Source organism: Limanda limanda, chromosome 14 (genome assembly GCF_963576545.1).
Source record: "Limanda limanda chromosome 14, fLimLim1.1, whole genome shotgun sequence".
NCBI classification, from domain to species: Eukaryota; Metazoa; Chordata; class Actinopteri; order Pleuronectiformes; family Pleuronectidae; genus Limanda; species Limanda limanda.
In genome coordinates, this window is record NC_083649.1 from 23,966,461 (window position 1) to 24,038,549 (window position 72,089).

Consider the following 72,089-nt stretch of genomic DNA (forward strand, 5'->3'; position numbering starts at 1 on the left):
CCACATTGAGCTCTTGTCTGAGCTGTACACAGCCGACAGAGGTTCCACCTTAACTCAGACTTACCTAAGTGAACTGAAGGATGTTGCTCAGCTAAGCGGAGCAGATTTTGAACAGGTTTTGCTAGATGAACTAGCTAGGATTCAAGAATCCACCAAATCTAAGACAACTGAACCAGATGCACCAACAATTAATCAGGGATCTCAACACACTAGCCCTGTACACATAGTTGATGCAACTCCTATCAGCATGGGTGACAATCAGACCCACCCCCATGAACGTAACTCACCACCACTCGAAATAGGTGCAGCGGTGTCACCCCCTCGTAGGAACCCCACCCAGTACTTACCTTCTGAACATCTCTCCACTCCAGAGATACAAAGAGTAGTGGTTGAGCATGTCATCAAGAACAGTGATTTTCCTCTCCACTATCATGGTAACACCCGACTCAGACCCTTCTCAGGCAGAATCCCCTGTCCCAGTTCAGAGTCTGATTATGACATGTGGCGCAGCAGCGTTGAGTTTTTCCTTGCAGACCCTGCCATGTCTGCCGCACACACAACCAGGAGAATGGCTGAGAGCCTTTTCCCGCCTGCCGCCACCATGGTCAAACATCTTGGGACCAACGCTTCTCCCCATGAATATCTTGCCCTACTTGACTCTGCTTATGGTATCATCGATGACGGCGATGAGCTTTTTGCAAAGTTCTTGAACACAAACCAAGACCCTGGAGAAAAGCCTTCAGGCTATTTGCAGCGATTGCAGACAGTCTTGAGCAAGGTCATCAAGAGAGGTGGTTTGACTGCTAGTGATTCAGATCGTCAGCTGCTTAAGCAGTTCTGTAGAGGCTGCTGGAATAATGGTCTACTTACCAGTCTTCAGCTTGAACAGAGGAAGAATAACCCACCTCCCTTTTCAGAGTTACTCCTGTGGGTGCGTTCTGAGGAGGACAGACAAGCTGCTAAATTCAGCAGAATGAAGAAGCATTTTGGAGCAAACAGAACAAAAGTCCAGTCAAACACACTCTCAGTGGAAGACTATGCCACTGATAATGACGTAGCAACAGCTGCCCCCTATGATCCGCAAAAACTTGAAAAACTAATGGCGAAGCTACAAGCCCAAATAGCTTCTTTGAAAGCATCTTTAAGCTCAAGCCAAGCGTCTGTTAGGCCAGGTCAGAAACAGAAGGCTAAGCCCAAAGCCCCTGTTGAAGAATATCCTTCGCTTTCTCCAGAACCAAAACTTATCAACAAGAGGCCCCGCCCATGGTACTGCTTCAGGTGCGGCGAGGATGGCCATATCGCACCTTCCTGTGACAATGAGGCAAATCCTGAGTTGGTTGAAAAGAAGCGCAGAGAGTTAAAGCAAAAACAAGAAGTCTGGGAACAGAATTTAAACTGAATGCAGTTCCTGTCGGGGGACTACCACGAACTGCAGCTGGAAATCACAGTCCCAATCTAAAATCTACAACAAAAGCATCCATTCGATCCCACAAAGCAGAGCCCCAAGTTAAACTTCCTCGAGGGCTCGTAGGACAGAAATGTATAGCAGATGTTAGTGTATCAGGGGTTGATACTAGGTGTCTCCTTGATTCAGGGTCCCAGGTGACCACAGTAACTGCTTCTTTTTCCAAAACTCACCTGTCAGAGCACCCCATCCAGCCGTTCCAAGCCCTGAATGTTGAAGGTGCTAATGGTCAAAATGTTCCCTATTTAGGTTATGTACCCATCACTCTCAAGTTCCCAAAAGAGTTTGTTGATGCTGAGCCTGAAATTTTAGCCTTAGCCCTAGTGGTACCAGACCGCCATAGTAATTGTGACTTACCTGTACTCATTGGCACGAATGCACTCGACATTTTATATGCAGAACATTGTATTGATAAAAACCCAAATGATTTGTCCTCTGTGTATGGGTATAGACAGATCATTCGTGTACTCAGGCTTAGAAACAAGGTTAACTCTACAGGGGAAATAGGGTTAGCAACTTTAAAGGGCAAGGTGCAGCAGGTCATACCTGCTCAAACGAGAGTCTGTCTAGAAGGGTATGTGAAGGTTGACACCCCCAGTGACTGTGCTATAGTCGAGCAGCCTAAATCCTCTGCCTTACCTGGTGGGCTGTTCGTGGAGTGCTGCCTTGTCACTCTGCCAAGACACCATCCTCACAAATTACCAGTGTGGGTGAGAAATGAGCATGAGCATGATGTCACACTTCCTACAAACTGTGTCATTGCTGAGCTTCATACTCCCAAAGAAATACATGACAACTTACCTGATTCAGACAAATCCGATAACACTGTAACATGTTGTGCTGGCATTCCCAAACCAGCCAAAGTACCAGACCAGTCAGGCTTCACCATTGACTTTGGTGTCTCGCCCCTTTCAAAAGAGTGGAAAGACAGAGTAACAAGTAGTTTGCATGAGTATCATGATGTTTTTGCCTGCAATGAGACTGATTTTGGGCATGCGACCAGAATGAAACACCATATAAATCTGAAAGACGATGCACCATTTAAACAAAGGCCTCGACCAATCCACCCAAACGACTACGAAGCTGTGCGGGAGCATTTGCAAACACTGCTAGACGCAGGGGTGATTCGCGAGTCAGAGTCCCCTTACGCTTCCCCAATTGTAGTAGTTCGTAAAAAAGATGGAGAGGTCCGTCTTTGCATTGATTATCGCAAATTGAATTCGCTGACAATCAGAGACGCGTACGCACTGCCCAATCCTGAGGAAGCCTTTTCAGTTCTTGCCGGATCCAGATGGTTTTTCGGTAATGGATCTAAAATCCGGATATTACCAAATAGAGATGGAGGAATGTAATAAGCCCAAAACCGCTTTCGTGTGCCCATTGGGGTTTTATGAATTCAATCGCATGCCCCAAGGCATTACAAATGCCCCCAGTACTTTCCAACGACTAATGGAGAGGGTCATGGGTAGCATCAATTTGAAGGAAGTATTGGTGTTTATAGATGACATCATTGTGTTTTCCAGCACGTTAGAGGAGCACGAAATCCGGCTTAAGCATGTCCTCCAGCAGCTGAGAGAGAATGGCTTGAAACTCTCACCCAAAAAATGCCATTTCTTCCAGAGCTCTGTGCGATATCTAGGCCACATCGTTTCAAGCAGAGGGGTAGAGACCGATCCAGACAAGGTCAGTGCTCTCCACACATGGCCTAGACCCCAAACTCTTGGTGAGCTCAAGTCCTTCTTGGGTTTTGCGGGGTATTACCGGCGCTTTGTCCGAGACTATTCCAAAAATAGTCAAACCCTTGAATAATCTTACCGGCGGCTATCCACCTTATCGGAAGGGTCAAAAAACATCTAGCCCTGGAGGGTACTTCAACCCCAAAGAGCCCTTTAATGAGCGGTGGACGCCGGAATGCCAAAAGGCATTTGATATGATCATTGAAAAACTCACCAAAACTACCATACGTTCTCCACACAGATGCCAGCACTTCAGGTCTAGGGGCTGCCCTGTACCAAGAACAGGATGGGGAGATGCGAGTCGTCGCTTATGCGAGCAGAGGTCTTTCATCCAGTGAAAAGCGATACCCCGCCCATAAGCTTGAATTCCTAGCTCTTAAGTGGTCGATCATGGAGAAGTTTCATGACTATCTCTACGGAAATGCATTCACTGTCATAACGGACAACAATCCCTTGACATATGTTCTGACGTCAGCCAAACTAGACGCTGCCAGTTATCGCTGGCTAGCTGCCCTTTCGACTTTCGACTTCAACATTAAGTACCGTGCTGGGAAGAGCAACCAGGACGCTGACGGCCTTTCTAGACGGCCACATGACAGTATGGCTGATGACCATACATCTCTTGAAGAGAAGGAGCGAATCAAAAGGTTCACTTCACACCATCTTTCTTCGTCTCCAGACCAACAAGATTTACCTGTGGAAGCAGTCGCAGTCTTGTGTCAACACCGTCTTTTAACCGAGGCAGACGATGACCTACCTTCCATCACCTTGGTCGAATCCCTCGCTATCCATCCTGATGCAGTTCCAGACACCTATGGGACTGATGATGTGTTAGGTTGTTCTACCATACCTACCTACAGTCCAGAAGAACTCAGAGAACATCAAAGATCTGACCCGATCATTGCACAGGTTGTACAAGTCTTGGAGGGCGGAGATAAGGCCAACCTCATTCCTGACTCCCTAGAGCTCAAGCTGATGCTCAAGGAAAGGAAAAGGGAATTGGTATTCCCATGGAATTGGTATGTATTGACTACTTGTCCCTAGAGCCGGACAGTCACAATACTAAAGATATATTGGTCATCACAGACCATTTTACCAAATACGCGGTTGCCATACCGACAAAAGACCAGAAGGCTACGACGGTCGCCAAAACCCTTTGGGAGCAGTATTTCGTGCACTACGGCTTTCCTGAGCGGCTGCTAAGTGATCAGGGCAGGGATTTCGAGTCCCAACTCATCAAAGAACTCTGCGCCCTTGCAGGCATCAAAAAGGTGCGCACAACACCCTATCACCCGAGAGGAAACCCCGTAGAGAGGTTTAATCGAACCCTGTTAGGCATGTTGGGAACCTTAAGGGACAAGGAGAAAAGTCATTGGCGAGATTTTGTAAAACCACTTACCCATGCCTATAACTGCACCAAGAACGATGTCACAGGTGTCAGTCCATATGAATTGATGTTTGGGCGTCAACCTCGATTACCTGTGGACATTGCCTTCTGCTTACCTGTGAAAGATGGCTCTCCCAAATCCCATTCTCAGTATGCCAGTCAAACCTAAGGTCCGCAGGCCAAGAACTAGGCAGAGTCACCCTCAACTCTTAGAGAAACTCTCAGAATCTGAGGAGGACTTGTTCATCTACCCTGCCCAGTCCTATTTTGCCCCTGAAGAAGGGTTCAAGCATGTGTGTGAAATTCCGAGGAATCAGCAACCCAATGCAAATCCAGAAGATGGAGGCTTGCTGGCCATGCCATCGGGTTCCTTGACCTCCCAGCCTCGGGAGGGTCTTGATGACAGCGATCCCCCGGCTGAACCTGTCGAAACACCTCCTGAGTTGGTAGAAGGAGAGGTGCTTGAGGTCATAGTTGAATGGCCCTCTGCTGGAGAGGATAGTACACAACCGGACATGACCAAAGAAAATAAACTGGATATGACAAACGAAACAGATGTGACCAACCAACTGGATATGACAAACGAAACGGATGTGACCAACAAACCGGATATGACGAATGACACGGATATGGCAAAAGGAAAGGAACCGAACATGACAAATGAAACTGATGAGGAGGAGAACCCTGCACGTGGAGGAACCAAGGAGGTTCTAAACGATGCTGAGCCAAACCCCACTCAGGCATCTGAAACATCTGACAAACAAACTGAAAGTGAAGCTGCGACAGATGGAAACACAAATGACTCCACACGGAGGTCAGAAAAGTCACAACAACCCCCTGACCGTTTTCACTACATCAAGTTGGGAAAACCTTTGATGTCTTTAGCACAGAATGTTTTACAGAGCTTTTACCAAGCACTAGACACCATTAGTAACTATGATAGCCCTGATATGAACCAGAGATTAGCTCATGAAGGGACTCATGCAGATTCAAGAGGGAAGGGTGTAACCCACATGGATACCAGACCCATGTTTATCATTTAGAGAGAGTTACCACGCCCCACCACAAGGTGGCGCTCTAGCCCTGCATTCATGGTCACGACCACACAGCGTGTCCTCTACCGGAGCACTCACCGAGACATTGACCGTGAAGGCTGCTCGTGCAGAGAGCTGACGAACCTGGGAGAGAGCTTTGTGCGCAGTGAGAGAGGGAGAGCGGAGCTGCTTCAGCCGTGTAGGCCTAAGCCTCTGTTGGACCCCTATTGTTTTTTTTTGATAGATTGATCAGAATTCTGAACCCTTGGTGGTTCAGTGGCGAGCCAGGCGATTGACAGCGGACGGAGATCGGGATCCACTCCGAAGACCAAAGACACAGATACACTTGAATGCAGATAAGAACGTTCACCATAAAACCTACCCGGGTAGTAGAACAAACACAGGGTTGAAACCAAATCTTCTGATATAGAAGAAAGGACACTTTTCTTTGAACTTTATTTTATTATTTTATTTTCTTATTTTATTGAAAGAGGTCTATTGTTGTTTTTGTTCCTAATTCTATGCACTGTTGAATAATAATTGTTTGTGAGGCAATAAATGATCACTGTTCAATTTCCAGTCAGAGTCCGACTTTCTGAACCTAGAGGAATGTGAGTTACTTCCTAACATTAAGGTTAAAGGCGCTACATATCTATCTATCTATCTATCTATCTATCTATCTATCTATCTATCTATCTATCTATCTATCTATCTATCTATCTATCTATCTATCTATCTATCTATCTATCTATCTATCTATCTATCTATCTATCTATCTATCTATCTATCTATCTATCTATCTATCTATCTATCTATCAATCTATCTGATTCTATTCATAATGCTTTGACAAGTCTAACATCTATCTGATAAACATTGAAAAGACAGACGCCTTTAACTGATCTACGGAGAACAATTGAGTGGAAGAGAAGACGGTAAACCATCGCCCCCTTGTGGCTGCCGTTAGGATAGAAGTTGCCTTGGAAAACAAAGAAGCCCTTCCGGATTTTCTACAATACATTGGATCAGTTAAAAAAAAAAAGAAAAAAATGACAACCATGTTGACAATATCAATATCTATTAATTTTCTCTTATTTTGGAAGTGGTTATGGAAGAGATCTCATCCTCGATGCAATGCATGAAAAAAATAGACACATATCCACAACGATAATCAATATTCTCAAGCAACCAAGAGATTCTTGTTTGTTGCTCACAAGGGGCTTTGAAGATCAGAGCTCACACATCCACACAAACAGACTAGCATCCCCTCCCACTACAGATCACTGAGGTGAAGGAGGTGCAGCGAGCCGTCAGGCTGAGTGGAGAGGGACAGACTGAGTGGAGAGGGGAGGAGGGTGTTCAGATGGACAAGGGCCTGGGGACTAGTTTTAATAGCCTAAAACATTTGGTGAGAACAAAAGAAGACAACCTCTGAGAGACAAGACTTCCACATATTTCTATCTCTTCATATTAGGGTTACGCTAAAGTCTACTGAGAAGCTGGGCCGGGTAGAGAGAGAGGGGTGAGTTGAAGCAGGTGGGTGGGGTGGAATAAAGGAAGGAGGGCAGGGACAGGTAGAGAAAAACAGGAACATTAGTGAGGCCGACTAAGAGCGCTCTCCACGGATGCGGCGGGCCAGCTGGACGTCTTTTGGCATGACGGTGACACGCTTGGCGTGGATGGCACACAGGTTAGTGTCCTCAAACAGACCCACCAGGTACGCCTCGCTGGCCTCCTGCAGGGAGAGGGGACAACACATGTTAGGAGGAGAGTTGTGTCGGTTTAAGAGTTGTGTTATATCTTTCTTAACCCATTTAGATCGATGCAACCTGTGTGCATATAGCTTTAAGACTGGGAGCTATGTTTTTGTGCATCTTATCCACGATGTCATAGTTTTCAATACGTGTGACTAAAGAAATACATTGTGATTCACTGAAAAGTAGAGTTTCTGACAATGGCTGATGATCTAAGCGAGGGGAGCAATATTAAAGCAGGTAACAGCAGAGTTTTAACAATGAAGAAGTTTTAGAACCAGAGTACTTTTCTGCTCACCTGCTGTCTTTATTCTTAAAAAAAACACAGTCTACGGAAAAGTCTATGCTTTACACTGAATTCCGTCGGCTCTACCGATAACAGGCTGGTTTCAAACAATGTTTAGGTGTTAGAGTGTGTTTGTATTCGCCGCCTTAGGTCCTTATGGGTTGATATACTTTGTGTACAGACATACCTGCAGGGCGCCGATGGCAGCGCTCTGGAAACGCAGGTCAGTCTTGAAGTCCTGAGCAATCTCCCTCACCAGGCGCTGGAACGGCAGCTTAGGGATCAGCAGCTCAGTGGACTTCTGGTACCGACGGATCTCTCTCAGAGCCACGGTGCCGGGCCTGAAACACACAAGCATGTTCTAGATCTGAGGATCTAAAGAAAATGATTTGTTGTTTATTTTAAAAAAGGCAGCAGCCAGTCAGCTGACTAAAGACGAGTCGGACAAATGGAAGTCTGCACACAATAGTGAACAAAACATAAACTCAGGTATTGAATTCAAGTCTGATGGGAGCATTATGTCTGCAGATGTTCTCCTTCTTGATCCAGGACTCATCAAAAGATTTAGTTTCATTGGATGTGTGCGTTACTCCCATTTATGACAAGTGGAAGTGGATGCTATTACCTGTAACGATGGGGCTTCTTCACTCCGCCAGTGGAGTGGGCAGCCTTGGTGGCGAGCTGCTTACGAGGAGCTTTTCCTCCAGCGGATTTACGAGCAGTTTGCTTGGTACGAGCCATTATGTCAACGTATCACCTGAATGGGAACAAGAGGAATCCTATACATTACAGTTTATAATGTAGTACATGTTGTTTCGCCCTGTAAAGAACACTTTAAAGGATTCAAAGCAAATAATTCTTTGTTGTCAGTTTGCTTTAATGTCACAGTGTCAGAGGTGTCAGATTCCTTTCATGTCTTAGATGCAAAGGTAAAAGATTTATACAATCTGAAAAGAGAAAAGAGTGATTTTGACCTGAAAAGATTTATTAGTCCGAATACATCCAAGTGTAAGACCACCAAGTGTAAAAACCAGGGGGCGCTCTGATTTTAAGTCATGATTTCTGTGTAGATGTCATCAGGCCATCATTTAGCTTGAGGTTGTTCGTGGCATTTGATGACTGAAAACAAAAACATTAAAGATCGATACTTCATTAAAAAAAGTATTTTAACAAACTTTGCTGCATATTAGGGTACTATTGATACAAAAACAAAGAAAATCAAGTTTGTGTTCATTTAAAACCAAGGACAGGAAAAGTGCTTATATAAGAAAATTTATTTAAATTCAAGTTTCCCTTTTTCCTGTCAACCAAGAACAGCCGAAGTGCTGAGACTAAAAATAAATAAAAAAGTATCCATCTTTTCTATTAACAAAGGACAAGGAAAGTATCAGCAATAAAACATCAACAAACGAAACTACAGTCTTCTTCGGACTGCATAATTGTGATTAAAAAAAACGTTTGTCAGTGTCAGCGTGTCGTTTATCCCAAATATTAGAAGAGCCGGTCTGGTCTAATTCAAGTATTTATTGAGAAGCAATGAAAAGGTATGAAAAGTTACAGCAAAACAATAGGCATCCAACACACTACACCGGCACTCTAGCAGAACCGGGGAAGTCACGAGTCGCATCAAACAGCCGGCGTCTGAAATATGTTATAACAGTAGGTAGAACCGGATTGGTCAATATCGAGGGGAAGTCCTCCTTGGTTCTTCCTCGAGAGTGCGCAGGCGTAGTCCACCTTTTTGGCATTGGAATAGGGATATGACGAGCAGCAGCTCCCAATCTCAATCCTCCTCTGATAGTTGCTAGGCAAACTGTTCAATTCTTGACCAGCCTTGAAACAGCTGATGCCTTGTAGGCCAGTGGTGGTGTCCATTGGAGTAAAGAATATTGTGTTCCTGCTCTATTGGCTGTATGTTCTGTTTGTGTAAACTTTCGAAACAACTAAACCAAAACAATGTCACTCTGTCTGTCCCCAAGAACTTATCAGCTGCTTGAACTCTGTGTGATGTCGAATGAAGCTAAGGGAGGTATGCTTTAATATAAAAAGTTAGAAATGAGAACAAGTACAAGATTCATGATTAACACTAAGCAGCAACGGTTATTAAAAGTCATTTGTGTGAAGATATCTGGCCCAAGCTGCTCCTACCCCCAACCTCCTTTCTTTATTGTTTAGAGTTCAGTCAGACACACAGACCAGCTAAAATTTAAAATCCCCAAATCAGGCAACAGGATAACATTATGCTTTTAAACTTGTTAGAAAAAAGTTTAAACCATATTTTTGTAATGGATTCTAGAATCCTGCACATACGTTTATATAGCAAGCTAGATAACAGGCTATCATACCGAGGCTAGTGTGCATCGTCTACGTTATGTCAAACGTGCCTCCTCTTCAAATGCTTGTGTCCTGCTTCCATGGAAAGCGAGGTCCGCCTTACCAATATTGCAGGTAGTTTTTTTTCGGACTAGACTTTTTATTTTTCTGGTCATGATACACCTGGGCTACGATTTTTGTGAAGATCGGTGAAATCTAACTGACAGCTTTTCAACGTGGCAGAATTCATTTAACATATGTTGGAATTTACTCCATTTGCTCATAATAATGTAATATTTTAACTATAGCTGCAACTATAAAAAAACTTGTAGTGGAATGAAAAGTCCTGTATTTCTCTCTGAAATATAGTGGAGTAGAAATACAAACCAGTATATTAAAGGCTCAAGTATAATACCTAAGTATAAGTACCTAATTTCTTTTTAAATCACATTGCTCAGGTTATGTAGTCTGTTCTGAAAAAGATGCCTCCACTAGAGGGCGCTGACACTTCTCTCAAGGCAGATCATCAAAACAGTCCAAAAGAAAGTGACTGTGCTTTACTTTGGTCAGATATATATTTCAACTATACTAAAAATGAGAGATTTGATGTTTTAACATATAATGCAAAAAATTACCTTTGAAACATTTCAAAGAGACGAAGATCAAATCCTGCTGGTGCATTGATTCACGCAATATAATTCTGAAAATGCATTTATCCTGCTGAACTATGTGTCACAATGTGTGAATAAACAGTCTACATGCTACAGGCCTCAATGTTATAGCATAAGTTAAGTATATTTATCTGTAAACCTGTTTCAGATCATTCTGACTGGAGTTGACCTCTGAACGCGAGACAAGTGATCAGTGACTCTAAAATGATTGATCTGTGAGAATATGAGCGCTGGCTGTTAAAGTCACTCTTATTGAGGCGGGTCGAGCTGAATTATGCATGTAAAAACGGAGTTGAATCATATTGACTTGCCAGCTACAGACACAAGATACTGACTTAAAGAAACATGTGCTGTGTTCGTTTAAATCAGTTCAACACCAACAGATTGACACAAACACAGAACAAAACCTGATTCAAATGTGCCAGGTTATTGTCCTTTTCAACATTGTTATCCAGTTGGTACAGACTGTTATTTGGTGTCTGTTGTTAAAGGTCGCCCCCTTGTGGCCGCTCCAACCTTTCTTTTAGAAAGTCCCAGTATCACATCAGTCTCTCCTCCCCCCTCCCCCTCCTGATCTTCTAAAGTAAATAAATCACACCGGCTGCCATCACTTTATTCTAACACCTATTTATTACCACCATAATATGAGAAATTTGGAAAATACAAAGATCAGCTCATCTATACGTCTTAAAATCTTGAGGAATAAGAAAAATATAAAAGAAAACAAATATGAGGTTATATTGTGTATCACAAATTTTGAGAAAGGGACAGATTATATATGCTCAGAACTACAGAGTGCAGGAGACGCAGACCCTAAACATGCAGTGTAGCTTTCACTTTGATTCTACTCATAATGCTTTGACAAGTCTAACATCTATCTAATAAACATTGAAAAGACAGAAGCCTTTAACTGATCTACGGAGAACAATTGAGTGGAAGAGAAGACGGTAAACCATCGCCCCCTTGTGGCTGCCGTTAGGATAGAAGTTGCCTTGGAAAACAAAGAAGCCCTTCCGGATTTTCTACAATACATTGGATCAGTAAAAAAAAAAAAAAAAAAAAACTGACAACCATGTTGACAATATCAATATCTATTAATTTTCTCTTATTTTGGAAGTGGTTAAGGAAGAGATGCTCATCCTCGATGCAATGCATGAAAAAATAGACACATATCCACAACGATAATCAATATTCTCAAGCAACCAAGAGATTCTTGTTTGTTGCGCACAAGTGGCTTTGAAGATCAGAGCTCACACATCCACACAAACAGACTAGCATCCCCTCCCACTACAGATCACTGAGGTGAAGGAGGTGCAGCGAGCCGTCAGGCTGAGTGGAGAGGGACGGACTGAGTGGAGAGGGGAGGAGGGTGTTCAGATGGACAAGGGCCTGGGGACTAGTTTTAATAGCACCCTGCTGTGGAAGTTGCAGCTCCGCTTAAGCAGACTAGCCCCTCGGTCAAGTCCCTCTGATCACCTGTGTGCCACACAAACTGCACCTACCGGTCCCCCAACGTAGAAAAATCCAGGTGAGTCAAAGGGTGGGATTCATGTTTTGTAGTACCACCCAAACCCTGTGATGCCTGATTGACCATGTCTGCACAGTGAGTCTGATCTGCTAAACCTTTTACATGCACAAAACAGGTACCCTAAAACATTTGGTGAGAACAAAAGAAGACAACCTCTGAGAGACAAGACTTCAACATATTTCTATCTCTTCATATTAGGGTTACGCTAAAGTCTACTGAGAAGCTGGGCCGGGTAGAGAGAGAGGGGTGAGTTGAGGCAGGTGGGTGGGGTGGAATAAAGGATGGAGGGCAGGGACAGGTAGAGAAAAACAGGAACATTATTTAGGCCGACTAAGCGCGCTCTCCACGGATGCGGCGGGCCAGCTGGATGTCTTTTGGCATGATGGTGACGCGCTTGGCGTGGATGGCACACAGGTTAGTGTCCTCAAACAGACCCACCAGGTACGCCTCGCTGGCCTCCTGCAGGGAGAGGGGACAACACATGTTAGGAGGAGAGTTGTGTCGGTTTAAGAGTTGTGTTATATCTTTCTTAACCCATTTAGATCGATGCAACATGTGTGCATATAGCTTTAAAGGGCACATATTATGATATATTATTATGACATATAATTCCACTTTTGTAGTGCCTCTACACGTTAATTTGGGTATCTGGCATGTCTACTGTCCCAAAAACTTTGTTGTGGTCCCTCTTTGTCAGAAACGATACGCTAGAGGGCGGCTAATGGGATTACGACCCGAATTGACGAGTGTCAGGCGTTAGCTAACGCTAGCTCTGGGGGGACAGCCGTCTCCTAGCTCCGGGGACTCCGGGGAACCGTCTCCTTGCTCCGGGGTCCCCGGGAGCGAACTCAGCCAGCTCTGGATAGCCTTCTTCTAGCTCCGGGGAGCCGTCTCCTAGCTCCAGGGGTTAGCTTGCGAGCTAACACGCTCCACCGTGAAGATCGCGTCTCCTCGTGGAGAGAGTCTCCGCGGTCTCCGCCTCGACGATCGGCATGTTTATTGGCCACTTAGATGTCTGACGGCTCGCGAGCTAACGCTGGGGAGCTGGCTGCTAATTGGAGCTATGGGCATTGGGCTTTGGGAGCTGGAGCTAACTGCTCCAACTCCCACAGCTCCCACTGTGGGCCTGCGCTGGGAGGTGGGGTGCTGGGGCTCTCGCAGCCATGCTTCGGCCCACCTGACTCTGGTTCAAAACGACATGGTTGCAAGATTGTATCTTCGTCTCCAGTACTCAAAACAGGTCAATCTGAAGAGGTCTGTTTTAGACAGGGTAAAAAGGATGCCGTTTTAAATGATCCTTGTGGTATTTTGACCAAGTAAGTTACAGACATTTCAGTAAGACCCCAAGGAACCATATAAACTGTGGTAAAATGGGCATAATATGTCCCCTTTAAGACTGGGTGCTATGTTTGTGTGCGTCTTATCCACGATGTCATAGTTTTCAATACGTGTGACTAAAGAAATACATTGTGATTCACTGAAAAGTAGAGTTTCGGACAATGGCTGATGATCTAAGCAAGGGGAGCAATATTAAAGCAGGTAACAGCAGATTTTTAACAATGAAGAAGCTTTAGAACCAGAGTACATTTCTGCTGACCTGCTGTCTTTATTCTTAAAAAAAACAAAAACACAGTCTACGGAAAAGTCTATGCTTTACACTGAATTCCGTCGGCTCTTCCGATAACAGGCTGGTTTCAAACAATGTTTAGGTGTTAAAGTGTGTTTGTATTGGCCGCCTTAGGTCTTAATGGGTTGATATACTTTGTGTACAGACATACCTGCAGGGCGCCGATGGCAGCGCTCTGGAAACGCAGGTCAGTCTTGAAGTCCTGAGCAATCTCCCTCACCAGGCGCTGGAACGGCAGCTTACGGATCAGCAGCTCAGTGGACTTCTGGTACCGACGGATCTCTCTCAGAGCCACGGTGCCGGGCCTGAAACACACAAACATGTTCTAGATCTGAGGATCTAAAGAAAATGATTTGTTGTTTATTTTAAAAAAGGCAGCAGCCAGTCAGCTGACTAAAGACGAGTCGGACAAATGGAAGTCTGCACACAATAGTGAACAAAACATAAACTCAGGTATTGAATTCAAGTCTGATGGGAGCATTATGTCTGCAGAAGGTCTCTTTCTTGATCCAGGACTCATCAAAAGATTTAGTTTCATTGGGTGTTTGCGTTACTCCTATTTATGAAAAGTGGAAGTGGATGTTATTACCTGTAACGATGGGGCTTCTTCACTCCACCGGTGGAGGGGGCGCTCTTCCGGGCAGCCTTGGTGGCGAGCTGCTTACGAGGAGCTTTTCCTCCGGTGGATTTACGAGCAGTTTGCTTGGTACGAGCCATAATGTCAAAGTTTCACCTGAATGGGCGACAAGAGGAATCTTATACATTACAGTTTATAATGTAGTTCATGTTTTTTCGCCCCGTAAAAAGGCTTTATATAAAAGAACACTTCATAGGATTCTTTAAGCAAATAATTATTTGTTGTCAGTTTACTTTTATGTCACATTGTCAGTGGTGTTAGATTCCACTGATGTCAAAAATGCAAAGGTGAAAAAGAGTGTGATTGACCTACACAGATCTATTAGTCTGAATACATCCAAGTGTAAGACATGCAAAAAACAAGACATTTCCTGCTGCCACCAGGGGTCGCTGTGATCTTAAGTCATGATTCTGTGTAGATCTCATCAGGCTGGGGCTAATTTGGACTTGATCTCCCACTGTATGTCTGAGATACAGAACCTTGTGTTTTGATGGCGTGAAATCAAATTTTGACGCCAAACCACAGTCACACCGTGTGACGAAAACGCAAATTCAAAGTTGATCTGATGAAAACCCTGGGAAAAGTACATCAAAGTAAAAATTCACTAAATCAAAAATGGCGGGCTTCCCTTTGCGTTTTTCCGATTGCACCTCTAGACTTTTTTTTGTCTGGTCATGATACACCTGGGCTACGATTTTTGTGAAGATCGGTGAAAGCTAACGGAGGGGCTTTTCCTTAGGTGGCGCTGTTGAGCCATTTCGCCACGCCCATTTCAAATTAATCCAGAATTCAATTACTTTTGGGGTTTTTTAATTCCCGTCAAACTTTGGCAAGAGTTTGAGCATGTATTGGCCCTGAAAAAGCCCCAAAACGGAAATACAAATCCTTCGAAATACAATAGGGCCTCCCAACGTAGGTGCTCGGGCACTATATATAAAGAAATCCTCACGTGTTGATGTTATCACAGACACTGTTAACTTTGGACAGAAGCCAACGCTAAGCTAACAGGCTAAATCTGTTCTGTGTTGTTGTTGCTCTGGCAGCAGCACAGACACGCACAGAGCGCTGAGCCAATCCCGGCACTGCGGCCTGCTAAACCACACCAATCACACAACTCGCCAGGCCCGTCACTCTACAGCGCACCAATCAGCGGCGTCCCTCTCGTATTCAACGACCAATAGACGTTCAGTCTGTCGGGCTTTGAGGCGGCAGGATCAGCCGTTGCCCCGCCTCCTACCGCAACATTATGGCCGCAGAGCCGAACGAAGCTTCAGCTCTCTCACACACACACACACACACAAAGTTTGACATTTTCTCCTAAAAACACAAACATTGCGCACACTAGACAACACAAACACACAGGAGACCCGCGTGGCTGAGAGCAGAGCTCCGGCGGCCGGAGAGGAGACGTCGGGTTGACGCGGAGCAGCGGCTCGAGTGGAGCAGACATGAGAACAGAGGAGGAAGAAGTGAACCCGAACCCCGAGTCTGATGCTGCTTTCCTCCACAGCGTCGAAATAACCGCTCATTCCCGCTCTAAACTACTTGTTCCGAACACTGTCCTGTGCACCGCACTTTAAACTGCTCCGTGGTGGAGACAGGGGCGAGAACGTGTCACTTACCGGCGGTGAATTTAACGCTGCTTCTTCGCTACGGTACGAGAGTGTTGTGCTTGTCTGGCAGAGTCGGATATTTACTATCTCACACAATGGAAGCGGAGCGGGAGCAAAATGGCGGCGGTGTCAATCACCCGTCTCCCACAATGCAACTGTCAACATTTGTAAACACGAACTTTTACTATCAAATACTTTAAAACACAGCGTTACATAATCGAGTTGATGACAAATACCACCTTAGTTTTACTGGTATTGTCTTGTTGCAGTTTTTTAAAGACCGTTTATTTTTTCACCACAAAGAAAAATACAAAATAAAATGCAAATCAATACGAGGGAAAACTATTTTATGCTATATATTCTCTCGAAAGGAGACATTATCAAGAGCAAGTCAAATTTTCCAGGATTATCCAAAGCAAAATATCTTATTATTTAAACCCAAAGAAAATGCAACAAGTCTTTTCAATCAAAAAAGTAGATCAGTTCTACACTTCAGTCCTTTCATTTTATGCTTATTTATACTTCTACTCAAATTGTTGCTTCATAGGCTGCTCCATTATATTTTAAAGACAAAATATTATCAACAGAAAAACTGTCATATTAATTCAAACTGCCCATTGTTATTATCCAGTTGCTCCAGCTATACATTGAAGTGAGTGAGCTTGAGCTGTATATTTATATTTTTTAGATATATACTTTTGATTTTCTATTTTGATTTTTAATAGAAACATTGTTAGAAGAGAGCCTGTGACTCAAGCATTTCATTGCCAGCGACTGCTTAATGTTATTGTTGTGCATTTGATAATAAAAATCTTGAATCTTGAAGTGATGTCCACAATAGTTTATTGCTAATTACTAAAAACATTGATTTTGAACAGTATTTTTACCTGAACTCTAGTATATTTATAATGCTCCCTTGCTAATGTTTTTAATGTGACTTTTCGGTTTGAGTCAGATCAGTTAAGATTCAAGCTTATAATGACAAGCAGGGATGTTTTTAGTTTTTAGTTTAATACATATTTTAGATAAAACATACGTGATAGTGAATCAATGAAATAATGAAGTTAATACATCAAGCAAGATAAATAACAGACTGTTACTATGTAAATATGAAAAGCTTTTTCCATTTAAACAAAGTATATCTTGTCATAAGATATATGTGAATGTGTGTGTAAAAAACAGAACAGTCCACATTTCTCAACCGAAATGAAAGTAAATGGATCATTATGTCCAATGAACAAATATAACTAGAACACATGCCAATGTATTCAGTCATTTTGGTTGAAGTAGTATATTTCAAATGTGGTTACTTGGCTTATTTAACAAATTCTAGTTGGTTGAAATAAAAATAGTTATTTTTGGAATCTTTCTAATCTTGAATTTTTATGGATTCTAGTTTGTTGTTCGAAATTAGCGTGTGTTGATGTCAAAAGGATATCTCAGAATAAGTCTTAACATCTTTTTGAGCACTTTATTCCGAATTAAGTGCTAAACATTACTAACAAATTATAAGTGTAAAAAACTAATCCCAGAAGGAATGTTTTACTTTAGCCTGTATGAGTGTGCAGATAAAAACCAACTCATGGTTATCACGGCATGAGAGAGCAGAGAAAATCGGAATATTCAGCTGCAGCTCATGATTATCGGGCCTGTGGTGTCAAAGCTGTGATCAGCTTGATCACTGATGCTAAAAAACTACTTTGATTCATAAACAACCTTCATGTTTTAGTGGATGTTTGACACCTGGACAGCATTTTTGATCAGTTGTAATGCCCCCTGTTGACCTTTTTCTTTAATTCCTTAATTTAGCATAATATTGAAAATACAGGTAGAAATCTATTTGGTCAGGTGAACTCATATCACAAGTATTCCTTTAACTGTACTGGTAACTTTTATCTCTAGACTTGAATGTTTTATCTTCCAGTATAACATCTGTTTCAGCAGATGTTGTTCCTACGCCTCTTTTTAATAAAATTAAGAAGTCAGAGTCTGAAACTCCAACCAAGACTGACTGGATGGGTAAAACAATTGATGTTCAAACCAATTACCTTTTTGCGAAATCTATGAATTGTTGAATTATTTGGAGAAATGGATTGTGTATGTGTCCGACCTTGATGATCACTCATCTTTTATTGTATTGTTGACACATCAGTATATTGTCTATGGGATTACATAGGTGACCAACTGTTCTTCTGTGTTGTTTAAAAAAAAAAAAAAAAAAAAAAAGAATAAATAAATCGGCAGAAAAGCAAGTTAAAACCCAGTGAGCTTTTGGATGACACCAACAAAACGAAGAATGTTATGTAACTAGGGAGCATTCTATTGTATCAGGTTTGGACTGGGAGCCAGTGGTGGTCAATGGTCATTTGTGAGTTCAACAAGGGATGGTGATTCAGTGCTGTGTTTTGGGGCAGAATCCAGAACTGCAAATGCATTTTGATGTTGGTTGCCACACGCCAATAACCGAATCCAGATCGAAATTATTCATTTCGTTATGTATGAACTGAAAGATGTGTCAGTGTACCTGAAAAAAAGACCGACTGGGCCGATGATCTTGAAGTCACCACCAGTGCAGTGGAATCGTCCAACTACTGTGATGAGTATTTATTAAAAATAAACTGTTCTGGTTAAAAAATACTTAAAATACATTTTTAAACCTATGTAGTTGATAGAGAGGTCTTTACACGCATTTTTAATGGTCATCAATACTAGAAAAGCCTATATAAATATAGACCATTTACCATTAACACACACGTCCCCATGTCTTGAGGACATTACATTACTTTACCTAACCATAGTTACTACTGGCTTAAACCCCAACCTTTAAATAAGTCTCCACCTTCAGATCTAATGCTTTACATTGTTTACCTTGCTTTATGTCCCCCTAAGGAAGACAAGTCCTAAATACTTAGTAATACTTTCAAAGCAAGGCTAGATGACTGCGATGAGTTGTAGATTTAACATGATTCTGAACCAACCACAAGTATATTAGAAAAAGCATGCACATAATAACACACATGGATTACAGTTATTCCTGACCAGTTTTATTTATTTCATCTCTAACTTTAGATACCTCTAGTTTGAGACAAGAGTGTTTTCACATTCAAGTACACGGTGCCTTACTTTAACACCCCATCTGAAAAGGTAGAGGCTTTAGATAAGGCAAGAGGAGCAAAACCTGCAAGCAATATAGAAGTAAAACGGTTACAGAGTACAACCTGGATTTAGACAGTTGAACATATTATAGTGTTTCCATTATGATGAACCAAAAGGTCATGTAGTATAATACCAGATGAATGTACTATACATTAGTATCCAGCTTGAAAAAAGTGGGCCCAGATATCTTAAAAAAACTTTCCATCCCCCAATGTTTTAAATTCAGGACCAGTGAGGCGATACACAAAACTGAATAACCACAGCAGGTCACCTGCAAACCCTGAACTGCCAAGAATCCCCAAGAGTGATCTGAAATCTATCACATTGTTTGTGCAGTATGACAATGGGCTTGTATGACAATGAAAGCAAACAAAATCACGTCTGTAGGAACACAATTTAAGGCTCGTCACCAAGGTGTTTTCTTTGCACAAAGCAGCGGCAACATGTTCCTTGCCACGTTGTTTGAGAGGATGTCATTTTCAGATTTGTTCAGTTAGTCCAGTTCATGAAAGTACTTTGATTTTTGATGACAAAATAAAAACGACTTCTGACACACCTGGGTACACATCTAAAGCTACGACACACTACCCCACTTTATCACTTTATGTGCAACAACTGCCCCCGAGTCTTTTGGTCCCTCTTCCATGTGAGAACAGACAAGTACCAAAACATTCCATCAGAAGAAATCAAATCTGTTTTTAGCAAAGTTATGTAAAAATGGCACAGTCACAGAGAAAATGAGAGATTGATAAGCTTTATATTAACTGAAAGAAACCCACTGCAGCTCCTTCTTAAAAACTCACTCTCAGCTGGATTCTTCAAGACAAACATGGACACACCGTGCCGCCTCCTTGCGTACATATTAGCAGAGAGGGGGCGTCATGACCTACATGTTTCCTCCTTCAATAACTTGTGCTGTAACATCCAGAAAGAACGCAATGGATAGTGAAATACACAGAACTGTTCTGTAAGAGATAGAGAGTGCATGCATTTCTAAAATGCAAACCGTAATCCAAGTTGATGCTCATACCCAGCGCCACGCCTAAAAAAAATACAACTAAAAATCCCTTTTTACTAGCGATTCTAAGTTCAGATATATATTGTCTATATATATATTTTACATTTTTGTAGTTCCTGTTGAAAGTACCTTACGTCTTTCATATCATATACATTTTTGACTGGGTACTGTCTCAATCAATCACAATAACATGACCTCTTGAACAGTAATTTCAGGTACATTCAAGACTTTGTCAAAAGTCTTACAATTTTCTTTACAATTCATTAAAAATACACAGGAGCAAAAATATTGGTGATGCGACAGTCCACTGTCCTGCAGAGGCTGCTCAACCTCAGCTCATTAGTCTTTCTTCAACACAGCTAAAGATAATTTCACATGTTTCCTCCCTAAATGCTTCATTCTGTACGGATCTCTGTCTCTGACCTCTGCATGGCCAGCTCAGCCTGGATAAAGCCTCCCTGGCCCAGTGCTGTGGAGTACGCTCTGTTGCTGTGGCTCGCTGAGAATCCAGGGGCGGGATAGGAGCCGGGGCCTCCACGTTTTTGGACCGGAGCCTGAGGTTGAGGTACTGGGTGGTAATCGTCCAAGTTATCATAGTGGGACTGTGGCGGTTTCGTGCCGTGTTTCTGATATGAGTAGTCTCTGTCCACATCGGCGTTGCCCTGGTTGTAGTGCTGCTGCTCTCGGACGCTGTGCGATCGCTCCAATTTGGAGCGGGGGACTTGTTCCCTTGGAGCTGAGGGCTGGTCTTCCACACTGTGGTAGCCGCTTGACGGTTTCACTTTATTCTGGTGGTGGTCAGAATCAGGACACTCGTACCGTGGTTGGAAGTTCCTCTGGTTGGGATACTCCTGCTGCCAGTGTTTCGACCTGCCGCTGTCTCCACACAGCTGGTCGTCTCCAGTCTCGTACTTGGCCTCGTGTCGGCTGCTCTCCTGCTGATGGGAGAGACTGTGGCTCAGAGTAGCAGGAAGGGAGTGAGAGGATTGGCATTTTTTGGAACTGCTTTGCTTGGTATGTCCATCCGACTTGTCACCCACTACACTGCCATGGACGTGCTTGTCAGTCTCCATGTACATGAGGACGTCAGGGTCTGACACCATGTGTCTGGGGAGGTAGCGGCCATCTTTGCATTCGGCTACAAGCAGCACAGCTTTACCTGGATCAGATTTACTGCGCAGGTGTAGGGTTTCATAACCTGATATATCTGCTGGTGTGAACAAGCCGACGTTGTCATACTGAGAGAGGACGGGGCCTTTAATCCTCTGTCTGGCCCGGCTCTCCCTGCGGATGGAGTGCATGCGAAGCCTTTCTGACTCCTCGGGGTCCCAAGAGAGGTAAGAAGCAGCTTCCTTGGTCCCATGGCTTGGGGGCATGTCCCTGCTCACAAAGCTGTGCTCCTTCCCTGGTGGGATAACGTGGTGAGCAAGGTAGTGGTAGCCAGTCGCCTTTCCACCTGGTCGGCCAGCAGCAGCTCCAGGATCTCGGCTGCCATGGGAGTGGACGTGCCGGATTCGGATGGTGCCATAAGGGTCGATGTCATAGTAAGGAGCCTCCAGGGGGCTTGAACCAGAGTACGGACTATAGCGATACTGGACCCGCCCATTCTCAAAGTAAGGCTGCAGCTGAGTAACGTGGTAGTCCGCTTGTGAAGACTGCTGTGAGGACTGCTGTGAAGACTGCTGTGAAGACTGGTGTGAAGACTGCTGTGGGGGCTGCTGCTGGGCCTGCTGTGGGGGCTGCTGCTGGGGCTGCTGGTAGGCTTTGCACTGATACACGGGCCTGTGGTAGAAGAACATGTCATCTTCTGGAGGAACCTCAGTCCTTTGGATGGGCACTGAGCGGACAGCGGAAGGAACGTGGAGTGAGTGCACTCTACGGATGGTGGGATAGCCTTGGTTTCGGTCATGGCTATAACCCTGATGCCCTGGCCCCGGAGACACAAACACACTGCGGGGGTTTCCTCTGGACTTAATGGAGTGGTGGTATGACCTTGGGCCTAAAGTGCTGTATCTGTTGTCTACTCTGGCACTGTAAGGTATCTGAGGCTCAGACTTGGACACGTAGGAGAGGTGTGGGGGGACACTGTCAGGCCGGTAGTGGTGTGGCATGGTCTGCGGGCCCACAGGAACAGGCCTCTGGTGGTAGTATGCAGCTCCTGGCGGCTCAATTAAAACACCCTCTCCTTTACCGTGATACAGGTAGGCTGGCTGGTGCATGGAAGATTTATGAGGAGAAAGAGGATGGTGAGGCAGAGCGTCCTCATGGTGGCCAGGTGCAGGGCCGTCATCCATGATGTGATAGGAGGCTTCACTTTGGCTGAGCGCTGCAGTGGCCAGCTTGCTCTCGATGGTGCGGACAGGAGGGGCAGGAGGTTTGGGTCCATAAGAGTCGTGATACTTTGCAGAATCTGTGCAGGGCGGTACTGGCCTAATGGCCTCCCAAGGCTTCTCAAAAGCCTCAGCAGAGGTGGAGCCCACTCTTGCACTGGCCTTCGAGAGTGTCGGAGGCTGGGAGTGGACTTGTGTCTGAGGTTGAGGCGGTGTAGGAAGATGAGTCTGTCTCTGGGCTTGTTTCTGATGCTGCGGCACGGACACGGCCTGCTTTTTGGGCTTTTGAGCAATCGGAGGCGGCTGTTCTGAAGGTTTGGGAAGGATTGCTGGTGGTGCAGTTCCCTCTGATTTTACCTGAGTAAAACACAACAAAAGAGATGCTTATTTACTGAGAATTAATATTATTTAAATAATTATTTCTGGTTACTGAGCTGTTTCATTACAGAAGCAGCAGCAGAATGTCATATTGTTCGAGTTCTTTAACCTTTTTCATGCTCCTCTTTTCCCCTCGAAGAGTGGAGCAATATTTGGCTTGTTTGATTTAAAATACAAGGCAGCACTGAGTATTAAAAAGCTCCTTAGTGTTATATATTCATATTAGAACAAACAGATATGAGTGGATCTTCTCATGTTGCTTTTAGCATGAGAGAATAAACATATTTCTCAAAGTGTTGACTCACTGACGTTATGCAGTATATGTGAATAATCTTGATAGTAATATTGATCATGTTTTTGGCAGGGCAATAATATGACCATAATAGTATAATTATCAATCTACATGATGAAGCTGAAGGGATGTGACACTTACCTCAGGATCAGGTTGTGGTAAGACTCCTGTGTCTTTACAGCTGCCACTGGGGGTGGAGGCTGGGGTGGAAGTGGATGAGCTGGTATAGACTGGGACCTGTCCTGCAACAGCCTGCTGTCTTTCTGGACTTCTCCTGGTTGGAGAAGTCGGGCTTACTGAACTAGAGAGTGGAGAGCACTTGTAAAGAGGAGTGTCTGGTGGGGTGGGGTCTTTAGGTGGCTGTGGTCCAGGTGGACCTCTCGAGGACTTGGAACTGTCTGATGGCTTGGTGCTCGTGCGAGTAAACTCAAGTGGCTGCTGTTTGATTGGGGGACTGGGAGCAGTGGGATAAGATGAGACTGTGGTGAAAGCTGCGGCAGTGCCGTTTGGTTGTGGGGGACTTCCTCTTTCAGCTCTCTCCTCAGAGGAACTCTGGAAATGTGGGTCCAGTTGATGCGGCGAGTTCTGGAAGTCAAAGGCGTCCTGCGACTGCAGAGGGGACACCAGTGTTGCAGGCTCAGACGACCATGACTGAGACTGGATGGAGACCTGCTGGGCAGACTCAGCGAGGGCAAGGGCCAACATGCGGGCAGCATTTTTAGGAGGGGGAGGAGGAGGAGGGGCAGAGGGGGGAGCTGTGGAGCTGAGGGAATGAGGGGTGGGGTCCTTTGAAGAGTCCGGGGCTACGACTCCTATCAGGGACACAAAAACACAAGGGATCTATAGTTGAAACAATAATTAAGAGAGCAGTAGGTGAAGTAAAGAAGTGAGAGCAGGCAGGCAGGTTTTAAGGTGCTTCAAGAGTGGGAGGGAGAGGAAACATTAAGCGTGGAGCTCAAGAATCATATAAATACATTCATGTAAATGATGAAATTCATGCAAACCTCTGAAAATATATCAAGAAAACAATCATTTAGATAGTAGATTACATCATTCAACACATTATTTTAATCTATATTGTGAAAATAAAACTATAAGTCAGAAACATGCCAAAGACTACACTTACAATACAAAGGTCATCCCCTGCTTCTTACCTTGGTGATTTGGGCTGCTGGCAGACAGTGCCTGCTGAACACTGTCCTCTCCCGTCACTTCTCGACTGTATATGTTGTCAAATGCTGCCAGCTTCGTGTGCAGCTCCATTTGAAAAACTTCACCCAGGGACAGCTCAGCTTCCCTCAGCAGCACACTACCCATCAGGGGAGGAGGGTCCTTGGGTATTACAGGAGGAGGTAATGGTTGTGGATAGAGAGCATGTCCAGCTACATTCGTGTCGGGCATCTCTGTAGAGAAAATCTGTGAAGTGGCAAAAGGACTCATGCTAATGGACTTTCCAGATTTAATAGGCGACACAGCCTGTGTGGGTTTATCAGTGTAAGAATATGAAGTGGTCAATCTCTTGCTTTCCATGTTCTCTCCAGCAACACCACTGAAGTCTGTGGGAAACAAGGGGGTAGACAAGCAGCCCAGGAAGGCAGCAGAGATGTCGGAGCCATTGGTCTTGCCACAGATGCTGCCGGGGCTCCTCTTTAATGTGGAGGCCTCGGCCCCGGCTGGTGAGTCATCTCGGGGGAAGGCATAGGAGGTGTCTGGGAGACTGCACTGGAAAGACATGGGGTCAAAGTCCAAGGAGGCCATTCCAATGTCTGGCGGGCTGAGGTCCACCTCTTCGCCAGCTGAGCGGGGAGGTGAGATGAGAGCAGGCACACAGATGGGCCCGTCGTCCCCGTCGCTGTCCTCTGTGCCGTCCAGGTTGTCATAGGAGTTGCAGAGCTGCCGGCTGTCCAGCAGCTCGCCGTTAAAGGAGGCTGACAGGGCATCGCTGCTGGAGCGCGGCCTCCGAGGACGGTACACCTTGGACTCTCCTGAAGAAGGAAAAATATATAATCAGAAATAACTAACTTAAAAAGTCAAAGTGAAATGAAAGACACAAAACATTTACCTTCCACATTATGCAGGGAACTCAGTGACTCTTCACTTTTGGCTGATCTTAACGTTGCTGTGTCTCCTCTGCCTCCTGAAACATAATGATTAACAGGTATCAATATTTTTAAACTCTTCAGTAAGTAAGACTATAAATTTCACTTGTAGAGGAAAGACTCACCAGCGAGAGCCATTGCTTTCAGTTCATTTGGTTCACTGGGATTGCGGTGAAGCTTGCGCTTGGACATGGAGGAAGACTTGCCCAGGTTGAAGAAAGAACGCCAACTACCCACAGGGGACTTCTTCGATTTAATAGGAGGCCTCTTCCTGTGATTACAAATGGTTGAGATCAGACAGGGGGCAGCTTGGTTCATTAAAATATGATCAGCTACATTAATAAATCTTGATCAGGTGTACAGCCTGAACTGGAAACTGTGCAGAACAAAATGAGTCTGCCTGCAGTCTTACCAGCAACCAGTAGAGGGAGACACATTATAGAATGAGTTGAATTTTCCAATATCATTAAAATGGATAGTTTTGCAACAGACCCCCAAAGACAGTTTCTGTCTGAAATATATTTGTCTAAATCTATATGTCTAAATTAACATTGGTCTCATGATGCTCGGTTTTCAGGAGGAGGAGTCAACAAACCTCTCGGTGGGAAACTCGATGACGGTGTGGAACTTGCCCTGCAGGGCAGCTGGACCTTCGCCCACCTCAATGTACTTGCTGTCTTCAGTGACCGGAGAGTTGATCTGAGCCTGAGTCCTGGCCTGGGCCTCCTCCAGAGTCAATAGTTTTGTGGAGGGTGATGAAACCAGCAGGGACTTCGGCCGTGACAACGAGTTGTGACCTGGGGAAGTGGAAGCAGGCAGGATAGTATTGAAAGGTAAAACTTAAGTAGCAGCAATTATTGGAGTGACTATTTGTGCAGGAGTGTAATCTATGTTAATGTGTGTACCTGCTCCCTCTCGTATTAGTGTGCTGAGTTTAGTGCTAAAGAGAACGTCCACATGGTTGAGGATGAACTCCACCACCACAGACTGGATTCTGACTTCCATGAAGGCCGCAGTCCCACTGAAGCACGCAGACTCAATCTGTTTAGACCTGACACAAACACATAAAACATCACAGTCAATGAGGGAAGATGTTACGCTAAATTTTATAGATTCATGCGATAGACTGAAGAACAATCTGCAATTTCAAGGTACTGAATCTAATTCTGCCCATCTAATTTTGTTTAAGTGGTCAGATTTGAATCACTTGTATACAATGACTTCCAGCTATTGATGTTGCATGTGCACTTTAATCATTGCACTCAGACAGAGTGACTCATTTAAAAGATACTTTGTGCTGCAGAGAGCCCATTATAACAGACGAATCAAGTCTGAGAAATCAAGTAGAATGGGAAACACCCATAAAAAAGAACTACATATACGAACATCAAAGTTACTGCAATTCAATAACAGGGAATAAAAAAAATATTCTAAAGAGCAGGATGGCATCTTACCTCAGCAGGTTGGGTGCCCAGACAATAGCCAGGTTCTTGCTGTGCATGTTGGTGATGTAGCTGAATGTTGCCAGGTGAGAGAGGTGTCTCATGAGGAACTCCAGAGTCCTAGGAATCAAAATTAATATTAATCCTGAAGTGCATACTAATGGCCATGACAGAACAATTTCCCCATCTGTAATCAAATTTGTGTCCAATGTCATTTAGAAATTTGCATTTATATGCTTTCACTAAGAACAGAAAAAATGTATTCATCAGCACCAATGTAAAAAATCTTCAGGGACCCGTTCAATTATTTCTGTCTATGCAGCGTGGCTCAACAAAAAAAATCTGGAATTTTTACACTCAAAAAACAGTTACAAGGTCTGCCTGCAGGGGGCAGCATGGATCCACACTGACCTGTAATGCGGTGGAGGAAGCTGCTGGATGACGTCATGGATTTTGATGAGCCGCTCTTCATCCGTTGCTGCTGATACGGCATCCTTCAGAGTCAAAACAAAGCAAGTGATGGTGAGAAAGAGAGAGAGAGATTTATCACTGCATCAACCTTAAACTCCATCACTTTATTCCCAGATTCACACAGCTACATGGATCATGGAGTGGACATCTGTCCCCCCCGCCTCTCCTCCCCCTAGCTGCCATAACAACCAGCAAACATTTACTTCATCCTCAGGGACAGATCTGTTGTGTTTGGAGAAGGGTTTTTATTCCAAGTCACACTGAGAGTGGTTTGATGCATTCCTAATGACAGGGTGTGTCAAGTACAAAGCTATTACTTCAGGGGTGTCAGCGACTCAGAGAAGATTCATACAAAGAATTTCTCAAAGATAAATGTGAGCAATTCCCTTTTTTTTCACTTTAGAGTACAATTTTGCAACCAACAGCTTTAATCAGTGTCCTTTGAGGACTTGTGAGCCTAAAAAAGTAATGTGCTGTTCACAGACTCTTTAAAGTGGTGTGTGTCAGTTCTGCCGAGGCTTTGCTTACAGAGAACTTCTCGTAGAGCTGGTAGGTGAGCAGGGGGTTGGGCAGCTCTCTGAAGTAGAGCTTGCACAGCGAGCCAACGCAGTGGATGTCCTGGATGTAAACATCTTTGGTCATGTCGGGGATCTGCTCAGAGTCAAACTCGTGCCTGATGAAAGAGGGAGAGGGGCGAGTCAGCACACTCACCTTCACTAACTCTGAAGAAAGGTTAACAACAGCGAGTGGCTGCTGTCTTGTGATGGAAACGAGACACAAGCTGCATTTCACTTAGAATATTTATCTGTGACTACACAATTTTTCACATTTCTTTTAACAGTTCAAACAAATCAAAATTAACAATGAACGAGCTGTGCAATATAAAGAAAATGGTGTCTGCGTCTTCCCAAGTCTAACAAAGCAACTGGAAACATCAATGTGAGGTAACACTAATAATTGTAGGTGACCAAGAAAGATAATCGGTTACACTAAACCTCGAGAATTAATACCATTGCATTTGGTTGTGTTAAGCAAACACAAGCCTACTCCATCCAAAACACTGACATGTAAACCTTAAATTACTTTTCACAACACTACATTGTAAAACCTGTTATCCTAAAAGTCCTCACGTTTTTTTTACAGATGCAATAATCTTACATGGAATTTATCTTATCAACTGTAAGGTGAAGGTTATAGTTAGACACAGAAAAACATCCTGATAAACACTTGAATCATATCCTGTACAGAGTGTGTGTCTCCTACCGCAGTTTCTGGATATTTGAGGCGATCCCAGAGAGGCGGTAGATGCCGTCCGTCACACCATGTTTCTCGAGGAATTCGGTGCAGCTCTTGAGGACCTGGGGCACTGTGGAGAGAAAATGAGTCGTCACACAACTTATATTTCAGCTAATATGTTACCAGACTTCACTGGACGCTACAGGGTCAAGAATAAGAGGGCTTTTATTTTTTAAGTGTGCACGCAGCGAGGTTAGGCTATAGGTCAGGGGCTTTTTGGTGATGGGGCTTCAAGCTGTTGAGTGTAAATACATTTTTTTGGTGTTTTTGGAAGGAAATGCACTTTTTAAGATGAGGGTGGAAACATTTGAACCTTGTTAAGTGGAAAGGAATATATCCTGAAGAGAAGGCTAACCTATTTTCTACACAGACACAGTTTTCTGCATGAAGCGAAAAAGGGAGTTAAGGCCAATTTATGCCTCTCCGTTGTTTCTATTACGGATAGATAAGACCGCCCTATCCGTCGTGAAACGCCCTCTCCGAATGCTTCTGACAGCTTTTCGTACACGTCTGATTTTTCTAACTATCCGTCTTCATGTTGGAGACCCGACAGACCGCTCTTGGCTGTGATTGGTCCGCGAAGGACATCATTTCCGTATGACGTCATTTCCGTATTTCCGGACCTCAAACTTCCTGTTTACTTTTAGCAACAAACACGAACACAAATATGATTCTACGATTAATGTGACGTGTGTGTTAAGCCAGCGGAGTTGTCCGGCTGACGGTGGCTCGTTAGAGCACTGAGGGCATGTGTGCACGGTCACGTACGGTTATAACGAGCTTTCAAAACGGCGCTAGCAGGCTAGGCTAGCGGGCTAGGCTAGCCACCATGCTAACTGCGGTGGTAACAGTGCAAGAACCCGCCGTCACGACTTTAATTCCACTTCTATCATGACACTGTTTCTATAATACCGTCAGGTTAGAAGCAAACACTGGGTAGTAGTTAGTGCCGGGAGTCCCTGCTGACTGTGTGTGGAAGCTGGGGGGGAGCTAGTTCCGGGTATCTTCTAGCTACATGTAGCCTCAAGCGAATCAAGCTGTGGAATCAGCAACACAGTTCGGAAACAAGACCGGGGAACCGCTGCGCTAAGAAACGATTACATCAGCATCTTGACCCGCTGGGTGTCACTTTATTTAGTTCTGTTAGTTGCCATGGTTCAGTGTGTGGGAGGAAAGCAGGAAGGAGATGAAATAAACAAACGTGGACTTCTTCTACGCCAGATGGGGTAGCCTTCTCTGAGCTCGTCTTCCGTTGCGCCACCTATGGGTTTGGCGGGGAATTGTTTTTAGACGGATAGTCGTCAGAGAAGTAAAAATCAAAAAGACTCTTTGTCCGCCGCTGAGACCTCTCTGAGAAACGGATACGTGGAAGTATATAAGAGCCTTTAGCTTGCTGTTGTTCTGTTTGAGTGAGGCAGACAGCCAGATGCAGGCAGCTTCAGATACAAAGCCAGTGATTGTGTTCGAGATGGACAAACATCCTCAGAAAAACACAGAACTTCTTCATTCTTCTCTAGCAAACATAAATCATGGAGGCATGTTATTTATCTGTGTGTGTGTGTGTGTGCCTGTTAGACAGACAGCGATAAGGATGGCGAGTATGTGTCTAAGGAGGTTCCCAGGCCTCCCACAGCTTACACATCATTCAGATCATGACAGAGAGTGGGACACTCGCCGAAGCAGCTGTTCAGATAAATTCCAGGATGGATAAATCCACCACGAGATCTTCACACAGAAAGGTTTTGTTTTGAGGTTCTCTTATCGCAAACATTTACAGAATGTGGTTGAGTGTAGACTTTTGTTTTCACCACACTACAAGATTCATCTTCTTTAAAACCACAGCTTTCACAACAGCTGGTTTAGTGATTTTAAACAGATTCAGTGTAGGAAGAAATAAGAATCTTTTGGCACCATCTCTAGATTTATCAGACTCCCAATGGCAGCAGAGAGGTCAAGGCTTCTGATGAATGTAGCTGTAAGACTGTTGAAGTTCCAAACCTCTATAGTCTAAAACTGTTGATGAATCAAGCTTTGGGGAAAGACACAGGAATTTCATCCAGAAAAAATCTTGTACCAAGCAAAAGATATGTGGGGTGGCGCTCACCATCGGCCCAAAGTGGACTGATCACTGGATGTTTGGAGGTCACTTAGCAGCATGACTGATACATGAGGATTTACTAGACATTTTTGAAAGTAACATTTATTTAATGGAGCATTTCCTTGTGGTTTACTTTTCCACTAGAAGTCTATTAGTGGCTGAAAGTTAAGACTAATTTGACTATCTTAAGTAAGTTTATAATTTTACAGGTTAAGTGAATTTCTTCATGTATTTTATTACAGTGTTAAATGCTGGTTTACAGGGCAAGTGTCACTACAGCTCGTCTGCGTCTGCCTTCAACTCTGAGTAAGAGTTTCTCTAGTATACTCATTAACTACAAATTGTATTATTAACAGTGTTTCCCTCAACTTCACAAGTTCATAGGTTTGTTTCATCTCTTGAGTCACTGCAGGCGTCGGAACACCTCGACTCTTTGACCCTGCAAAGTTTGACAGAGTGATTTATCACTCTATGCGAAAGGTAAGACAGGATTACCACAGGTTCTGGATAGACTGTAGCAACTGTCACGTGTTACCACTAGCTTGTCAAACAGAGAGTACCTCCACTCCTACCTGTGAACTCTCCGAGTTAACACCCTGGTAAGATAAGACTCACGTCTAGACACAGAATAAGATCCATTAACATGCATTAAGTTTTCAAGTTGGAGTCAGCAAGAACTCAAATATAGTTATTGATGAATGCTCACTGACCTGGTTGTAGCTAATGCTACAGAGTAATCAGGACCACTACTCTCACTGAAACCATCACATCAGCTCACCTGTCAGACACAGTGCTGCTGAGAGATCATAAAAATAGTGGCTGCAGCAGGTGATTGTAGACCTCAGCTCTGCAATTATCTTCAACCAGAACGAGCTGCTGTTTACATAGTATGAGCTGAATATCCGCTTTCAGGTTCACAATGAATTTCAGCTGAAATTTTTTTTCAGTAACACAGCAGGTCAGCAGGTGTGTAAGAGGTGGACAGCGCGAAGCCCAGGATGTTACTGGTATATGTTTAACTAAAATTTGAATTTGAGCCTACATGACAATTAACCTGACAAACTGCAGCACCAGTGCAGCTGGTGTTTCACAGAATAAACACGTGTTATTACAGAGAGGGGGACTATTTCTTGTCCACGTGTTGCCACTTCCTTGAGCCTTATCAGCTGAGTTTGCTAGGCAACCAGGCTCCAGGAAGCCACTGCACACAGCCATTAAATAGTATATATCCTAAAACTCTATAAAGCTATAAAACAGAGCCATGCTGAACTGTTTCCCACCGTTTCTCATTTTAACGCTGAGCTCACCTGTTCATGTACAGCTAAAGCTCTAGAGATAATGTCCATTTAAACTGATGAGCACCCAGTAATATTTTTAATGTGAAATATCTTTTGAAACTTTTCAGGTACGACTGGAAATGGTACTTTGGAAAAGACAAAGTGATTGTTTATCGAGACAACAGGTAAACACAGAGGAGGTTTTGAGTTTGCATTAACCAAGAAACTGTCAGAAATTATGAATCAAAGCCTGTTGCCAAAAAAACCCCTGTAATTCAAGTATTTGAAAATTTGGGGTAAAAAGAAAAAGCATAAATGGATCCGGGAAGTACGACTACTGTCAGGTGTGTCTGCATGCGAGTATTTCTTACCGTCGTGTCCTGAGTTCAGGAGGTGTTCTCCGAGGTCGCATCCGAACACCCTCTCCCGGAGGATGCCCCTCTGCTTCAGCTTCTGCTTGGTGGGCCGGGACTTCATGAAGGTGCGCAAGAAGGTGATCAGCTTCCCGTGCTTCTTAGACACTGAGAGGCGAAGGATAGAAGGAGGGACACATCTTACACACATGTTTAGCACACTACAGTCAGTGTGGGTTTGACACTGGCTCAGCTTTCACACAAGCTCTGTCCATGCACTAGAGTGAAACCCCATACAAGGGGCTCAACGTTGTGCCATTGTGTATTTCAGCTTCTTTCTAATGCAAACCCTTCTTTTATGCATGTCTAGTTTCCTTGAAGCGAAAGCTTCATTCTCAAATACCACCTCCCAGGCAACTACAAAGGAATCCTCCACATCCAACACCAGTATCCTCAGTTTCTTCCTCAGAACGAGACAAAAAAAGGAGCAGACCTACTTAGAAAACCCAACCCGCATTAATCAGAAACTTTTCCCGGGAAAGGGTCGTAAGCTTCTTAAACTACACACCAGTTATTTTCTCTGCCTCAGAGAGATGTAGAAAGGCTGTCAAGTGAATCAAACAATCTGCAGGGAGGAACAATGGAGCTGGCCTCCACTCCAGGCATTTGTTCAAAAAACCCTGAGTGAAAATCACATACTGGCAGACACTGGTCAGATGACAGTAGCAGTGAGAGTGTTTTTCCACTCCGGGGTCATTTAACTGAATTCAGCTGGTGCAGATGAAAGTGTGGTGCATCACTTGTCTCACATTACTGAAAGAGCAGATTATAAACAAGTTACACATCATAGTGCATCTCACACTGTTTCTAATGTCAGTAGGTTCACTAATGCCTTTCAGTCAAATTACTGGTTAGATATTAGATGTTATGTGATATAACAAGGTTAGATATTACATACAGTATAAATACTGCTGCTCTCAAACCAGTTATTTCACTACCGTAACTTTTAATTTACCAAATTATATTTTTTGAAGTATAATCCCATTAAGAAGAGTCCCACGAATCCTCACATTAACATCACATCTTCTCCAGATGAGCTCTTTTAAACCTTATGCCTCACTGCACTGTTAGGCTTTTGACTTAGACCTTATGTAAAATAATGAAACAGTCTCTTTCCTCTCTCAGTTACAAGCTAACCCCAGCTCCTGTCACTGATTCAGGGGATACGTTCTCATCTTGGATTTCACCCTTTTCCTAAGTCTCTTTGATCCTCAACAGCCACTAACTTCGTGTCGCCCTTCATGCTGACTTTGAACAACAATCTCTTGTCTGAGCTGCTTAAGTGGAAAAACTGTGGTGCCACATCAGGTTTTGTATCATTTTAATTCCAGGGCACATTGATTTGTCTGGATTTTATACACAGTCACGATCACAGCCCTTCCCCTTCTCTTATGTGTTTCACAGACTCATCCTCATATTCAACTTACCTGCTGCGAGCTCCAGACCAAAAGAAGAACACATTTAAGATTCAGTCGGATTAATAACTAATCTTTTTTGGGGGAAATGATCAAAATACAACTACATGTAGGTCCATGCCTTATAAACCAAAGCTGAGTTAAAGAAAGAGACAGCTGCAATTTGTTTGTCATTACAACAATCTAATTGTCAAGTCTTTACCTACTGCTTTTAGTGATAACACTAAGATGAATTGAACTTAAAGAAGTACATAATGAAGTGCACATGTGCTGTAATGAATATTAGTACTGCTATTATTCCAAAACTGCCACAGTGCAAGACTCAGCCCCTTGGGCAAAGACTATTAGGTAAGAATGAAAGAGCAGCTGCCTGTTCTGCATGATAAATTCACTCCATGGTGGTAAACTGCATGCAGTAGACTCAATTGAGAGTTTGAGCACATTTTGAATAAAAACATCAGGAGTGCAGTCAAACTAATAAGCTGAATGGATTGCAACATTACTTTTACTTAAATTGAATTTCTCATCGTCCCTTTTCCACCCACTTAGATCTGGTTCTTGAACCAGTTCATTTCAAGATTGTTGAATCAAGGATGTGTTGTTAACACAGGGTGTTGCACAGTGCACGATGAAAGTAAACAGTTATTTAATGTGGGTGTTTGTACTGTTTTTAAATAACCACTGCATGCTTTTACCCCCAACAATTTCTCACATGCCTTCTAAATCCTCTCTACCCAACAGGTAGAATATGACATTCCCAGTGATGTTGTTAAGGTTCACTCTGCTATTTTATGGTTTTTGGGTTCCAATTTATTTTCGGTTGAAAAGCTCTGAATAGTTCAAATTAAAGTGCACTAATGAGAATATAACCTGTTACACGTTGTTGGAAAAGGATTGTGTGTTTTGGCCGAATACTAACAAAATAAAGTGTATGCACACAGTGAGAGTGCATGAGAATATGTTACAGAAAATGCTGCCACTGTGACACTCATTACTTTCCATTCAGGAGCAGTAGATACTGTAACGAAGATAAATTTCAAGTCTCGGGGGAAGGAGTTAAAAAAAAGGAACAGTCTAGAATAACATCCAATTCAATGTTACAAAAATAGCTGAAGACTTGAAGGCAGTTTAATTTGCCAAATTTACCATAAACCACCCCACAAGATCCTTTATTAATACTGTGTGACCAGAGTTTGGGTTTTCTCAAGTTTAATTCCTATGTCTATTGATCAAAACACACACAATTGTGTCTCAAAATAAACCCATGACAGATTTATAACCGCCTCACTCCTCAAAGAAAATAAATAATGTTTGATCCAGAGTCTCTTTGGCCATGTAAATGAAGCAGCACAATCAATTCTGAATCAACAGGCGGCAAGCATCTGTAAACAAGACCCAGTGTTTCATTTCAGGAAGACGTGGAGCTGCACTTCACCCCTCCAGGAGGAATTCCTTCTGTGCTGCTGTAACCAGAGACAAAACCGCTGAGGCAGTTTTGTTTACTCTCTGTTTAGGCATCAAAAATAGGCCTTCAGTATCACGTAGGGAGAGACATGTAGAAGAGGAGTGCAATGACTAGCACTACTCTCAAGAGCCCGGACAGAGACTCCCTTCTTCCTTCCGTCGTGCAGATGACAGCCTGAGGGCTATAGCAGCTATTCAAGCATGCAAGTGAGTGTGTCGCTGCTGCTGACACACTCACTGCTGAGCTCCAGCTGGGTAAAAGGCATTTAATTTAAGAAGAGTGGGACTGATAGAGGCGCCTCCCTGTGACATTAATTATAAGATTTACAGCTTTACACTACAGTTGTTTGGTTTCATAAAGTCTGAAGACTACAAAGACACATTTCAAAACTAGTGATTGAATGAAATGCAGCAGGGAGTTATCCTGACATGCCTTTAGATGTATTAGTATGGGACAAGCACCAAAGAGAAAACAAAAATTGCCTTTCCCACGATGCAATTGGATAGAGTCTTTAATTAGACCCTCGCAGGCTGGTGAACACTCACAGCTTTCAAATGCCACACCTACAGTTTGGCTTTCTTTTATCTATTCCTAGTCCCAAGCTCGGAACCCTGTTCACATCACTATGACATCACATGGGGTTGTTTTTCACAGGCTGAGTGGGGCTAACAATGACAGCTAAACTGTTATTCATGAGTAAGACTAGTGATTCCCTTTTACACACAACACGTTTCTTTTTTTTTCCAAGTCATAAACTCAGATGATATGAATTTGATATGTGGCACTCTAAGGGCTGAGATATTCACAGTGAGGTAAATACGGATCAAATCAAGCCGGAACAAAGTCGAGCACAGAGAATGTTGGTTTCTGCCTGATGAACACTGACAGGTTTCAGATGAAGCCCTTAACTGACTGTGCTTGTGTGACGAAGCTTTTCCTTCCCGAGAGCCCAGTGAGAGGCCGGGATATGACAAGCGGGGGGCGAGGAGAAACAAGGCCAAGCATTACAGCAGGAACAATTACAGGCGTAATGGCAAACATCATGCTCTCTTTCCCCGCTCCAGCCTCAGACCGACCACCTCATTCCGCTCAGCCAGTGAAGAGCTTTTCAGAGCACGCAGACTGGAGGAAAATTCCAGCTCCATGACAACCCAGCAACGTCCTAAAGTGGGAACGGTGACACCATAGAGCCAATCAGCCTGAGATATTTGATACAACTATTCGTCAGTGTTCCCTGAATACACATGCACCATAAGGCGTGACCGTGGCTTATTGGGGCTTCACAATGCTCCCATCACGGCTCAGCTCTGAACCTTTCACATCAGCCAGCACCCCCTCGAGACTTAGAAGCCACACACACACTCACCCACAACCATGAAGGCGGCAGAGCGGGAAATTCAAACTGCCCTCCTCTTTGCTCTTGTAGTCTCAAGTTATCCCTATGAGGACAGGTTGGACATGATGACATCGTCAGTCTCAGGTGTCTACATGCTGCGGGAGCACGAGTTGTGGCTGGAAGGTTTTCTGTGAATTAGTCATGGGCTTTAAAAAATAAAAATCTTATGTCTTTTTACTGTAATGGGAATTTAAATTTGGTGTTTCTTGATAATTACATCAATTAATATTGAGAATTCTGCAACTTTTCCAATCATCACAACTACTGCATAGACTGAACATCTTAATAAAAAGTTTACTTGGCAAAAAACTTCCATTATCTTCCCTTTGCCACGATTAATCCTGAAATACAAATATTAGTACATTTTCCTGAGAAGTTTATGTTTTACAGCCAGTTAAGGAACTCAACAAGCCAACAACTTCATCACCATCATTACCATCATGTATCCTGATCACTGCCAATGACAAAGGTCCATTTACAGGCAACTAACACAAAAGATGTTTGCACACTCATCCAACCAACACAACTGGGAGACTGTGTGCTTTATGCCCATGACACATCTCCTGTATGTGTGTGTGTGCATTGTCATTCAGAGTAAACAGAGCCGTCTGCCTAAAAGACAGCTGTGAGTATCCTCTGACTGGACACACAAGCCTAACTGTGCAAAAGATAACATGAGCAAAGAGCCTGATTGTTCCGTCTCATTGAACCAGTGAACTTAAATTCAGCAGAGAGAAGTGAGGACAGAGGGGAAACGGTCGGCCAACGCTTGGCTCCGCTTTCTGAGGAAGTTGACTGAGGACACTTACGTCAGGGGAAACTTTATAATACCCGTATGATGATTGAGATCTTTCACAGCTGTACACCGTGTAAATATACAGATCATAAGTTTTCATTGTTAACTAAAGTCTAGAAACGTCAAGTTTGACAGCCTACGATATTCTAATACAGTGGGATATTATAAATATTATGAGAGTGGGGGTGAATATTATATTTAACTGGAAAACTAGAGAAGACCTTGAGTCGTAGGACGAAGGATAATTGTTTTCCACACTTCTGGTGTGTAAATGTATTCAAGCACAGCCTCTAGTTACAGTCTTAATATAACAGTTTGAATTGCTCTACAAATCCCTGAGTTATATGGAGAATATGTATAATAAGACTTTATTTCATGTAATTTTCTTTTCAATCTCACTTCCTTTATCTTAATGTCTGTATTTAAGTTTTATAGTTGTCTACATTGTGTGCTCCGTTGTATGTAGAGCCTATGAATGACACCATTGAACAGCCACATTTTGTGGTTCAGTTTATACTTGAATAAAGAAAAAATACTAAATATACCTTCTGTCAGACCCACACAGGAACCCCCCCTCCCATCATTCAAAGTGCTTCTCTTCACTGGTTATGACTCATGAAACACGAGCCATGACACACAGGGTTCATGTGGACTCAGTTCAGAGTTATTTAAGGTAAATACAAATAATTAAAGACAAGTCACCAGGTCGCACAGTGGCGAGCAGAGGAAATAAATTCCACTCGATACAAACGTGTTTTCTTACCTTCGCTCCATAGCGCTGGACTCGCCTTTATGACAGGATGTTTCAAAGAAAATAAAAAAGTTCCAAAGTACAAAGAGACACGTATCTTGGTCTGTGGCTAGAAGCTCAAAAGACGCGATGAGAGTTCATGTGACAGAAAGCGGAGCGGGGGGTGATCAAGGTTTGAATCAAGGATCGAGCCGACTGACCTCTGCTCTGTCTCTGCGGAGGGTTTACAACCAGCCCTGTGCTGCGTTCAAGGGCTCCGGGACAAATGGAAACTCTGCTCTAAAGACGCTGTGGCTATGAAAACTCATTTCATTTAATCAATATGAGGCACTGGGTGGGTCTGAATAACAACTTTGAACTGATGTATAAAAAAAAAAATTCTTTCAGCATTTAAGACAGCACACACCTCCAGACTCGCAATACTGGCTTGTCAATGTTCCCGATAGAATCTGAAGGAGGCACACGACTATAGCAGCCAAGAGGCAAGCTGGTTGGTCTAGCACAGTGGAAAGAGTTCCTTCAGACTGCACAAACACATGCTCCTAACAAGCAGCATATGACACATAGGATGGGCTAGCATTGAGTAGGAATCAGCTCTCCCCTCTGAAGGGCCCCGTGGCCCCCTGAAAGCATTATCTCATTAATTCTTTAACTAGCTCTGTCCCTGAGCTGACATGTTGAGTCATAATAAAGTCAAAGTAATTTGTTGTTGATCGTGAATCAGAATCACAAGACTGCAGTCAGACTCTGCATGTGACCGCTTCAACTTGACAAGCGTTTCACACGCAGCACAGGGACATTTCTCTGGACTGCAGGCCATTTACTCAACTACTATACAATGTATGTCCAATTTAAGCTACTGTATACTTCTATAAATTATACTACACACCCATCCACTAAAAGTCTGTAATGTAAAGTTATCCAACACAATTTAAATCAGGAAGCTGCATAATAAACAGAACTTTCTGCAGCAGTAATTAGTTTTTTCTTTTTTTCTCTCACATTGACCATGTAATGGTTATCCAAAAAATCCACTGGACTAAACTTCCTCACTGTATCCCAAATTGTAAAATCAGTGAAATGTTACTTACACACTACTGTCACATCATGTCTGTCATTTGGACCACTGTTCTGCAGGTCTTCTCCCATTTTATACTTTTAAGTTTTACAGATAATATGATGCCTTAAAAGACTCTTGATACACAACTAAGAAGCAAGCTGAAATAATAAAAGGTGAAAAGTACAGAGTGAAAGCAGCAGTGTTACCATTGAGTACATGAAATAATCATGAGGAGCTGTAATAGATGGCATGGGGCTGAGTAAACAAGATACTGTGTGAGAGGAGTTCTCTTACTTTAAATACATTTGTCTATTTATATACCATATTCAGTGTTGTTTTTAATTACTTTGGCAAATGTCTTTAAATTGAATGATAGTTAGAACTGTGGTTGTCAGTGACACAGAACAGACAATAAAGCAGGAGGTTGACGTCGCCTTTGGGACATCTAATAAGGAAGTAGTGAACTCCAGCCCTGATGTCATATAACATGTAAGAGCGTGAGAGGCAGCGTCATGTTGGATGAAGTTATCATACTGTAGCTGTTTTGCATGGATCTAAATGATCTATTCGACTCCTGGGACGGGGAATGAATGAGAAAGTGTCTTCTACAGCTGCATGCAAAGTTCAATGTATAGGAGCAGAGCCTTGAATTCCCTCCTGCTGGTTAAACGGCTGGAAGCTGTACAATAAAACATATATATATATATATATATATACATATATGTTAATCCTATATAATATATGATCAAGACACACACAAGGAATGAATTACAATAAAGAGGCCACTGCGGAAAGGCCTCTGAAGGGAGCAAAGGTGTAAACGTTACCTTTGTGCTTTACATATATCTCATATAACTCAGTTTATAACACAGTGGTAAGCAGGTAGGTAAACGCAGCCCCAAATACAAGTGCAATCTACAACAACAGTCTCTTATTGAAGCTCCAGAGCAACACGTTACACAAGGGACCTTGCATAGTTTCACAGCACCAGGAAATGACTGGAGATCCTCGGGAACAGGAGGACAAATCTTACTCTGTCTCACACATTCTCTCCACATTTCCCTTCCCCTCTCCTTCACATAACCAGCTGTCTTGGCTCATATATGCTCACAGCTGCCCAAATCTCTGGTCTGCAGACATGACGAAGGCCTGCACCAAGGAGGGGAGTGGGGGGGCATAACATCTGGGTCAGTATCTGGTAGGTCGACTGGGCTGTCTGAAGAGGAAAGAAGTCTGACAGACGTTTTTTTATCCAAAGCTAATTATTTTCCAAATTGATGTTAGCCAAAGAGCATATTTACTGTGCAGAGAGTAGACTCTGTTCCCAAGACAACACAAGAACGTGGATCAAAGGCCTGATCACTCCTGCTTTCTTTTGCAGGAGCACTGCAGCATGTTAACAATTTCCATAGTTTTACTGGGAAGCAGCAAAGGTTAGTGGTGAGCAGAGTGGATCTGTGCAGAGCAAGAATATTTTTCCAATGCTGTGTGGCTCACTGCAGGAATGTGCTCTCTCAGTCACCATGGAGAGGGAGACAGAGATTCTTACTGTTGCAGGACAAAGCTTAACGCTCAATGGATGGGTTTACAGGCCCCCCTCATTGTAAAAGGATTAAATAAATCAAGGCCGGTCGAGACCTAGCACAGCGGTACCCCCGCCGTGGCCTTTTCGGCTTCAACCAAACAGACACACACAAACACAGCTGGCTCTCGTCCAGACACAGGGTACATTCAGCTGCTTTGAGAAATGCTGTAGTAACCTGGTTCACCCCTGAACTCATTTGCATCCACCTTGAGGGGCCACAACAAGAAACAGAACAGGGGGCTGAAGGGATATGCTTGCTGTCATATTGTTTTTTTTGTTTTGCACAAAAATGGACTCAGGGACATTGAGTTTGACAAATCTGATATATAGCCATTATACAGCAGTGTGATAAGAAATGATCTAAATTTCGACTTGCTGAAGAAATTTAAAGGAAACCATCACCATCATTTGCATCAGACATTTTACAGCGATTCAAGTGAAGGAAAAAAAAAAAACACACACACACACACACACACACACACACACACACACACACACACACACACACACACACACACACACACACACACACACACACACACACACACACACACACACACACACACACACACACACGACAAAGACCTAGTCTCATAGCGTGTCATACATGCTCTATTATTACTACATAACATAATTTGCAGTCTTCAAGGTTTACTGGATAGAGGTTTGTAGACATAATGTGTACAAGTGTGTTAAAGGTCACAGACAATTTATTTGCTTTTTGAGAGGTTCTCTATAATAGAACAAAGATATTTTCGAGAGGAGTAAAGCTATTAACCAAGTTACACTAGTCATATTAGAGTCACATAGTGCACAAACATCACTGGGGTGGTGGAGTTAGTTTTTGGTTAGGGGGTGGTGGTGGTACAACACACGTAAGGGGCTTTTGTCTACCTGAACTTATGCTGTAGTGGTTTAGCGGGTCGGCCACCCATGCATTGTCCTGTATTACACTCTCCATCTCCAAGTCTGCATGGACCAACAGACAGATGAATGGATGGATGGCATGGAGACATGAGAGAATCAGCAGAAGGAGAGAAGCACTTTAAGTTAGAAAAAAAGCAACTGTGCACTTTGGGACTGAGGTCAGAGGCATTGCATAGAAATGATAATTTGATGCTGAACACATTAAGTGTTATTTTTGAGACAATGTACAGATAAAAATGTGGAAAATTAAGCATACCCAATTATTGATACATTACAGTCATCAGTAAAACAAGTATTTTTAAATCAGAAAAGTTTTAAGTTATAATCCTTAAGATTTTAAAAACCCATTTTTGTGACTATAGTCTAAATGTTTGCATCAAAAGTCATTCAGTACATTTACATTCTGTAATTACTTCTAAATAGAGTAGTATACATTCTTAGCAGCACACTCTGTTATTCCCTTGTGGAATTCAAATTGCCTCTGTATGAGGGATTTACAGGGTATGATAGAGGATATAATCCTGTGTTTCTAATTTTATCTCCTTGTGCCTTTCTTTATGCCATCAGAGCTGTGAGTAGTAACTGCTACCGCTAACCCGACATTTCCTACAAACCACTAGCTCACATTTAAAGCTTTCAGATGTCAAACACAGGGTGGCAGAGCAGTCACAGTAAAAACCAAACACTGACTGCTAATCAAAAAACCATCTATGAAACAGGACAATGGTCATTATGGCCTGTTTTAAGTATGTCAGAGGGGTAAATGGTGTAAGATGCAGCATATAACAGGCTGCACACATCCAGTGTCTCAGCTCAGGAAGTTGGACTACTTCTTGAACTGTAGGAAGCGTGAAATTAGATGACAGTTGCTTATAGTGCCATGGAAAATGGCCAATCATCAATGTGCTTCTTTGTTAAAACAACACAACTTTGTTTGGCTGCACTGTAAACAGATAAAACAGCTGCTATTCAGTTTATATCAGATTAACTGCTCAATGAGTGTAAATATAAAACCACACTAACAGCAGTTACGACCAGTTTCCAGGACTAAAATCAAAAGGATTACAACCATCAAAACTCAGATGTACAAAATGTGATAGGTGTTTGTGTGTGCGTGAGTAGAGGTGGGGGTGAGTGGGCGTGGTGGATGAAGAGTGTATACCAACACGCACAGGGGGGGAAGAGGCTCCAAGAAGCAGGCGGCGGGCCAGAGCAGGGGGTGGCTAAGGTAGAGGAGTCACAGTCAAATGCAACAAATCAAGACACATGCTTACACAACTGTACATCCCTATGCAGTGAAACAACAACAGTGTTAGAGATGCATTCAGGCAGTGGAGCACAAGCAGACACAGGCAGGTTTAAACAGCATGACACTTATTATTTATTCTGCCACGGATAATGAAAAACAGGATGTTACTATCACGTAAATCTGAGAGATGACAGCAAGGTTGTCACTATGTGAAATATAAGCATTGACTTGTGTAAATTGATAAATGTATTCAATACAGCTGATTAAAAATGAATAATGATGACATCTAACCATTAGCTGTATATTTCCATGGTAATCAGAGATCACATCTGAGTAGGGGTAGTGGGTAGTGTAGCATTTCTTCTTGACATCACAGATAAAATGTGTGTTTTTAAAACACAGTTGATGTGATTCAAACTTGTGGCATCTACAGGAGCATATAACAGCGCCTCGCAATCTCGTAGTTTGTGGTAGGACTTCACTGGATGCTTACAATATTATTGCTGATAATCAAAATCTATGTTTTCAGAGGTGTGTGGGATATGTACTTGTTGTACACTCTGCATTAAAAAAAAAGGATGATTGCCAAATAAAAACATGCAAAAATCAAACAAAAAGACAGCAACATTGCAGGGGTGGATGGAGGGAGGTCAGGCAGATTAAGTAAAGCCGTGGACAGTGGAGTGCATTGTGCATATACTGCAACTGTTAACTGTACACCGCAAGATGCATTTCTGATCAGTCACAGAGTCTGAAGGTTTAAAAACTTGGGGTTGAAACTTGACTGGCACGGCATACAATATGTGCGTCCAAAAGCACCCGAAACCCTGCGTGTATAATGATACCCCCCTCCCTCATAATTGTAGAGCTTGTGTCATCTCCTTATCCAGATCCTGGAAGCATTTCACTGGTGAATTCATTTCACTGGTTCACGCGGCTCCCCCCAAAGTCAGAGGGTTGTGACAGTGAGTCATGTTGGTTCAATCGGTCTCTGGATTGGACGATGTGGCGAGGATTTTTACAAGACATGGAGGTTTGATCAAAATGGCCATATCATGGCCAACATGATGTGCGCTGCTACTTTCAACGGCAGCTATAGTGAGTGAGGGAGAAGTTCAAGTTTGGCTCGAGTCTGCACCACAGCCAAATGTTGTGAAGTGCTCTGTTAGATTGCATGAGGGTTTATATGTTGTACATTTGTGTTTGACACTCAAGGGAGCGTGCTTAAGAGCTTAACCGTTTGCACTGGGCCGCAATAGATTAGATTAGCACAGTTATTTGAGGTGGATTTGCATAGTGCTGAGTCAATATAGCATGATCACTGGGTCATTTCAGGGGCTGGTGTGTTAGAATTATGGGTCTTCTTTCACTGTAACATGCTAATACATTGAATGATGCAATCTTTCATCTTAATACAGGTCTAAAAAAGATGGAGATCTATAACAGGGCTCTGTGTTGAACTAGGGGTCTGGATATAAGAAAAAAAAAAGAAAACACATACACACACAGCCATATCAGTGAGTCATTAAAGACTTCCTTTCAACACATTTCCTGTGAATGGGTTAAGAGGAGGACAAGTACCTGGTTTTGGCACCGAGTTGGTCATGGACTGCGGCACCTTATCATTTATGAGCTCCACACACTCGCTGGGAAAGAAGCCAACCTGGACAGAGAGCAGCAGTGAGACAGGCGGGTGAGGTGGGAGGAAGTACAATCGGCTTTAGATAATAAAATGAAGAGTGTGAAACAGAAGACATAGTATCTACACTGAGCTGCACACATCACATTAGTCATGTGATTTTAGACGATGAGGCATTTACTCATCTAGGAGAATGACTGGCGCATGTGTGTGTGTGTGGTTCCTCCTCTAATACTGGACCAAAAAGGATCACAGACAGGGCATACTCTGTTGTAACACTTCCAGACAATCTTATTTGTATGAACCATTTTATTATTATTTCACATATGATTCCTATAACTTAGATTTATTCTGTCTCTTTGCTTTGGCGAAATGCTATTTTGCAGTTGGTTTAGTCATCGCCATCATTAGGGATGTCACGATACCAAAAATATAGTAGTTGATAACAAAACAATGACATTTCCACGATTCTCGATATTCAATTCGAAACCATGGCTAAAAATAAAAACAACTGTGGCAATGTAGCCTTCAAGTAATGAATAAAAATAAGAGAATATTAACACCATTAAACAGAACAGCAGCATGTAGGGAAATTATGAGATTTCAGTTGTCAGGTATAGCTCAAATGAAATGTAAGAAAACAGGAGAGGCTCCACATGCAATGTACTAATACACCCACCCAACCATTTTATTCAATTAAATTATTAATTTGTAATTGGTAGAGATGAGGATAAAGTCTTAAAATTACATTACATTTACAGTCCATAATAATCTGTGTTACTTCTCCAGCCTGTTTTGCCTTTAAAGGCTTAAGATTGAAGTCTTTATTGTACAGCATAGTGATACTGACACACACACACCGACTACCTCCTATTGGAAAGAGGTGGCACAGCAGGTTTTTTGTGTCACTGCACTCTACATTAACTGGTCATCGATTGGTCCCCAACCGAAACCTGTTTGAGCTTCAGTCTGCATTTAGCTTGATGTACAGAGTGTGGATCCGATTTAAGAGTCAGATGTCTAAGCTGCAGGCAACACAGTCAATATTTATGAGTGTATAACAGCTTTTCAAGCCTCTGACATTGTGTCTGAATTATAACTGATGCCTGCTGGCTGCTACACTGGCTGAGAGCCTGAATGCTAGATCAACCTCCTAGGATCAGAGCAAAAACACAGAAGAGTAGAGAGGGCAGCAGGTCAGACGAGGATCAGCAAGACATGAGCTACAAATGGCTTCAGTTTGTGAACTGAAAAACATAAAGGAATCTGAAGTAATGTTTAAGTTTTTGGAATGAAAATGTCTTACTACAAATAATCAATCAATCAATCAATCAAGTTTTATTTGTATAGCCCACATTCACAAATAACAATTCGTCTCATGGGGCTTTAACATTGTGTGACATCCTCTGTCCTTAACCCTCAACAAGAGTAAGGAAAAACTACTAAAAACCCTTTTCACAGGTAAAAATATGTAGAAACCTCAGAGAGAGCCACATGTGAGGGATCCCTCTCTCAGGACGGACAGAAGTGCAATAGATGTCAGGTGTAAGAAAACATCATCAGGATTTTTAGCAGCATCCATTAGGCTAAACATTTTTCAATACTATGTGTCAGGCAGTCCCGCTGCAATCACAGTCTCTGGCCAGCAGCAAGACCACGATCCAGCATCAGGATGGGATCCACTATAAAATAATAACAGTATCTTATTTGTTTAACCACAATTAGTCATTAATATTTCCGCTCAAACTTAACTGCTCAAAACACACAGGGCCAGATTTACAAAGAAATTTATGCAGCACTAATTTTCACTGCAGTTTCAGTTGAATTTGCGGCAATGATCTACATGTATTTAGTTCCCAATTTATTGAGGGAGTAGCTCATTATGCATTCAGCTCCCAGGACGTCTGAGATTTGTATGAGATCATCAACTTTGTCTATTTTGGTTCAAATCCAGCTGATACTGTTAATATGTCACAAAATATCACTGTTAAAACTAAAAAACTATATTGACAAATGTACTACAACTCACAGGTAACATAAAGACAGAGCCTTGACAGTACTGTCCTCTAAGACAGTATTTCTTTGTTGAGCTGCTGTGGAAGGATAATAAAACGTGATGAATTTATGTACTTAAAATGCAGTTATTTTGGACTGTATCATTTTGATTTGACTGACTGACCTGGTATATCATATAAACTTGGGATTTTTTTGCAAAGGATTTGTTGTAGGAATGGGAGGATGATTATAACAAGCAAAACCTATTTTACTGTCCAATGTGGATATGCATCCTTAAATGCACACAAACCACAACATCTCATCTCAACAACAAGACAAAAAGAAAAGCTGTCATAGAGTTAAAAGCTGAACGCTGACTCATAGTTTTTCCACTGTTTACCTCATGATCGCTGGGATTGAGGATAAAATTGTTGCAGGCTTCCAAGGTTGTAAAATCCTTTCTGTGACTATATTATAAACCTTCTGGCATGTGATAAGCCTTTACAAGCATTAATCTGTTTCCCCAACTGGACATTCAGCTCTGTATTTCATTGCCTCACAGGTACCTTAAACAACACAGTGCAGCTCCCTGTGTTGTTTTAATTCTGACCTGTTTTCTGTCCCGCTTAGTAAATCTGGTCCATATTATTTTTAACACATTAGTTTTGGTGATGCCTACAAAATTACTTGTAATATAATGTAGTGCATGTAATAGTTTAGTTAGCTTTTTTAAATGATATGAAAGAATTAATGCCAACAATTTCAATTATATCATTCATAATTTGAATTTATAATTTTCTACATTGTTTCAGTTAGGAGTGAAATGGAGAATATCAGAAACAAAAACATCAGCATTGAGAGCTGAAACTGAGAATTTAGTGGGATTGTTTCATAATGTTACAGTATGGTACTGAAGACTGTGTAGGAATATGAATTGTTTCAGCATTACAGTGGGAGCCACACACCCTGTAATCTGCTCAAAAGCGGCACAAGAAAATCTGTATCTTGCTCAGACTCTCAGCAAACACGGAGCCTTTGAAAACCGCTTCACAAAGCAGCGCTCTCTCCTAGTCCTTGAAATACCTCAAGTACAGCCTGATCAAAAGTTTTCAGCCAGAGGAAAAGATGGATGGAGAGAGAGAGAGAGAGAGAGAGAGAGAGAGAGAGAGAGAGAGAGAGACACAGAGACAGAGAGAGAGAGAGACAGACAGACAGACAGACAGACAGACAGACAGAGACAGAGAGACAGAGAGACAGAGAAAAATGTGTGTTTCTCCCACCAAACTGCAGAAGGGTTTTGTGAGCTGCATACCTGAAAGCCATGCTTGCCCCTCCACCATGTGGTGTCTTCTTTAGGAGGCATGTCAATAACTGACACAATGTCGCCAACCTGCAGAGGACAACCAAAAGAAGATTAAAGATTGTCTCTGTATTTCTTGTGAGAGAAAAGAAAACATCAGTGCTTTTTAAAAAAAAACATGAATTCAGTCAGTACTGTTGGGAGCAATGGGATTTGTCCAGATATTGATTAAAAAACTTCTACCTACACAACTTGTGCACATTTGTACCACAAAAGACAGCTTTATTGCCCCTTCTGTTCTTATTCTCCTGTTGTGTCTTATTGACTTGTCAAGTTCAATGATAAAAACACTTTATGCAGCAAGCAACAGATGAGGAAATACATGTGAGGAATTGTAATGGACCCTCAGAATATCCAGAGGGAGAGCATGTTGATATTGTCACCTCGAAGGACAGCTCGTCTGAGGCCTGAGCGATGTAGCGCTTGATGACGTGGGCGGCAGCGATAGCTGGCACGTTGATGGACGACTCTTCATGGACCAACAGATGATTCCCCTTATTGTCAACCTTGTCGTACACACACAGGAATCACAAGTCATTACAACAGTGGCAGACTGGCCCATTACGATCAAGGTAAAACAAAATACAGAACAGTGACAAGAGAATTAATTTGCATAATCATCCTGCAATTAAAAGGCAACTTGGTGAAAACTGTACATGATATTCTGGTTTTATTGAGGCTGTAAGATATAAATGAGTATATTATGAGTATAAACTAAACGGTCATTTCTGTGGTTGTTTTAAGTGCTGTTAAATGAATATATGAATGACACCAGGTCATAAACACTTAGTCAACCTGTGTTTATCCTGTTATACAAGACACAAATAAACACCGGCTCAGGATGACTCACACACACACAAATCGCATCATTGTTGAACTACTGAATGATGTAAGACTATGTATAAGCATGTGTGCTGTGTTCAGTTATTAAAAGTGGACCACCTGCAGAATTTCTTTGGTCACATCATGAAAAAATAATAAATTCGGCAGAATTCTTTGCCATCAGCTACTTAAGGTATTTTTGCAAGAATAATGTATCTAAAGTTGATATGGCACACAAATAGTGACATTATCTACTATAGGCTTCTGTTAATTCTAGATTATCACTATAGTATTATTGTGCAACACATCTAGGCAACCTGTAACTGACAGAAACAGATATTAATTTGTGGTAAAGTAGAACTTTGCAATATGCTGTCCGGCTTTTTCTGACGTTTCTCTTTGATGCGTAACTCTGCAGAGAACATTCATCAGCAGTTAACGATAAAAGACTACACTGTTATGTCTTTTGCACACATGAGTATTTTTTTTTTTTTAATGTCCGTTTTATCTATAAGGTAAAACTATTTTAAGTGATACTACAGACAAACAGGCTTTCAGATTCCCCATTAAAGCATCTTCATAGTAAGTGTACTCCTCAAACACAGAGGACATGCAGCCTTACCTCCATCCATGTGAGGGCAGGCCCACAGTTGATCTTGTTGTCAGCAATGGCTGAGAGCCGGGAGAGGTACGCTAACAACATCTGGGAAACTGACTAACATGGAACAAAACACACACACACACACGCCAGTAAGTCATTACACTGACTTAAGAGTTAGTATCTATTATTATGGTATTGTTATGTCAACCATTTAGTTCCTTTACCATCCACTACTAATGCACTGTATATAAACTATGCTGTTGTTTCAATTCAAGATTTAGTAGTAGTTCCAGATAAAGGTCTCTTGTTCCTTCTTTTACGAGTTTGTTTGGGGATAAGTGCAGACAATAAGGCAGCTTATGAGTGTTACATGGCAGTAAACCACTAGAAATGATGTTTGAGGCGAGGACACATTTTAAGGGAAATTTAATTTTACAGGTTTTGTGCCATAAAACTGCACATTTAAGCGAACGCTGACACTGAAGCGTTACTGAGCAGTAGAACTTATATGTTGCTTTTGTCTTAGGTTGCGTCACTTTCAATAAAATGTCTAACACAAAATGTAAATCGGACAGTGAAGCATATAAATGCAGGTACTGGTGAAAGTAACATTTGGAACTATGGGCAGTTTGTACAGCTTAGTGAGGACACTCATTGTCATGAAGTGAAGACCGCTCAAAAGGTCCTCACTTCGTAGGTTGTTAACTCAAACTGGTCCTCACAAAGATAGTTGTAGAAGAGCACACACAATCCCTCAGTAATGAACTGGTTTTACCAGTGGGATGAGATTAGATAGCTCTGCATTCTTGTTTGCGCCTCAATCTGACCGTTAAGGTTTCACCTGGCTCAGAAAACCTTTCACTGGCAAACTGAAAAGGAAAAAAACTGGCAAAATATCAAATGGTGCATTCCTGAGAAATAAGCCCTGTTGATCACACTGAGTGAGATTAAAGCAAAGCAAGGTTACCCAAACCTAAAAAGAAACCATTATACTGAATACTAAACATCTTTGAACAAGCTTATGTGGTCAAGATTTATATCAAGTTAAAATGTTAGGTCTGTTAAAGTTTCATATCTATTCAAGTTTTGTATTGGATTTCGCTCACAGGCCTGGAAGCTTCAGTTTGCATTTAACAACGTGTGTGTGTGTGTGTGTGTGTTTGTGTGTTTTCAGTGCTTACCTCTGACTGATCAGTTAGACTGTCCAATCGAGGCAGCTCAGGCAGCTGTGAAAAGCGTCGGTCATAGATGCAGAGATGTAGATGCTTGTCCAGGACACGGAAATCCTCATAGCTGCGCTTCACAATCCAGCTTCGACCCTTCAGAACAACAACAACAAATGTGAGCCTGACCAGTGAGGAGACAAAGACCGAACACACTGGTCGGTTAAAGAGAGAATGTGAGCAATGTTTTCATTAAACTATAGCTAAACTGATTGTTTATGGTTTGTCAGTAAATGTTGTCTAATGTGCAATCTGCAGATGTCTAGAAATATGAAATCACACAAATCTTTAAAAGTTCACCACATCAACTTTAAAGTCTAATGTGTTTACAGCTCGTTTCTGCCGCCCTGAAGGGTTCCAAAATTCACTTTCTGCAGGATTAATTACTTCAAATGCTGATTCTTTCCTTATTTTGAATGATGATAAAACTGGGGTAAAGCTACATGGACAAGACATTTCTACCAGCCAGTTCGACAATAACATAGCAGATTGCTTGTCATCAGTAATGATTTTCTTCAAATCTTCAAATTACCCTGGTAGATTGCTGATTAAAATGCTTACATTTTTTTAACCCAATAATAAAAGAAACAATACCACAGGATGAATTCCAATTTGCCTCAGCCCTAAGTGATCTACAGAGGAAACAATATCCTCCACACTGCAAGCAGCACTCACTGAACTGGACAACAAACCCAACAATGCTAGAATGCTGTACATAGTTCTCAGTTCGGCTTTCAATAGCCTGCTATTATCCCACAGAGACTAGTGGAGAAAGTTGCTCTGCTTGCCCTTAATGCCTCTCCCTGTTGCTGGATTCTGGTTTTCCTGACTGACAGACCACAGTCAGTTCGTGTTGGCAGTAGAACCTCAGGCTCTGTCACATCATGCTGAGCACTGAAACTCACACAAGCCTGTTTGATCAGCTCACCGCTGTTTACTCTGCTAACATGCGACTGTTCAGCCTTATTTACTGCTAACCAATGTATGCTTGGTACCACAGTAGAACTGATGAAACATCTTACAAAATATATGTTGGACAATAGTCCGATGATCAGCGTCAACCACAATAAGGAGAGGATCGTCTACTGCAGAAGATCACCGTTTAAGCACAACCCCTCAGGATCAGTGGCTCCACAGTGGAGAATAGAGAGCAGCAAGTTCATTTAGAGTACTGATCTCAAACAAACTCATCCGGCACATAACCTTACACACCAAGTGGTTTGTTACACTGAACCAAACTGGGGAGGATTCATTGGAAAGTATTTTGAAAACAGCAAGACCCAGCCTGCCTCAGTTGCTGGAGCCAGTTGGGTAATTTTTCCATGGAGAAAAGGCTTCATTGTCGTTCTTTACTCTCAGTTCAATGAGGCAAAAATTCTCCAGATATGGTGAAGCTGATGCTAAAGTAGCATCTTTGCTAACCTCCTTAGAGGCCGCCATTGTTCTTAACTAATAAAGCAACAGGTGAAAAATAATTCTAACATCGGTCTTCTGTCTGCAATGGGACTAAATTCAATCATCATTCACTCCCACATCACATGACTGCAGTAGACACAGGTTTAAAACTGTTGTGGCTCTGATCAGCAGTGATGGAAACAGGACAATAGATTAACGCTCTTATTTGGCAAGACAGGGAGATAAGAGAGCATCTAATATGACACATCGGGGGGGAAACAGAAAGGCATCTCCTCTACTGGCCATTTTAATCAGGTTTAACTTCATTTAAGAAAACTGTATATACCTGCTAATTTTGGTGCAAAAGAGGTGTAACGGTGACTTTTCACTGTCGTCATACCTATGATAAAGCCATAGCTGCCAGTAGTTCCTTCTTAATAGGACGCTGATTGGTATGAACCACGGTGGCTCAGTCATAAGCGAAGTAACCTTTCACTTAAGAGAAATCCAGGTTTCTCGCAGGGTTACCTGGGCCTTGAAAAACACTTTTTTGTCAAGTCGGCACAGCAGATTTGTGAAGCACTGAGAAAACACACTGCTCTCACATTCTCACAAGCTTTTATAGGTGCACAGTGGAGCATGTGCTGATATATCCTCCCACAGGTTATCAGGATACTTAATAGCTGATCCAACTCACCCAGACTGGCTGTATAACTACATGAAGACTTAATTAACTCTTATTTTATTTCTAGTTGCCTGGACTGGACACTTTCATTCATTTCATTCACATAAAGACAAAATATGGATACATGCTAAATGTGACTCAAGTGATACAATTATCGACATACTGGAGACAAATACACTTTCCGCAGTTTACGACTATTTTACATTGAATTGATGGCAATTTTGGACTCTTAGTTTTCAATACAGCTGGAATACTCATAATAACTCCAAATTTATGATATTACTATTTTGTTTATAGCATATTTTATTTGTTATCTGCTATACAATGTAATCATTTATTTTAACAAAAACTGGTAAATCCTAGGGATGTATGACGCAGGAAGTGTGTTATATAAAATGTTAGTATGCATACTAACATTCAAGTGTCTTGATTAATGTTTCATATATATATATAGTTGCTGCTTAATGTTTTTTTATCTTGGTCTCAGAGACATTTTCTCATTCTGCATAATGACAACAAACTTGATTTCATTGATTTGGTTTAAAATTTGTGGATAAAGATCAAGACTATTAAAAGCCTTAGGCCTCTGTCAGCACACACACACACACACAGTCTCACTAAAATCTTTCTCAACCCTCACTTCTGGGACTTTCCTCTGGTATTATATGCATTTTTGTCCCCACAGACTGTTCTTCTAATGTCTCTAATACAACGGCAGTGTTTCAACAACTGAAAAATAAAATAGGAGTCAGGTCTGCCATGGGCTTCTATACTTTGATATTGGACATGTGTGGCTTACTCAGCCCTTCCTAGAGAAATGCAGTGATTACATGCCAACAGTGCAAGTGCAAACCAAGACATTTTTGCCCTCAAGCTACCACATTAAATGTAGCTTTGCTTTTTTAGAAAAAAGTGATGCCATGGATTTGTTGTTTCTTTTTCATCCAGTGAGAAATGGCTCCAAACCCAAAAACCCCACTGAGAGAGACTAGTGGTGGAAAAAGTCTTCGCTTTGATTTGGCCTGGAAAGATTTGTCTGTACAGAGGCCAGGGCTTGTGCGACTGGGACTGCAGTGCACCACTGATTCTAGTGCTGTTTGAAAAGTGCTGGCTGGGAGAGACGCCGCTGGAAGGGCTCTGTGGGCTTGGGGAAGTCTTTATGGTTTCCTGTCCCACTTTCAGATGGTGCTTCTCGTCAACCCCCCTTCTCCAGGTTTGTGAAGCTGAACCAGTCTCCCGGTGCTGTGCTACTTTCTCGGTTTAAAGCTCTAAGCGCAAAGCTCAAGGACAACCCTTAGCCAGTTTATTTATTTTTTGCCCTTTTCCAAGGAGAACTGGTGTAGATGTAGCAGTTTTCCGATGGTTGTGAGGAGTTGGAATTTCAAAGTGCACGGTTGCATACTTGTGTAGCATTGCCAAGGTTGTGCTTATGGAGTATGATCTGTTGAGGGATATGCATGAAACCAGAATCCAAAATTTCACTGGAGGAGGCCGGGGCAAAGCTTCTGAGCAGCCACTGCTCGTGTGTGTTCTACTTAAAGGCTTTGCCCAAATTTGGATAAATCTAATTTCTTGCAAAACTTTGTATATGATGTAATCATAAATAATTTGGCTAATACTATTCTCTTACATCCCTCCTTCAACATTTTGAGGAAAACTAAGCCAACTTTTTCCACTTTGACAAGCTCTGTGTGATGAAGGCACAGACTTAAAGGGATAATTCACCGAAAATGTTTAATTCCCTCATTATCTCCTCACCACTATGCAGATGGAGGGGTGGGTGAAGTGTGTGAGTCCACAAAACATGTTAAGAGTATCAGGGTTAAACAGTGTAGCAGCCAAAGTGACCCCTTCTTCAGACGTAATAAAACTAAATAACTAAATAACATGCCTCCATACTGCTTGTGTGGTGTGTGTGTCCCCAAGTTCCCGACATTCATATTCCACTCAAAACTACATCATTTACACTGTGTTTAAGCCTAAAAGTCCACTCGTGGAAGTAGCGATGCCAGCGGACTCGGTCATACGAACAGGCACACCCACCCTTCCATCGGCATAGTGGTGAGTGGATAATGAGTGAATTAAAATTTTTCGTTGAACTATCCCTTTAAGCACTTTCTATCCGACATTCTTCTGAATCGCTCACCCCTCCTGGCACACATCCACAAATCTTTTCAATCCAGATCTAAATTCCCACATAACTTGGATGTTTGAAACAATAAGTTAGGTGTTTCAGCAATGTCTGATTTTGAGCCACGGATCTGCTCACAGGGAGGAACGCTAATAATGTCCACAGGTAGTACTGAGACATCACTTGTGGGTTAAAAATCACTTTGGACTAGTTTTTAAGAGAAAAGTTGAAAGCAGAAAAACTGTTTTACAAATGTGTGGGTGTGGGTGTTTTTCAGTGAAGTGGAGCCTAAGTGGGAGTGCATATATAATTACGTTTAAGTAAAAACATGCATGTGAGTGGTTGGGTATGTATCTGCATTCTGGTATGAGTGCACCATTAAATGCAGTGGGTCTGCTGTCTTACCTGGCAGTAAATATTAACTAAATACACCAGCTCCTTAGAGTCATAGCCGTTCCTTGTGACTTCACACTGTTCATCCCCGAGGGACAACTGAAAGACACAGAGAGAGAACAAGGTTAGAGCCTTAAACAAGCATTTTCGAAGAAAAGAGACAGAGTCAGACAGTGGTGACTAAGAAAACAGTTAATTATAGCAACATTAAGCCTTCAGGGCACGCAATTTCAATGAGAAAAAAAAAACATCAGCTAAAATATAGTGTATGAGAGACAGTCGAATCTGACCTCCACATCTTCAACAGGCCCATTATTACAGAATCATGGGCGGACAACACTACAGTCTGCATGAAACCTTCACTTAAAAATTCTATTCATCATCCCATCCTTGCCAAACATGTCAGGTAGAGTGGGCATAAAATGAAGCAAGCTAATAAAAATAAAACATTTCTTTCCATTTCATTTAATGAAGACATGATTGTGTCAATCAGAAGTTTCTTAACTTTGAAGAAATATTGGTAATATCATGGTTCACGTTACGAATTTTCCATCCATACATCAATTTCAGCCCACAGGATCACAGGGAGGGTGAGAACTAGCTTTTAATTTAGGCACTCATCTGTTTTACATGAGAATAACCAACACAAAAGATCTGAAAGAAAATTGATCCACTGCTACTGAACATGGGTTGATGTGCAAGATAACTATTATGCTCAGGATATCCAAGAGACTTTACCATTTTAATGAAATATAGATTAGGAAAAAGCAAGCAGCTTTGAAATCATCTTAATTATAACCGTATTGTGTGTATTCTCTCAAAAACATTATTTGCATACAATCCAGGAACACAAGGAAACCTGTTTAAATGTGTGTCAGATACAACATGACTCATTCCATTTTCTGTTATAATTCAGACTTTTCTTAAATAACAATCTTAGATTATGTTATTCTAATTGATAAATCCAACCACTAATATTTTCAATCACTAAATTTACAGCGGTCTCTTTGGCTTACAAATCTGCAGGTTTCAACAAGCATTCCCATGAATCAGAAACACCACCTTCGCATCTTTCACATTTAAGATAAGATGAGCCTTGATTTTTTTTGTTTTGTTAAATCTCCAAATCCTTTTTACCACATAAACACTGATACTAACACTTATTTTAAGTACACAGCGTTTTGGAACTTTTCAATGTAGCTTGCATTAAAATCAGGTGATTAAAAATAATTCTCAGTCTCCATGTCCATGTCCAGCTTCTCAAAACATGTATTAAAAAAGGTCTGCTCAGGAAGTGATGCTCAATTTGACTTTCAAGTACGGTGAATAAATAGAACAGAGACACCTTCGCAAAGCAACAATCATCACAGTTGAAAATTCAGGCATTTAGACAGGTACTGTGTTTTTCAATATTCTTCAGTATACCATACATGCATTTAGACAACTTTTTTAAGCATATATCAGTGAAAACTGTTGTGTGCCATTGGTTTTATTACATATCTCAGTGAAGCTGTCCTGTGGTCTTTCTTTACTCCAATCTGTCAACGTCCTACTGTGTGTGGGGGCGTTTAATTAATTTACTCATACTGATGTTTCAAAGCATAACATGTAAATGGGGAAAAAATCTATGCAAAACAATGACACTAGTTCAATGCCATACAGTTGAAACACTCTATAGTTTGTAAATTTATTGAATCCAAAAGGTTCTATCTATTAAAGAGGAAAGAGTCAACAGGAAAATACGACCCTCTCTCATATACATAAGAGATAAGATACATACGTTTCCATAAGAAACATGCGTTCATTATAACGTCACTGAAAATCAGCTTGACTGTGACGGCAGTTCAGGATTTGTTTGCTCTTTGAGCATCTCTCATTGTGTCTCTCTTTGTTTGTCAAAGCACTACATGTTCATTACATCTACATCCGTCAAAAGACACTTTCTACCTTCACAACAAGCTTTAAACCGCCTGAAGGTGATCGCACTCTGACAGTCCACTAAACACAGTCTGTAATGTCACAGGGGAAGAAACACATGGAAGTGTTTTTGTTCCCATTAAAGCCGGCTTGATTTAAAGACTGTTGTTAATGGAGGGGCATGGGCAAATAGAGCCTCCACAGAACAACAGCAATCTTTTCTGGGACTGTGGCTCCTTTCAAAGACACAAACTAGGATGACACCAAATGACCTAATTACCTCTGTGTTGTTCAGAATGTGCACTGAGCAACCCAGAAATGTTTTGCACTCGACGCACTAGCCAAAGCCATTCTCTTGACAGGGCAGCCAGATAAAGCTATAAAAACAAACGTTAGAAGTGAACCAGCAGAGGAGCATAAAAAACTTTCTCCCATTTCATTGCATTGGTTTATGGGTTTGAACCCACACTTTAGTTTAGGAAACAGAACAGCTGCCCAGTGACCAACTGTAACCTAAGAGACAAGAGTAATTGTTTGGATTGACTGGATCACTGCAGTTGCAAAATACTACGACATCATCAAGACCCCGTTTTCTGGTGAGCAAAATGCTAAGAAGGTGGAACATCATTCAAAAGGTACATTTGTGAAGGAGCCTTGTTGGTGCTGTAGAGCAGCTAGAAGTTAAGTCACTAAGAACTACCAAGCAAATCACTGCTACTGCATAAGGTATGAAAAAACGGAGGGAGGAAGTACTGTCATTGAAAGCCAAGAATGTTCTTGCCAAAGGAGAGGAATTGCTTAAACTTGTTTTCACTAAAACCAGCTGTGACTGGCAGCATCTTCATCACTACCATCTGACATCAGACTCATCGCCAAAGAGAAGCAGTTCATCACATTTGACACGTTAGTGTAATATGTGTTCAATAATTTAGTATAGCCCTCGAAGGATGTTATTAAAATTGAAGTAATCCTTGACAGGAAAAGGGTTCTCCACCGCTGCTATACACAGTGACTTTAATACCCTTCGACCTGGAGGATTCATGTTTCTAAAATCGGCATGAGGTCATACATCATCATATCTTATTTTGTAACACTTGCCCTATCTAACCATCTGTTTAAGTGACAATTTTTAACAGTGTCAGTGATTATTATTATTCACTGCTGTAGTTTAGCCAAATACAAGAAAAGTTGCTCTCCTTTTAGAGATGTGGCTTGTTCATTGTGTATGTGTGTTTTGAGATTTGATGTATTACAGTGGTGAGTGTCGGAACAGACAATTTTGCAATATTTGTGCAGTAACTGAGTCTTCCTCTGTGACACAAGCTGAAACAAGAGTCCAGCTCAAAAACGTTTGCGCTCTTTCTGTAATTTGTCATGTGGATGATGATGAAGCAACATTGAACAAAAGAGTGTGCAGCGTCAGTCCATCTTTTCGAAGGTGAGGTTCAATTCTGACAAATGACAGTAAAGTTAAAAAAGTAGCTACATTATCTTATCTGACTCTCTAAACAAAAACATGAAAATAGTGACTCCCCATCAGACACCTTGAACATACATCTGGCTTCTCCGCAGCACATTTGGGATCACAGTCAGCAGAGTGATGAAGATAGACAGTAGCTAATAATATTGTTGGAGAAACCACTAATACCACTTGGAAAGACAGGACAGCAATTGCATGGATTTACTGTGTGACAGGAGTTAAAAAGAACGGAGCACTGATTTAGCACCACAATTCCTATAACACTGCAAGAACCGTGATGGACAGTAAAAATATCGAATGCCAATGTGGAGATGCAGGAAAGGGCATGAATGGTCAAATGTATTATTGTAACCATATTTGCAAACCAAAAAATGTGCAGACTATGAAAACAAATTGTCCTTCCTGGTACAAGGAAGAACATCCACATGTTTCTTTGCACTTGTCAAAAACTGATGCCAGGCTGGTCAGTTCTATGATGCTAGTAGCGGCTTACGTAGCATGTAGCCTCCAACTAGCAGCAGTGATGAAACACAAATTTAGAAAGTAGGTTGCAACTCCACACTCAGTTTTAATTTAACTTGTACCTGTAGTCTCCAGAGCCACCTGACACGGACTCAAGCGACACCACTTTAAGACATTTATCAAACTTCACTCAGCCCGAGACTCAAAAGGATTTAGCAGGATACTGGCCAACCCCTGTGAACCAACATTGATGTTTACCATCTCAAATTTTTGACATAGCATTCTTTTTTTACTTTTCACTGGCAGATATGGACTTCCATAGCTTACTGATAGGGAAAAATAAATATTCAGTAACTGAGGTATATATTTTGCATATTTTACTGTGCATGTATAAACAAACATGTGTAAATTTGATAAAGTTGTTAAGTAAACCTCAGTATAAAAAAGCTATTGTTAACTCATCAAGGGGCCTTCAGGTTGGTGGGGAAAACAGAGCTTTGGTAGAAGTGTCTTGGATATCAGTGATATTTAACCATTGGCACAACTTTTTCAAGAAACCTGAAACAAATAAGTGTGACAAACACCACACAGAATTTACAGAAATGTACCGATACAGTAAAACAGTTGAGTAAATACTGTGTGACTACTGTCAAGTCAGATCTCTCTGCCATTCTAAACACACCACTCTAAAATAAACTTTCAACACAACCTCCAGAAGGTGGCATGACAATAATAAAAAGCGCTTAGAAGGTCATCAAGACTAGAAAAGCCTCATATAAATACTGACAGATGGACTATTTACAAGTTCTATATGAATAATTTCTTATCTCAGAAGTCTACAAAAATAAAATTCCCAAAGAACTAAATTAACCAATATGTACACTTCTACTCCTCTGCAAAAAGTCACGTGTCATATTGGGGGCATCAAAAATAACTAAGCCAGTGAGTATGTGTACTGCAGGTTGGCTCCCAGTTGAATAATAAAACTAAAAGATTTTTTCCCCCTATTATAACTATTTTAGAAATAGAATTAATACTTGGAGAAGCATTTTCAGCCACCAACCAATGCCTGCTCAAAGCAACAAAACACTAATTTCAGCAAGTGCTTCTACTTTTAGTCAAATTACAATGTATGACATGATCCAGAGCCCAGACCAAATCCTCTCCACCCAGATGATTGGCATGTAAGACTGGTCCTCTACCATTCTACCAGGCCCTTTTTCTGCAATACTTGCAAACATACCACATTATAATTTTATTTCAATCCAACCGGCGCTGCACTTGCACATACTGTCCCCTGTGGCCCCAGCAAAGCTCAACAGCAAAGGTGAAAGCAATCTTTCCAGTCCTGTGAAAAAAACTGGATTCTCTTAATCATAAGTTCCAAAATAATTGTGTGAGGGCAGGAGGTCTGTAACAAAACGTAACGCCAAATCTTGTACTGGGTGCAAGTCCATGCTATACATTTCACTAACAATAGACCAATATATCAGACCACTATGACACGTAGAAAATCACAACTTTCTCCCTGATCTCCATTTTCTATGGTGATAGCAGAAACAAATACACCTCTCTAGGAAGTCTTCCTTTCTTCTTCATATCATTTTTCCTATAATTTTTCTTTCTTCAAATCATTGTAATAGCAGGCTCACAAAATCATCAGCAAGCACCATCAATGGTCATCTTCCAAAGAGAACAGGTCAGTGTTGCACTGTTCTAACAAAGGTTTCTGCAGGAGATAAATCTATTTAACCATGTTTTGGACACAAGCATTTTCCTTCACGAACACAAAGACCAGGAGGAAGGGTAACTGCAGAACAGCTTAAGAAAAACAAGGAATTGTACTCACAGCAGTTTAACTCTGATTTTCCTACGTCCCTCGTTTTAGCTCCTACACTTTTCTTCCCGTCGTGCCGTGGGGCTTCATGCTCAGAGTTTGCTCCTCCTCAACTCCCAAACACCTGTCCCTGGTCTCTATTTCTCTTGCGAGTGTGCGTTTCTGGAGTGTGAGAATGTACATCCCGTCTCGCAGGGTCCTGTTTCGCGTGTCCGGAGCACAATTCCCCTCAGTGGGACGTAAATGTCAGCTCTCCACTTTCTTTCACATGCAGTGTAAGCTCTCCTAGTGTGGGATTCAGAGACAGGGGGAGGCAACGAAATTACCAGCAGCACTAGCAGCAGCAGCAGTAGTGTTGGAGCACGAGAGGTGCTGGCGGTGGTTTGGTGGATTCCTCAATGGGATAGGTTAAATCTCCTCCATTTTGCACCCTCTTCCATCATCACCATACTATCATGATGCCCCTTTCTGATTCTCTTGCCTTCTTTTTGTTGTTTGCTCCCACTCACCACAACTCTAACACCCAATCTGTTGGGTAAGAGGAAATGATGGAAGGACACAACCAGAATAAAAACAAAAAACAAAGCCGTTTTCCTTCAGTTTTTCTCCTGCCGACCTCACTGTCTGATTTCTCTGTCCCTCCGCCACATGCTATTCTCTCCCCTTTCCCTCTTCTCCCCCCTGTCTGACATGCTGGATCACCCCTCCCCCTTCTCTCCTCCTCCATTCGCTCTCTGGTTGGTACGTTCCTGGGACAAAGAGCAGGGATGGAGGGAGGGAGGGAGAGGGAGAGGGGGAGAGAGAGACAGAGAGAGAGAGAGAGAGAGACAGAGACAGAGACAGAGACAGAGACAGAGAGAGAGAGAGAGAGAGAGAGAGAGAGAGAGAGAGGAGAAGCAAAGAAGAGGGCAAGAGGCAATAGAGAAAAGGGGGTGGGGGTGCACTTGCATGTGCAGACCTCTATGTGCTGTCCTCTTGCACAGTGAAAAAACACCAAGTTGAGGAAATGTGCAGTTCTTGTACAGTAACAAAAACAAAAAGACAATTTAAAGGTCAAAGGACATTCCGACATTACACCTCGATATATGTTAGTAGCTGATGGTTCGCAAATGCAGCAAATGATGTGAAGCTCCTCCAGTGCCAAGCAACCAAACCCTGCATTTAAATATTCACCCCACAGTAAATAACCATCCAGGGTGGTAGCTCACGCTCTACCACACTTCCAAAGTAGAAATAGAGTCACCAAAAATACAACCTTAACCTCTGCTAAACACCGTGCTCTCAGGTTGTAGCAAAACAACAAAGAAAAAACACAGGAAGGCAAGAAATCAGCCGTAAAGACTTCATACAGGCCATCCACACATCAAATGGATTAACAAGATGTACTGCTGCAGAGGAGAGAGGAAATCCAAGCAAACTGTCATTAGTGCATGAAACATGTAGGACTTAAAAAAATAAAAAATATTATTCTGAATGCAAAGTGTGTGTGCGAGTGTGCTTGTGTTTGCACAAGAAAAAAAAATCTGACGGACAAAAGGAAAATCATAATTCCACATGGCGCAATTAAACGTCAAATTCCAAATTAATTTAATTACCGTCATTGTTGCAACCTTCATTCCTGAAATGACTTTTCCTCTTATGACACCTGCCACCAAATATTTAACATGCAATAACACTGCAGTGACAACACTGAAATGACATTAGTATTCCTGAAAAAAAAAGGAGTTGAAGGTGAGCTATTCCTCTCACTTAGCTTTGAAGCGTGGTGCGATCGGCTGCCGAAGCAGAGCATCAAATCATTCTCTACTACAACTCTGCTTATGAATATCAAATGATAATCCATAGATGACCCAGTTCATTCAGCTCTCTGCTCTGCCACTGACAGGTTGGACTGATTTATCACAGACGAAAGGCACAGAGGTCAGACGTTGTCCAGGAAATCGAGCCTCAGCAAAAGTTCCAGAAATATTAAATGACAATGCACCAGGAAAGATTTGGCCAAAAAGGTTAAATATTAGAGCCAAAACAAAACACAAAGGCAAGCTGCAGGAGATAGAGTGCATGGGGGAGACTGGGATCGAACCCTCTGGTTAGTGGATGACCCACTCTACCTCCTCTGCCGTTTGCTCAAATTATGTCAGTCTTGGTGGGAGATGATTCAAACAAATTCAACGAGTAAATGGTGATGTTTAGGAATCACTTAACTATAATTAGACTCAAGCGGAGGGAATAAAAATGGTGGCAGATAAAAAAATCTGGAATATGTGGACCAATGAGGAGACTTAAACATTCCTCGAACTCATACAAGCTTTTAAAAAGCTTTCATCCCATTAACAAATTCATCGTTTTCCTTAATATTAGCTTCAAATGGTGTATATTTACATGATCGTATTACTCACTCTTCTACTGCCATACTAAACTACTAAACAACTACAGCTTGGCTCGATCCAAATCCTAATATTCACATAACATAAGTGGACGCAAATGCACTTTTTCTTTTGCTGATTTTGCGAAAACGCATGCTCCTCCTGTGACAAACCAGCCCCCGACCATGACTTCCGGCTGCATGGCACGTTTTGTAGATTGTTTAAGTGGGCCAACCATTTATAAACATCACTGCTAGACAGTTCACAGTGCTCCTCTGTCCTCAATACATTTCCCATGAGTCGCTATTTTATCTGCTAAAACTATAGCATAACAGTGATGCTCAGAACTGAATTATACACCAAAGACACAGAGCTGTATGTGGTAACTATTGAGCATGAGAAAACCTTTTGCCTTCGTGCAAATTCCTCAGAGTTGGTGGCTCATGGAGATGTCTCGGTGTTCGTCATCCACAACAGAGCATTGATCCAAATTTCTGCTATTTCTGCACAGAGAGACTCACAAGAAGGCTGCGAGAAGGCCTTTAACAAAAAAACTGAAAGACGAGCTCTGATAGAATGACTTCTCTGTTTAATAACTGTGCATTATGTGTATTTGTTAAAGAAGCACATCTCAATTTGTTGATCAGAGTCCAGCTTGTCTGAGACAAAAATATTGCTGCAAAGATTTTGAGACCAAGACCAAGAGTACAAAGCATACGTCAACAATCTTGCATTACGAAACAGGGCAAAGGAAACCCACTTCCTGCAGCCTATTCAGATCTCAATATACTAAAGCACATGTAGATTACCAAAATTACTCTATTTAAAGTTTGGGTAAACAATTATTCCAACTGGCTTTAAATAAGTTATGAAATGTGGATTATTAGCGGAATGGTTACACCGCTCATGAGGAGTTTGGTGATAGAACACTATTTATAAATAGACACTACATCAGGTGAAGCAGCTCATTAATGTGTTGTTTTATTTTTAAATGTGGGGATAGAATTATGTAGAAAATCACAGAGTGAAGTGATGTGATTAAAAATAATAACAATTCTCCCGTGATATAATTTTCACCCAGTAGTATTCTTATCAGAACCTCGAACTGGAGGGGTTTCAAGCACAGAGCTGCCTGTGGGGCTCAGTGTCTCAGAGCTGAAGTAAGATGTGTGATGGGGCAACATCTAAAATCATTACTAAAGCTATAAAAATGGATATACTGAGGTACTGAGGGGAGCAATAGGATTTAAACAGAGAGAGAGAGATTGCTGTAAGAGGATGAGATCATGACTTGGAGGAGGTTCACTAAGCAAATCCCATTATGAGGAAGATTTTCTTACTGTTGTGTACAAGCATTCACACCTAGTCTGTATACATACGCAAGCAGGAATTCAAGAGCAGCTACCTACGCAGACTAACAGTCAGATAAAAGGGCACAGAGTGGGGCTAAAAATGGATTTTCCACCTTACTGCAGTGTGAATAAGGTCAATATGTGGATCCTACTAATTCAGGCCATTCTGCTCACTGCTACTAGTTCACCTTGGTGTTAGTTGTAGGTCCTATTCCACTCAAACGCCAGTGTGGTAAATGTCCTTTATCTAAACTATACGTCAACTATGAGCAAAAATTGTAAATAGTAAGTGAACTAGCTCATATAGCACGTTTCTAATTCAACCTCTTTTTTAAAAGCAGGTCACATTCACACACACATTCACAGTGATGATGCAGGATTGGGAGCAGTAAGGGGCTCAGTGTTTTCCTTAAAGACACTTTGCAATTTTGTATTCTCCGTTCCAACTTATTTTTCATGAGGCCAGAAAAGGGGGAAGACGTTCCATAAATGCTTTCAGTTCTTTTTCAGTATTCCAGCAGCACAGCAGCAGTTAAAATGTTCCCACGTCCAGGCATTTCCCCCCCTGGAGGCCTCCCAGGTCAGGTAGGAGAGGAGAGGACAGTTTGTCAAGTGTGAAGGAGGAAACGGAAATAAATCAGTCTAGGGCCAACAATCAGGGCCAACAACACCTTAATTGCTGAGCGGACAAATCAAAAACAGTGAAGGGGAAGGTGAGAATCTCTCTAGGAATGTGAGTTTTCAACAGTATACAGCCCTCGTGAATTTGCTTTAAGACATATGGATGTTTTCTACATGGGCAGGACTTTCTCTGAAAACTCTTTGCCGCAGGATGTGATGTGTTTTATGTTTTCACATTAGTTGAAGGTCTAGGATGCACCACGGGACAGTGAACATTCAACCGAAACCTTGTAAAATGTGAAAATTCCAAAATTCTGAAACGCACTTAAGTTTGTGGCAAATACCAGGGACAAAACTAAGTGGTTGTAAAATGAACGACGGGGGAAAAGAAAACATTTCAGCCACATAAATTTGTAACCTGGTCTATGTCTGAATTTTTTTTGGACGAGACATTTTTATTTTTTGTGAAGCTGGAAATAACTAATGCCAATCTTACAACCTCAATAGCAGCTAAACAATGACTGGAACAGTAGGAAATATAAATCTTACAATTACAGCGCATGGCATATCTTAACATTTTTGGCTAGTATTTTAGCTGTATAAAAGAATAACTCCTTGTAAAATAAGCAGTAACATGGACCAAGAAACCTGCTTTCTAAGATTGGATGAGCTACAGCAGCTAGCAGTAGTGGTAGTGTTTTTTCTACAAGCACAATTCTATGAGACATAAAAATCTTACCACAATAGGCATTAGGGCAAATCTTTCTGAATGGTTTTTAAATTATACTGGATTTAAAGTATAATACTCTACTGCTAGCTTAACCTTTTACAGTAGTTCAGTTTCTCTATTTTTCTTCCAAATGGAACATCTTGAACTAATAATGTGTGACAATTACAACAACATTCAACTAAGAGCTAAGATATGATTTAATCATGACACGCTGTAACTGAGCTGCTTCTCTTGAACCACAACAGCCAGTCGGATTTTCTACCACTGACTTCACAGACAATCACGTGTCTAACCAGACCCTCCAATAGTATGGTCCTCTGAACACGACCATGGTAGACAAAGAGAGAGAGGTTGTGTGTGTGTGTGTGTGTGTGTGTGTGTGTGTGTGTGTGTGTGTGTGTGTGTGTGTGTGTGTGTGTGTGTGTGTGTGTGTGTGTATCTGGCTGGTCTTTTGTTTCCTCTAACAAGGGCAATGAGTCTAAGAGTTACATCATCCTCCGCTCACAAGGAGCGGAGAGGTCCTCTGAATGAACATGTGATGGAGGGTTTGACATCATCTTTTTGCAGGGCATGGCCTAGTACTCATACTCAGCTTGCTTTGTCCACAGCAACATTAGAGAGTGCAGCTAAAAACCAACCTAAAGTCTAAGAGCAGGCTCCTTATGCAATAATGCTGATTATTGTCATGAATACTCTCTGGATCATGCCGTTAGTCAGTCCTGTGCCTTTAATGTACAGCCTGTCCTGGCTGGGCATGTAATGCTCAGTCCTGTCTTCAGGGTAGTGCTGCAGTTGATGGATTGGGTCCCACTTGGGGGGAGGAAATTCATCTCTATGCATCCTCTCGTGGTCCTTTGTGAGTGTGTGTGTGTGTGTGTGTGTGGGGGGGGGTGGGGGGGGCACTGGGAGCATATTGTGCCACGATGCTCAGCTAGCAGGGCAGATGCAGGCAGAGAAATGATTGAGTGATGGATGGATGGATTGATTGAAGGGTGGATGGAAGGGCATAGACAAAATGACCCCACTCCAGACTGTAAAGTCAGAAGGAAGAAACAGCTGAGACACATCAGCCATACAGCAGCACACAGTGAGCTGGACTTAAGAATGTCCAAGAGGGGTGTCGGTCTGCATCACATGCACGGCCACACACATGCATTCACCCCATTGCTGTTATTCACCCATACACAAAGATCACACCCTCTATAACTGCATGCACGGTTGTTTGGATGAGCGAGCAGACACTCCTTCACAGTTGTTAAACTCAGATTGATCGCCACGTTTATTGTTGGAGGCTGGATACACCGCCCCTCTCAGTCTTTGTCTCCGTATTCTCTACAAACACACACACACACACGCACACAATGTCTCAAGCCACTTCCCCTCACCCTCCCAGGTTCATTATGATTTCATGTCCCAAAACACCAAACATCCAGAATGCATTTGAATCATGCTTCAAAAATCTTGCCTCATTTTTTATCTTATTCATATCATCTTTGGTGCATCATGTTTCCTGCGCACAAAGCCAGTAAATGTCTGACCTCTGGGTGTGTGTACGAGAAGGGAAAAAGCATTAGTGTTGAAGGGCCGTCTCTCTGGTTGTGACCTTACAGCACTACAGCAAATACACCAAGCCCTGAAAACAAACACATGGCAAGAGGGATGGTGGGTGTCAGGAAGATGATACACTGACCTGCACTGGGGGAGAGGAAAACATTTTAGTTACTTTTGTGAGCAGCAATATTTTAACTCACATTAAAATAATTTGCCTGAAGGATCTAATCAATATATTATTCCACAAGTTCATCATCTTTGTCATAACCTGGCACCCTCACTTCCCACAATGCGATACGAATGACAACAATTCAATGAGAAGCCGGCTACAGAGGTGTAGTAAGTTCACTCCTTTCTAACTCCAAACCACCTATTTTTCTTCAGACCTGATGTCGATTCAAGTTACATCCTCTGAGGGCAGATATCAGACTCCCTCTGGGTCCATGCTACCTTTTCTCTACATATTATGTAGTACTACGCAACACCTGAAAAATACTGGGATGTGTAAAATCTGTGTAAAATCTATGATTAACACCAGAGGTGGGATTGATCTTTAAATACCCCGCGCAGACATATTTTGAAATAAATAGAAATATGCAAATTCCTCCCCAAAATATTTAAATTACCTCATTGAAAATGCATAAGTTCCAACAAAATCATTCTCTCTCATTGAATGTATGAATATGGAAATAATGTTCATTTCAAAAGTTGAACTTTTGGACACAGGACGCTTTGCTCCTCTCCAGTTGAAACACAAACACTTCTTTGTTCTTTTGGTGACTGGCACTTATTTCCATTTAACATGCCTTCAACATGCCATCAGAACTAAAGAAATTAAATTATAAAAATTGTAAAATGAGACTAATAAAATAATGGAGGATTTTTATGGGGATAAAAATCAACTAAACTTACCAGAAGATATAGCTACACAATTCAGCAACAGGATGCCAAATTCACATCTTAGCTTTTAACATTCACTGAAAGCTAACTTAAGTGTCAAGCACATATCAACTGATCGGCGTTAATATCAATCAGGAGGAGTTAGTATCAATCAGAAAAAAACTGCAAAAAAACCTATAAATAATAAGATAATCAATATCATCTTTCACTAAAACAGGGATTAGCTTAAGCCACTGCTTCAAATCCAACAGGTGCTCTGACCTTTGTGACAAATGCGTGCACAACGTGTCACACCAATAAAACCCCCACCTCACAGTAACTTGATTAGTTCCGCTGTGGAAATATAAGATAGGTGCAAGTCTATGTCACTGCGAAGTGCCAGTGCACCAGAGGCCTCAAGTTTGTACATCACATATGTTCAAGTTGCAATTGATTGGCTCCAAACTGGTTGTCATGTCCTAAATCCTGCTTGTTTGTCCACATGTTGAACTGAGATTTAAAATGAGCTGAGATACTTTTCTCTTTCACAAATGAAAAAAATGCTTCTTGTGTAAAGCTCTGCACGCACGTCATTCTGCAGAGTAAAACTCAACTACCAAGTAACAGTAATACAAAAAAAAACGTCATTATACAACAAAAAGAGCTATGACAGTCTTTGGACAGGACCGGCTCATGTGGCTTTGAACTCTCCATTAATAGTAAAATCTCATGGAGCTTGAATCACTGGTCTATGTGCGACAAGATGGGACAAAATGGCAGGTTGTAGATAAACCATATGGAAGATCAGGGCCCACTGGTACAGTGGGAGAGGAGAGCTGAAGTCAAAAAAGTTATTTTCCTGATGTCTGGCTGCAGACTGTATCATGTAGTCAGAGGCCAACAGTGCTGGGATAGGGCTGTGGGGAACGCAGTGGAAAAGAAAGAAGCTGGATGACATTCAACAAAGACATCAAGGAGGCTAGGCTAGAAGTTGCCTTGAGGATAACAGCAAATGCAGAATACAACAAAAAAATACTCCAGTTAAAAAGGAAAAATTCGTGAGGTTCCAAGAAAGTGGCTCCTTTATTAGATACACATGCTTGTTAAAGACAACAGTCGTCTGATTTCAACAACAAACTGTGCGGCTAAAGCTCAATCTAAACAGCATGTGGACGGGGTCAACCAGTTCACTCACTGCTAACGTAGACATTACAATGAACCACTTGATTATATGTTGCCAGATGTAGCAGTTCCATCACATTGCATTGGCCCTCTGGCATCTTTATTCAATGCAGACAAAGACGTATGTGTAAAATGTGTCTGTATAGTGTGACAGGCTTAAGGTGGAGACAGAGTTAAAGAGAAACAAACTGCTGGTGCTTGTATGGCTGCTCAATGCCACAGTGTACCTTAGCTTTAACAATTAATCAGTGTTATTCCTTGTTTTGACCTTTTGAAAACACAAACTGTGTTTTTTAAAATAAAAGTAATTTGTCTTGTTATTATCTGCGACCAGTCAACCTTTGTGGAAAGAATACTAACAGAAATATGCGAAAATATGATCTTGTTCAGAAACTTCCACCGGCAATAACTTTTTACAAAAATATAACAGCATTCACAGCAGCCCTGCAAAAGTTTAGACATTCAACTGATTCTCAGACAGCTTGACCAATAATATTGAGCCAAAATTAATCAAAGCTTACATAACCAATTTTGTCGAGCACAAAGCTGTTTCAAAAGCAGCTTATGTTTTGTAATGTGAAATATTTGTCTATGAATGATTCACTATTCTGTGAGCTGCTGATGTATGATGACCTACAGCTTTGGATGGGCTGTCTGGTTGGTCTAAACAAGATCCAAAAAACAGCCGGGAGCTGCTTGGCCAAAAGAAAGGCAGACTAGTTCATGCTGATGAGAGTTGCAGAGCTGGTGTATCATCAGAGTCCTCGAACAAGAGCCAAGTTATTTTCACAGATATGGTCATTAATCACTTTCTTCTTCAAAACAATGACACAACAGGCCCGGATTATTCTTTACAATTTACAAATTTGATGTGCTTGAGTATTTTTGTACACTTAAATATCTTGACTATGAGTACAACAAACCCACAATGATACACAGGTGTACTATGGGTAAAACAAACCCAAATTAGATGTACGCAAACCATAATTCTACTGTTTGCACTATGTGTTAAGAAAGACATCTAGAACGGCATTCAGTAGAGTAACCCTCACCCTACCTCCAAGGCCTAACCAAGGCCCAACAGTTCCCTTAAATTGCAAACCAAATCTGTCACATTTGTTTGGACCATTTAAGACACAGAGTTGATTCCATAACAAATCCTCATTATCTCAACTACACATTTGTTGTGGCTGCAGTTTTCTAGCCCTATTTGTTACTGTAAAGCAGCTGAAAAAAACTATCTCCCATATGAAACCACATTTAAAGGGACTCTTACCTTTGTTGCATTTTTACACTTTTTGTGGATAAGGATAAATTGGTATTAATAAGGTAATGACACTCTAAAATGCAAGACAGACCCACCAGGAGTTAAAGCAAACAATTATTTCACTCTCGTAATATTTAGTGAAAACTTCAACCAATAAAATTCTTCGGACCGAAGGACCTTATTGGCCGACAGACCTGTCTGTTTGCTGCATGGAAACAGACAGGAAGCCCGTCTGCTTCTTGTCGCGCATTCGGGCCCGCGTCATCAAGGCGCGTCCTCAACTATAGGGTTTGTTTTGATTCCACGGCAGACAGTAGCGAGTAGCGACCGTAGCGACTGACGATGGCAGACCAAGTCCACGTAGATGGAAAAACACAACCAACCAATAATAAAACAAATGGACAGAGGTGAAAAAACAACCGCCTTGTCAAAGGTAACAATTTATTTGAGAGGAACTTAAACCAATGATGCCACCATTTACTCTTGTATCTTACATCACTCTGGACCTAGGACTCCATCTAACAGATGCAGTGCATGTCAAATCCATTCTGTTTTGTTTACTTCTCAATTACCTTTTATTTAATTAAGCCAGTTACATTCATTGATTATGGTATAGTTGAGTTCTATATTGAAAGTAAAACTGACAGTGATAAAGCCTGTTCCTGAATGGAAAAATGCAACTCTGTGTTGGTGCTTGGTCACGAGACATCACTCACCTGCATTAACCCACTGTATAAAGACAAATAACTTCTGGAAGCCTTGTGAAACACAAATAAATACCATCAGGTTCAAAGCTAAAGGATAACATCAGCATGCTAACATGCTTAAGGTATAATTCATCTGTTCATCATCAGGGGAAATGTATCCACCAAAGTTAATGCTGGCGATCTAATATTTCACATAGAAGCTGCTGATGGCACTTAAGTCAGAGGATCATCAGAGTAATTCAGATTCATCCTTATGTGGAAATCTAATGTGTAGACGTTGAGGTATTTCATGCCCAATCACCTTCCATCATGTCCTTATCAGGACAGTTCATCCAAGAGTTGAGTTACTGCACACAAAGTGAAGGACTGTTCAACCTATTGACTAACAGATCGATGGCTCGATGTTTCAGACTACAGCCAGATAACATACAATTCTTCCTCTGAAGAGACTGGATTTGACTGTGTACTCAAACACTCAAATTTGCATACATGTGATGGATGTAGATGTGGTGACTCATTCACAGGGAGTGA

General features: G+C 41.9%; 2 protein-coding genes across 2 annotated transcripts; both read right to left on the bottom strand.

Annotated features, from left to right (window-relative positions):
- Nucleotides 1-7,226: 7,226 nt before the first annotated feature.
- Nucleotides 7,227-16,212, bottom strand: LOC133019020 (uncharacterized). Its single transcript, XM_061085355.1, has 8 exons — nt 16,059-16,212; nt 14,389-14,532; nt 13,951-14,104; nt 12,504-12,631; nt 11,936-11,992; nt 8,286-8,402; nt 7,848-8,001; nt 7,227-7,355 (listed from the first exon to the last, which is right to left on the bottom strand). Exons 2-8 carry the CDS (start codon nt 14,514-14,516, stop codon nt 7,227-7,229), a joined length of 867 nt encoding a protein of 288 aa, XP_060941338.1. The 5' UTR covers nt 14,517-14,532; nt 16,059-16,212.
- Nucleotides 16,213-19,071: 2,859 nt separating this feature from the next.
- On the bottom strand, nt 19,072-32,398 carry arhgap32b (Rho GTPase activating protein 32b). The gene is made up of 12 exons (XM_061086299.1): nt 32,278-32,398; nt 28,499-28,601; nt 27,764-27,908; nt 27,176-27,258; nt 26,777-26,884; nt 26,228-26,373; nt 25,918-26,119; nt 25,448-25,593; nt 25,286-25,360; nt 24,378-25,208; nt 23,365-24,035; nt 19,072-22,910 (listed from the first exon to the last, which is right to left on the bottom strand). The coding sequence occupies exons 1-12, from the start codon at nt 32,381-32,383 to the stop codon at nt 20,619-20,621; spliced, it is 4,908 nt and encodes a 1,635-aa protein (XP_060942282.1). The 5' UTR covers nt 32,384-32,398; the 3' UTR covers nt 19,072-20,618.
- Between the last annotated feature and the right edge of the window lie 39,691 nt (nt 32,399-72,089).

Bases quoted from the DNA above. Each gene is read 5' to 3' on its own strand.
- arhgap32b (XM_061086299.1), bottom strand. From the start codon at position 32,383: ATGAAGTCCCGGCCCACCAAGCAGAAGCTGAAGCAGAGGGGCATCCTC. The intron at 25,594-25,917 runs GTTTGTTGACTC...TTGTAATCACAG, and splicing joins ATCGAGTTTCCCACCGAGAG to GAAGAGGCCTCCTATTAAAT. The intron at 24,036-24,377 runs GTAAGAAGCAGG...TGTCCCTGATAG, and splicing joins CAGCAGCCCAAATCACCAAG to GAGTCGTAGCCCCGGACTCT.
- LOC133019020 (XM_061085355.1), bottom strand. From the start codon at position 14,516: ATGGCTCGTACCAAGCAAACTGCTCGTAAATCCACCGGAGGAAAAGCT. The intron at 11,993-12,503 runs GTCGGCCTAAAT...CTCTCCACTCAG, and splicing joins ATCCGTGGAGAGCGCGCTTA to TCCGTCCCTCTCCACTCAGC. The intron at 7,356-7,847 runs GTATGTCTGTAC...CTCTCCCTGCAG, and splicing joins CTGCCATCGGCGCCCTGCAG to GAGGCCAGCGAGGCGTACCT.